The 63,075-nt window shown below is 40.8% G+C and overlaps 3 protein-coding genes and 1 long non-coding RNA gene across 4 annotated transcripts in view; 2 read left to right on the top strand and 2 right to left on the bottom strand.

Moving 5' to 3' along the window:
• The window catches only part of ptmab (prothymosin alpha b), a 3,330-nt gene extending 1,510 nt beyond the window's left edge, over positions 1–1,820 (top strand). Inside the window, exons 2-5 of the mRNA XM_022220903.2 lie at positions 578–643; positions 730–814; positions 900–985; positions 1,072–1,820. Coding sequence (XP_022076595.1) covers positions 578–643; positions 730–814; positions 900–985; positions 1,072–1,116 — 282 coding nt within the window. The 3' untranslated portion in view covers positions 1,117–1,820. The remainder of the gene's footprint in view (positions 1–577; positions 644–729; positions 815–899; positions 986–1,071) is intronic.
• A 29,742-nt stretch (positions 1,821–31,562) lies between these two features.
• Positions 31,563–34,759, bottom strand: LOC127535363 (uncharacterized). The gene is made up of 3 exons (XR_007944192.1): positions 34,083–34,759; positions 33,073–33,146; positions 31,563–32,684 (listed from the first exon to the last, which is right to left on the bottom strand). It is a non-coding gene; the product is annotated as an uncharacterized LOC127535363 (long non-coding RNA).
• Positions 34,760–41,419: 6,660 nt separating this feature from the next.
• LOC127535494 (zinc finger MYM-type protein 1-like) lies at positions 41,420–44,428 on the bottom strand. Its single transcript, XM_051953656.1, has 5 exons — positions 43,913–44,428; positions 43,539–43,664; positions 43,338–43,400; positions 43,108–43,176; positions 41,420–42,693 (listed from the first exon to the last, which is right to left on the bottom strand). Exons 1-5 carry the CDS (start codon positions 43,992–43,994, stop codon positions 41,420–41,422), a joined length of 1,614 nt encoding a protein of 537 aa, XP_051809616.1. The 5' UTR covers positions 43,995–44,428.
• An 8,248-nt stretch (positions 44,429–52,676) lies between these two features.
• LOC110949799 (uncharacterized) lies at positions 52,677–57,133 on the top strand (the record flags this gene model as incomplete). The annotated part of the gene is made up of 1 exon (XM_051952999.1): positions 52,677–57,133. A coding segment is annotated over one exon (3,735 nt), but the record flags the coding sequence as incomplete, so codon positions are not given.
• Between the last annotated feature and the right edge of the window lie 5,942 nt (positions 57,134–63,075).

Genomic DNA, 63,075 nt, shown 5'->3' on the forward strand with positions numbered 1-63,075 from the left:
TCCGGTGTGGAGAAGAGCCCAGATGGTGCTTTTATTTGTCCTAATGTTTGTGTTAACGGGGCCCGGTTCCGCCGCTCGGTGCCGCTTCTCTCGGCTGCCATGTGTCGTCTTCTATTGTCCTTTCCTGCCTCCGTTACAACAAGCGGCCAGCAGCAGCAGCGTGCATCGCGCTCACCGCCTCCTCCTCCTCCATCACCTCCCCCCCCCTCCTCCCCCTCCTCCCCCCGCCTCCTCCTCCCTCCTGCTCCTGTGTTATTTTAAACGGAGCGGTGCATCCTGGGTATTGCAGTGCCTCTCCCGGGCGTGTCTCGTGACATATGGCGGCGGCGGCGGCCCGCGGAAGACTACAATACCCAGAGTGCCCCGGGGGCCACATCAAAGTATCAGATTACAACACATTAGAGGGGATGGAGTGGGAGGAGGAGGCCAGGGGGAGGATCTGCAGAGACCAATATGGTGTTTAAATAGGAGGCTTGAAAAATGTGCAGCTCTAAGTAGGCCAATAGGTGGAAGGGCAGGTAGCAGCGAGGAGCTCTGAACTTATTGGTGTTACACTTTCTCCTTTTGTCTTCTGCAGGACCTGAAAGAGAAGAAGACAGCGGAGGAGAAGGAGAATGGCAAAAGTGCTGCCACCAACGGAAAGGTAACTGCTGCCGTCTCCAAGAGGAAGTAAACATCTCTGCAAGCGCCCAGGAAAGTCGGTTTAAAGGTTATTTTTGTCGTTTCCAGGAGAATGAGGAGAACGGTGAGCCCGAAGTAGACGACGAAGAAGACGAGGAGGTGGACGAGGAGGACGAGGAAGACGATGGAGAAGGTAGCCACCGCGGATTTTCTTACGTTTGTGTTTTTCTGCTCAAAAAAACTTGCAAAATCCTGACTTTTCACTGTTGGCGCTGCAGGTGAGGAGGAGGACGAGGATGAGGACGATGAGGAGATCGAGGGCGGCACAAAACGGGCAGCTGAGGACGACGACGAGGACGACGAGGTGAGGCGGCGACTCCTGCAGCCCCGAATCACGTCCACCGACCCGTCCACCGTCTCTAACTTCTCTTCTCCTCCTTCTCCTTCCAGGACGACGTCGAAACCAAGAAGCAGAAAACCGACGACGACGATTGATGCGTTTTCCCCCCGCGCCATCCTGCTGAACCACTTCCTGATTCTTCACCTCTGACCGTTTTTATATGTCACAGGTGGAGGGGCTGGAGGACTGATTTAAAGGAAAAAAAATAATAATAAAAAAAAAAAATCAACATGGTCATTAGCAAGTAGAGTTCAACAAACCACGACCCACCAACACAACACACTCGATCTCCCCGCAAAGCTGCAAAACAAATTTTCTAGAGGAACTCGCCACCACATCGACGCAGAAATCTGGCTTCTCTTCAACAACAACAACACGAAAGGAGAATTTGTTTGTATTTTTATTTACATTTTATATTTTTGTACATATTGTTAGGAGGGGGGGTCAGTTTCTCTCTCGGCAGCGATCTCGTCAGACCAAATCGGTGCTTCTTTAACAAAAGATTTTACTTGGTTGACCATGTTACAATATCTCAACAGATACTAGAAAAAACATGTAAAAAACATGAACCTCTTAAGCCGTTGAACTCAGAGCATTCCAGTAAATTTAATGTATGTACTTTAGCTGTACCATAACTAGTTTGTTTGTATGGGAGGGTAAGGCCAAAGAAAAGAGCCTCTTTTCTTTTTCCTTTTATTTTGTTTTTGTCAGCGACTTTTTGTTTTATGACGGCCTGTTTTGATGTATGTGCGAAGTTTGTTGTTTGACAATAAACCGGACTTTTATTTTGTGAGTTGTACTTTGTATCTCTGCTTGTTTCTTCACTTCCTGTCAGCGGTGGCGGGATAAAGACAAGGCCATGACGCGTCTTTAAAAAGGGGTCAAAAGTCACTGGGCTGCAGCTTTTTCCTGCTACAGGATTAGAACGGTTCCGGAAACTCACCAGGCATCTTTAAGGAAGACGTACTTGTTGCTGAGGAGTTTATTCTGCAGTATTTTATGCGTTAATTACGATTTATTTTCCCCAAAATGTCCTTAAAACATGGTGAGGGACGCAGCTCTAGTGGCACCTCAACTGCTGAATGAATGAATCAGAGAACACTGTCAACCGCTAAGAAAAAGACTAATTTTGCCACATTTTTAGGAATAAAATGTTCTATACATCAAGCGCTGAATAAAAATTAGCATATTAGCCTGTTAAAAACCTTCAGAATAAAGAGATAGGAAGAGCTGCTGAAGTGGAAAGAAACTAATTTAAAGACAAGTTTATTAGAAATTAATGAGTTTTTAATCAGAAACAACTATTTAAATTTACTGAAGTCACCATGAAATTTCATATTATACATAGATGTTAATAATAGAATCATAACTTCTACATTTTTATTATTCCCTAAATCAGAAAATAAAGTCAGTAGACAGGAAGTCTATTTTTGCCTTGTTTTTAGGAGTAAAATTAACAAGTTTTTAGAAGAATATTTTGACTTGGCGATGTCACCCCAAAGCACCAATTATTTTCTGATATGAAATGCATACATTTGCGTTCTTCACGTTAAAATCACTGTGTTTATTTATTATATCATTACGAAGCCTCTATGAAGCATGTTTTTGCACTTTCTCTGCTTAAAGCACAGTAAAGACTAAGAGAGACGTGTTTTATGGGTAATCCAGCTACGTTGTGCACAAAAAAGTAGATTTAAATACGTACATGTGCATAAAAATGTCAAACAGGTAGAGGGCTTTTATTCTGAAAGACCACTATCTGTGTGTGGTCTCAGCGGAAGTAATATTAAATGAAAAAATGTTTATCTACAGCAGAATAAATATTTGAAAGAGCCTCACAGAAATATATTCCACCATATTTGGGTTTATTAAATGAAGACATTTCCACCAGAAATTGACGCAGAAAAGAAACAGACCTGTTGAGTGGAATCATTCTGTAGGATGAGGTAGAATAGTCTGACTGCACCTCATTGTTTCTTTTCGAGGGAGAAAACAAAACTGGTTTGTTTTGCTAAATCAAAATCACAAATACTTTATTGATCCCCGAGGATAAATTGGTTCAGTTCCAGTCACTCCCAGTCAGGTCAGAAATATAAACAGTAGAAAATATGAACTAAAAATATAAACATAAGTAGAAAAATATGATCTAACAATGTAAACATAAGTAGAAAAATATGTCAGAAAAATACAAATATAAATAGAAACAGGATTAGAATAAATGTAGAATATACCTTTCCTAACAAAATAAAGTTTAGGAAAGAAAAAAAAGGAATTGCAGTCATCTTGGGTGCAAAGTTCACTCAAAACAGTGACCGGTTAACTAGTTTTGATGGACTCATAAAATTAAAGTGGGTCAGACCATTCTATAGAACTAAAACAGAGCTGTGTAGAATGGTCTGACTCATGAGCATTTTATTTTTCTGGGCTAGAAACAAAATTGTGGCGTGTTTCTTTAAATGGCTAAGAACAAGATGTGGTGATAGTTTTTTGCTCAAAGCAGTGATGAAACATTTGATTTGGATCATTTCAGAAAGCTGTGACCAACATTCTAGATCCGGTGAGTCAGAACGTTCTGTAGCACTGAGACAGCACTGTGGAGAATGCTCTGACGGCGCCTCAGTGTCAGTTTTTATGGGGAAAAAAATCTGTTACAATTGTCTTGGGTTTCGCTGACTAAACCTGCTAATTTACTGTCAGGTTAGCAGGGCCGCTTTAATGAATGATTTAAATTCTCGGAAAAACTTTAAATTTCCGGCGTGTTGGTTGCTGCTCGGGGATTGTTGTTGTTTCTTGCAGTGAAGGGATTTTAAAATAAAGGAAAGACAAAAAATTTTACCAGAAGGAGTGGAAAAAGGCGAGTGAAATATGTAGCGGATGGCGAGCGTTAATCCAGAATCTACATCCAGTGAGTCAGACCGTTCTATCTGTGTAGGATGATGTGTTCAGGGACAGTCTGTAGAATCCGTATTTCATTTGACACCAAAGACTGTTTTTGCTGTTGTGTTGTGTTGTTGTTATTGTGTTGTTGTGCTGTTGTTGTGTTGTCCGTGTATTGTTAGTTGATATTGTGCTGTTGTTGTTGTTGTGTTATCATTGTTATTGTTGTGTTATTGTATTGTTATTGTGTTGTTGTTGTTGTTGTGTTATTGTTGTATTTGTGGTGTTATTGCATTGTTGTTATGTTATTGTCTTTTTTGTGTTATTGTGATGTTGTGTTATTGTTGTTTTTGTTGTGTTATTGCATTGTTGTTGTGTTCTCTTTGTTTTTGTTGTGTTATTGTGTTGTTGTGTTATTGTTATTTTTGTTGTATTATTGTGTCATTGTTGTTGTGTTCTTGTTGTTGTTGTTGTATTATTGTGTTGTTGTTGTGTTATTGTTGTTTTTGTTGTGTTATTGTGTTGTTTTTGTAGTGTTCTTGTTGTTTCATTGTGTTATTGTTGTTTTTGTTGTGTTATTGTGTTGTTGTTGTTGTGTTCTTGTTGTTTTGATGTGTTATTGTGTTATTGTTGTGTTATTGTCATTATGTTGTTGTTATTGTGTTGTCATTGTGTTGTTGTTGTGTTTTTGTTTTTGTTATTGTGCTGTGTTATTGTTTTTGTGGTGTTATTGTGTTGTTGTTGTGTTATTGTTGTTTTTGTTGTGTTATTGTGTTGGGTTGTTATTGTGTTGTTGTGTTGTTGTTGTTGTGGTATTGTGTTGTTGTTATATTGTTATTGTGTTGTTTTTGTGTTGTTATTGTGCTGTTGTTGTGTTATTGTTGTTTTTGTTGTGTTATTGTGTTGTTGTTGTGTTATTGTTGTTTTTGCTGTGTTATTGTGTTGTTGTTGTGTTGTTATTGTGTTGTGTTCTTGTTGTTTTTGTTGTGTTATTGTGTTGTTGTGTTGTTATTGTGTTGTTGTTGTGTTATTGTGTTGTTGTGTTGTTATTGTGTTGTTGTTGTGTTATTGTTGTTTTTCCTGTGTTGTTGTGTTGTTGTTGTGTTATTGTGTTGTTATTGTGTTGTTGTTGTGTTGTTATTGTGTTGTGTTATTGTTGTTTTTGTTGTGTTATTGTGTTGTTATTGTGTTGTTGTTGTGTTGTTATTGTGTTGTGTTATTGTTGTTTTTGTTGTGTTATTGTGTTGTTTTTGTAGTGTTCTTGTTGTTTCATTGTGTTATTGTTGTTTTTGTTGTGTTATTGTGTTGTTGTTGTTGTGTTCTTGTTGTTTTGATGTGTTATTGTGTTATTGTTGTGTTATTGTCATTATGTTGTTGTTATTGTGTTGTCATTGTGTTGTTGTTGTGTTTTTGTTTTTGTTATTGTGCTGTGTTATTGTTTTTGTGGTGTTATTGTGTTGTTGTTGTGTTATTGTTGTTTTTGTTGTGTTATTGTGTTGGGTTGTTATTGTGTTGTTGTGTTGTTGTTGTTGTGGTATTGTGTTGTTGTTATATTGTTATTGTGTTGTTTTTGTGTTGTTATTGTGCTGTTGTTGTGTTATTGTTGTTTTTGTTGTGTTATTGTGTTGTTGTTGTGTTATTGTTGTTTTTGCTGTGTTATTGTGTTGTTGTTGTGTTGTTATTGTGTTGTGTTCTTGTTGTTTTTGTTGTGTTATTGTGTTGTTGTGTTGTTATTGTGTTGTTGTTGTGTTATTGTGTTGTTGTGTTGTTATTGTGTTGTTATTGTGTTATTGTTGTTTTCCTGTGTTGTTGTTGTTGTTTTTGCTGTGTTATTGTGTTGTTGTTGTGTTATTGTTGTTTTTGCTGTGTGATTGTGTTGTTGTTGTGTTATTGTTGTGTTATTGTGTTGTTGTTGTGCTACTGTTGTTTTTGTTGTGTTATTGTGTTTTATTGTGTTGTTGTTGCGTTGTATTTTGGCGGTCCCCCTCTGAACTCCACTTCCTGCTCTCCTTTTCCTTTCCCTCCTCCCTGCAGTGGAACATGATGGAGCCTGAACCAGGAGGAGGATCTGATCTCTGTTCCATCTTGTCTTCTGCAGCCTTCAGGCCCAAAGCTCAGTGATGAAGTCCACCAGAGGAATGTTAAGAACACACCGCTGCAGCTCAGCTCAGCGACAGGAAGCTGCCGTAACCGTGACGACACGCCGCGGTGTCACGTCCTCAAAGCGTTTCTACTGTACAGATGTGAACTTTGTTTTCCACTCACCTGTCAGCTGAGTTTTCTACAAAAGCATCTGGACACCGTGGTGGGAGGTTCTGAATGTTATTTAATTAATGTTTTACTTTTGGTTTGTCCTTTCAGAGTTGGTACTAAAAATCTTTATGTAAACTGTATTTAATTCTTTAGTTTTTTAAAAGAAGAAAGTTTATTGTATTGCATTTTAAGCACCAAAATATTTTGTACATATTTTTTCTATTTTTGATGTAACAATTATTTTAATATTATGTTCTATATAGTGATATTATATTTATTATATCATTACTTTATATTTTAAATCCAAAAATATATAAATACATTATATATAGCTATATGCTGTGTGTGTGTGTGTATATATATATATATATATGATTTTATCAGTTTAAACAGTGTCTGTTAATCAATAGTAAATGTTTTTATGCTTCTTGTTGTATTTTCTTGTGCTGAAATATTTTAACATTCTTATATCTATTTTTAATATTTTGGTGTAACATTACTAAATACTATTTCCATGTTTATTTAGTATAGTTAATTACAATATGTCAATATATTTGAACTGAAAATAAAAATAGTATCTAATTTTAAAACATTTAATTTAAATGTATATATAAATATTTTATTTTAGTATTTTTTGCTAATTATTATAATTTATTTTTTGACATTTTGCATTTTTTAACATATATATATATACATATGTAAATAATTTGAATTAACTAGAAGAACAGCAAACTTTTAATATAATTTATTTGTATATGTGTGCTGTGGCTCCCCCTTCAGGATGAATCTACCCAAATACAAACCATTTTAAATGAAACATTGAATAAATATTTGGGGAAGACTTTGTGAACGTTGCTGCAGAGCACGACGTGAAATCCCAGTTAAACCAGCAGCCTCCTCCCAGTAGTAAACAGGTCGCTATTACAGCGGCATTAGCATCAGAGTCTGCTGCAGCTTTAAGACCAGATCAAGATCTGAGACCTGAAAACCTAAAATCCTTCTTACCTCAGCAGGTGGTCTGACAGAGAGGCTCCCCTGCAGCTCTCACATGGTTCGTCCCGATGCAGAGCAGGAGAGCTGACGGACCGGTCCATTCCAGGAGGACGGGGGGAGAGCAGCTGGAAGGTGAAGCTACAGACCACGGCTGCAGTGTTTATCCTCGAGGTGTTGGACGGAGAATTACACAATGTCACACGAGTAAATGAGTTTCCTGAACCTTGCTTCCCGTCAGGAGAAACTCCAGCGATCTGAGGGACAGAATGGAAGTTATTAGGAAAGATATTCTTCAGACTCTTCACTTAACCTAATTAATACTCCAATAATATGTCAAATGTATGTCGGATGCAGCTGATATTTAGTTTATTGTCCTTTCATATTTTTGGTAGTTTATAATTACAGTGTCATTTGACCTGTAAAAATCCAGAAATAGTGGAAAAATGCCTTCACAGTGTACTATTAGTCCAACCTGCCTGCCAAATATAGAACTTATGTAAAATATATTAAATTTATTAAATTATTTCAAATAAATCAGCACATTTGACAACATGGAACTGCGAAAATTTTGACGCTTTTGCCCCGACAACAACTTATAACATTCAATATCAACAATAAAGTATCGTTTTTAGCAACTTTTTACAACTTTTAGTTAATGACTGTTTAATTATGCCGTACTGTGTCATTAGACTGTTAAACTGGTGCATTAGTGCTGCATGCTGATGTTTATTTTAATGTGTTTGACTGAATTCTGTTGTCATTTGAATTGTAAAAATGCATAATCAAGTGAGAAATTCCCTCACAGTTACCAGGAGTGATGCCTTCACGGAATTTTCTACTTTAAAATAATTTAAGAGACTGTGAATTTGTTGAAACATTTAAAAGGAAATGCAGCACAAACAAAAAAAGATTTACCCCCAAAAATGGCAAATTATTTTTCAAACTCTACAAATTTTCATATTTTGGTAAAATTACAAATATTATCCTGTAAAATCACAAATAAAAAGTGTTAGTTTGCACGTTTAGTATGTACATATATTTATAAAATCGAACAAAACTGAACATAAAGCCCACATCCAAAATCGATATGCGTGACAAGTAGAAATATGTTCTTTCACATTGTCTTCTGCTGTATTTAAGTCAGAAAAAAATATCAAAATTTTACAGATATTTACTGTTATTTCAATTATTTTCACATTTTTTTATTTGTGTATTTACATTTTTTAATTATTACTTTTTTCTGGTACCCTTGCTGCCAGATTTTCACCCTGTTTTTTTTTTTTATTTAAAACAGTTTTTTTGTTTGATTTTTAGTGTGAGTTTTACTGAGAAGTCTTTGACTATTTGAGCAACTTCAGAAACAAACCTGCAGTTTTAGAGAGAATCATTTCCTCCCTCTGTGCTTCTACCAGTGAGTCGGGATCTGAATGAAGCTCCGGGAAATACTTCACCCCGTCTTTATTTTGTCTGACTCCTTTTTTGTTTTTTTAATCTTCCGGAATAGATTACAGCCCAATATTCCTGATGCTCAGCTCAAACGGTTCCCGATGGCCGTGCAGAGACGGGCTGTTGATGTTTGCTACAGGACTAAATTAAGACCATGTTGTGTGATGGAAAACAGCTGCGGCCTCATGAGAAGAGGTTCATCGCCATCAGCTGCAGAAATGGGCGCGTTCATCTTCGTGTTTTATTGCTCTTGATGTCAGTAGAATGTCTTTGAGTCGAGGCGTGTTGCAGGAGATGAAGATGCAGGAATTTCCTGGGAAGGTCAAGTAGAACTTTCTGCAGTATTGTTTGTTGATTTACAGTACTTGTAATTAAACAGCAGCTTTTGTTTCTGCAACTTTTCCAAAAGAATTTCACGACTTGTCAACTTTTGTCTAAAGGACATGACATCTTGAAAACACTCATCTGACCTTTTAACTTTATAACTGTCCTTGAACTGATAATCTATTATGTGCCTTTCTGTCGGAAAAATTTACAAATTCCAAAGCTGAAATTACGATGCATTCATGTTCTTCTTCTCCAGAGTCAGGTCTTGGTGGCTGCAGGCAAACATCCCTTTCCAGCTGTCTCTGTGGGATGATCAGGTGTCTCCAGGTCAGATGAGATATGCAAACCTTCCAGAAAGTTCTAGGTCTGTCTTGGGGTCTCCTTCCTGTTGCCTGTAAAACCTCCAAAGGAAGTCACCCAGGATGTACCTTAAACCGATACCCAAACCATCTCAAATGATCCCTCTGGATCTCCGACCTCCTCACACTGTCTATAAGGATGAGCTCAGCCACACTCCTGGGGAAGATCATCTCAACCGCTTGCACCCACAACGTCATTCTTTTGGTCATGATCATAAGTGACTGTTGGAACCAACTGTCAACTGTCCATCCATTTTCCCATCACTCATGAACAAGATCTGGGCCTTCATAAACTCCTTCCCATGAGGCAACAGCACCACTCCAACTCAGAGGGTGCAATGAACTGGTTTCCAGCAGGGAACCACGGTCTGGGAATTGGTGGGGCTGACTCTCATTCCAAGTGAATTCCTGAAGACAGTTGGGGTCTGATGTTAGTAGAACAACCAAGTCATCTGTACTCAGAGGTGCAACCCTGAGAATCCCGAACCAAACACCTTCTTACTCCGGCTGCACCTCGACATTCCACCCAGGTGTTACCACAAACGGAACTGGAGACGGGAGGCAACTGGTAGATGTCCGACCTCCTCACACTATCTTTAAGGCTGAGTCCAGCCACCTTAGGAACAGGAAGTGGAGGATCTCAGTCACTTGTACCTACAACCTCATTCTTTACATTTCTATTTAGAGCTCATGACTGTAAGTGATGATTTGAACATAGATCGACTAGTAAATCTCAACTTTCACTTCACGTCATGGTTTGGTACAACTCCATCTGTCCATCTCCATTTTCCTGTCACTGATGGACAAAACCCTGAAAACGCTCAACTCTTTGGTGTAAGGTGGTAACATCCCCCAACACAGAGGGTACGATGATCTGGTTTCCAACAGGGAACCATGATCTCGGACTTGGAGGTGCTGATCATCATTCTGACCTGGTGCATGCTCAAGGTCTCAGCCTAATGAGGCCAACAGAACCAAGTCATCTGCAAGCAGAGACACAACCCTGGACCCTAACCCTCTTCACTACGGCTGCACCTTCAGATCCATTTGCAAATATCATAAACAGAACTGGAGATGGATTGATAGATGTCCAACTTCCTCACACTATCTTAAAAGCGGAGTCCAGCCACCCTAGGAACAGGAACCAGAGGAAACTATAGGTGACAGTAGGTGATGGAACATCACCAGTTGTCAGAGATACAACCCTGTGGTTCTCAACCAGAACAACGTCCTCACCTGGACTGCACCTTCAGATCCATTCATGAATACTACAAACGGAACTGGAAACAAAAAGCAGCCCTGGTGATGGAGTCCAACACCAACCAGAAACATGTTTGTCATGAACACAAACAAATCTCTCACTTTGTCTGGACAAGGATCAGATGGTTTGTAGCCCCAGTACCCCACAGGGACCTTCTCCAAGTCCACAGAACATGTGGTCTGGATGGTCAAACCGCCACAATCCTCTCAGCAACTCCACAAAGTTTAACAGCAGATCCACCAGTCCACCGCTCCACAACCAGGACAGAATCCACATGGTTCCTCCTGAATCCGAGGTTTGACGTCAGACCGAGTCTCCATTCCAGCACCTTGGAATAAACTTTCCCGGAGAGTCTGAGCAGTGTAAAAAAAAATGCTTTAGTTTACTGAAAAAAATGCCAAACAATTGTACCGTGGCACTAGGCAAGGCTGCTGTCTCTCTCCTATGCTTTTCGCATTAGCTCTCGAACCTTTGGCCATAGCCATCAGAGCTAACCCCCAGATCTCTGGCATTAGGTGTGGCACTTCTGAATGCACCATCGGTCTGTATGCAGATGATGTCATTTTGACTCTTTCAGATGTAAAGACTTCTCTTGCACCCCTTCTTAATCTGATAGATGGCTTTGGGCGACTCTCTGGGTTCACTATAAATTGGGAGAAATCTGTGTTTATGCCTTTAGCTGATGGCCTTGACCCTAGTTTTCTTTTTAATTTGCCTTTTAGAGTTGCTCATGATCAATTATCTTATTTGGGGATTGTTGTCCCCAGAAACCCTAAATTTGTTTTTAAAATGAACTATCTGAACTTGATCGGTAAGCTCAAGCGTTTGATAGACAAATGGAAACTTCTCCCTCTCTCAATGATTGGACGTATCAACATTATCAAAATGGTCGTGCTCCCTAAACTCACATATCTTTTTCAGCATGTGCCCATCTTCCTTACTTCCTCCTTTTTTAAGATGTTGGACTCTATTATCATGCCCTTTATCTGGGCCTCCAAGCCCCCTCGTATATCAAGGGCCCATCTACAGAAGCCGACAGAGGATGGTGGCCTGGGTCTTCCCGTCTTTCGACATTACTATTGGGCCTGTAACGCCAGAGCTTGGCTTTTCTGGAATCAATCCTCGGTGGGTGGAGAGGTGTGCAGGCCCGGCCCTAGATGGCCTGAGATTGAGCTTAGTAATGCTCTATCACTTACAGGTGCCTCACTGTCAGCTATTTTATTTTCAACACCTGATTTCAAAATGAAATCCCTGCGCAACAATTTTGTGCTCTACAAGTCAATCAAGATTTTGAAACAAATTAAGGGAATCCTGAGGCTCCCAATAATTTCTATATATGCTCCCATATATCAGAACCCTTGTTTTAAGCCGGGATTAATCGGTGCAGTTTTCAAGCAGTGGGCGAATGTTGGTTTAATTTCTATCAGGGATCTGTACGTTGATAATCATTTAGCCTCTTTTTCTGAACTTCAAGAAAAGTTCAAACTCCCTGCTAGTCAATTTTTTCACTATTTGCAAATTAGGAATTTTGTTAGGCAGTCATTTCCCCGCTTAGAGGTGGTTCCAATAAAACATGTTTTTTATGACATTATGACCAAACCTCCCACCTCTAAACATTTGATCTCTCAATTGGTCAACCTCTTTTCTGTGGCAACCCCCTCTCTCCATATAAAGGAGGCATGGAATGAAGACACCGGGGAAGTAATCGCTAATGATCTTTGGGCAAAAGTGTTATATAGGATAAAAACTTGCTCTATTAATGCTCGACTTCAGCTTATTCAGTTTAAAGTAGTTCATAGGTTGCACTACTCCAAGAAAAGACTGAACAAAATATTTCCTGCTGTTTCTCCCATTTGTGATAAATGCAATTCGGCAGAGGGTACTCTTGCACATCTTTTCTGGTCCTGCTCTAAGCTCACATGTTTTTGGTTTGACATTTTTCAATTGTATAGCACTGTTTATGATAGACAACTGGCTCCTGACTGTCTTTTAGCAATACTGGGCTGTTCTAATGTCTCTCTGACTTTTCCTTCTGCTTTACAACAAGCACTCATGTTTGGCATGGTTATTGCAAAGCGGGTCATTTTGAGGGAATGGAAGTCTCCTTCCCCTCCCTGCTTTAGAAGATGGCTGAATGACATGGTCTCCTGTTTACACCTTGAAGAAGTTCGGTTTGCAATGTCCAATTCCCTAGATAAATTTAAAAAGATTTGGGGCCCTTTTATAGAGTATATTAGGAGGGTGGGACCACAATCTGATGCTTGAAGGCTTTGCTCCCTTTTTGGACTTGCTGTGCTGTTTACTTTTACATATCCATTTATTGAGACTTTGTCATTCCCCTCATGATTTGGCCTTCCGGACTAAATCTCTGGCTTTTTCCCTATGCTTTGAACAATCTTGGATCTTGTGTTGACATGTATTGTATATTTTTTCATTTATTAATGGTTAAACGCTGGCTGTAGAGTGATTTTTTTCTCTCCCTTGTTTCTCTTGTGTTTTTTTTTCCTTTTTTTCCTTTTTTCTTTTTTCCTTTTGTGTATTTTATGTGTTGGGGGAAAAAATTGAAAAAATTCTTTGCATAAATAAAATTTAAAAAAAAAAAATGCCAAAAAATAAGCCATTTGCACTAGATCCTTAAAAAACCAAAATTTCCAACTGTGAAGCCATTAGTGACTCACCTGTGACCAACATTAAAATATTCTGGGAGTTTTTCGGCTGAACTGCAGGCAGTGTTCCCACAGAGCCGATAGGAGACGAGTGTGGAAACTAATTAATAATATAAGTAAAAAGAATAATAACATAACTGTATGTAGGGACAATACTTTGTAGTGTTGATAGTATCTCAGTGCACATGCTGATTCTATGTTTTTATTCAATTTTGTAGAAAGAAAGTATGTTGATTTTTTTTCTAAATATGAGTTTAAATTACACAATATTAACTAGATGCAGCATCATCTTTTTAAGATAATTTTTACTACTTAAAAGGTTCATTTTAAATAAGAAATTAGATTTTTTTAATGTTCTTGCAGCCATTCGTTTAATTCAGTCGTGGAAAAAGGTCTCAATTACTTTCAACAGTGAACCTCCTTACAATCAAATGAGGTTTAACCAAGTTAACAGTATTAGTTATGAAACTGGTTAAGTTGGATTCTTCTAACTAAACTGTTTGCATTGCTGGAACTTGATTTTTTTTTGAAAAATCAGCTTTGAAGTTTCCAGTTTTTCCACCTGAGGAATTCAGTTTACCAAGATTCTGTTATTAGACTCACTGCTCTTTACTTTTTTCACTCTGTAAAGAAAACAGTGGTTGAGTTCTAAGAGAAATATCCAAAGAAGAACGCTAAAGGAGCAAGAACTAGTTATGATGAAAGTAGAAAATGAAGTTTGAAAGGACATAGGCTAATATTTCAGCTGATAGATTCCAGAAAATCAAACCGACATCACCAAAGTGGAAAGACATGAGTACAACTCAAACTGACTTTTTACGGTCTGAAGGTTCTTCTGAAGCACGTTTAGAGTCTGGCTTGGTTTTTTTTTTTTTTCACATTATCTTAAACGTGATTCTTCTTTCGCTGAGGTCTGCATTTGGTTTCGTTCTTTAGTGCATAGTTTCTGTTCTTAGGCTTGTCCTCGTCTGTTTTTGAAGCCTGTGAAGCGTTTTTTCTGAGAAAGGTGCCGCGTAAATAAAGCTTCCAGCGCCGCCGTTGAGCCGAGCAGTGAGATCGTCTGACACACGTCCAGAGATGAGTCCTGACTTGACATCAGATCACAGCTGCAGGCTGAAAACACAAAGTCTGACCTGCTGCAGGTTGAAAACAGGCGTCAGCTGCGTGCTGATTGGCTGCCGGACAAACCGTCCAATCGGGGTGCGGCGTGACGAGTTTGAACTGGAGCGGCAAACCTCTGCAGGTTCACCTCATTTGATTTGGAGGCAGCCGTGCTGTCGACCAATCAGAGACAGTGTTGCAGAGACTGCTCATGATAAGAGACTTTGGGATTGTTTGTCTGTACGGTGGCTTACAGATCTCATCAGCAGTGGGTTTTTGGGCTGTTTTCTAAAGTTTAGTTGCTTATTTACTGCTGCTTACGCATAATGCATGTATGTTTTATTTTAATCAGGGTTTAAAAATGTAATTTATTCTCTTTTTTGTTGACTGTGTTTATTGTTGATTTACTGCAAACAAACATAAATGTTTATATTTATAGTTATCAAGAGGCCTCTCATTTACACAATATGACAGTTCAGCTGTTGGGCTTTTTTTGGGCTCGTTTCCATCGAGCTGGTTCTTTGGTTCTATCTCGAGGTCTGGAAACACTGATCAGAGAGCAGAAACTTTCATTTAGTTTCAGTCATTAGAGGTAAAGTTCACTGCAGCTCTTAATGAGTTAATACGACAGCAGGACTTTAACGCTCTGAACCCTGAAAACAGCCGGCAGGTTTGAATGTTACCTTTAAACAAATCACCAAAATTACACCATTTATTAGCCAGAAACTGGAAAAACTGGATCCACGGTTCACATCCCATCCTTTCTGGGACCTTTCTGCGTGGAGTTTGCATGTTCTCAATGTGCATGGTGGGTTTTCTTCAGGTTTCTTCTTCCTCCCACAGTCCAAAAACATGCTGAGGTGGACTGATGATTCTAAACTGTCTGTAGGAGTGAGTGTGAGTGTTTGTCTCTATGTGTAACCCTATGATAGACTGTTACCTGTCCAGGTGTCCGCTGCTTTCAGCTGCGATAGACTCCTTATTACCCTAATGAGGATTAAATGTATGATGGATGGATGTAAAAACTGTAAAAGGGTCTCTGGATGTTTAACTGACCAACAGTTCTTGAACTACTCATCTGTGACATTTCACTCCATCAGAAAACTCAATCAAATCTGAGTGTAAAGTTGTGGTTTTACGTTAAAACAAAACAAATCAAAACCCAAACCAGAACATGTTTTATATTTTAGATTCTTTGATGACGGCTTTGCACATATTCTGCTTTTTCTTTTACACTTTTTTGTTCCAGATGTGTTCTTTCATAGTTTAACGTCTTCAATATTAATCTACGATGTTAATTAAAATAAATAAAAACCGCTGACTGAGGAGGCGTGTCCAGATTTTAGGATTATTTTCATGTGTTTTTCACATAAAAAACACAGAGAAAATCTGTATTTATATCTGCAGAAACAACATTTCTTTACAGCATGGAGCTGCAGTGACGTTAGCGTCTTCCTGTTGGCCGCCACAGTTTGAGTTAATCCGATAAATTATCAGAGCTTCTGTCAATAACTGGTAGAACTGGTTTGTGGAGTGGAGATTCTCCACCCAGTGAGGATTTATTTTGATTCATCCACCTGTCAGATCTGAAGCACAAATCTGTGATCTTATCTGCATCGAGATGAGAAACTTCATTTTAACTTCATGTCTGATTTTAAAGAATCATCACATTCTTAAAAGTTATGTTTTTACTTGTGTTTTATGAACTTTTCTCTAATAAATCAGAGTTTTCCTGCTGCTTCCTGAACAGGACAAACAGGATAGTTTCTGACTAACAGCTGCTTTTGCTGCTGCTGAACCAAATGCAAACAAAAGGAACAAAACACGACCTCATTAAGGCGGTTTTAATTGGAGGGCGACGCTGGAGAAAGGATTTGGAGTTTTTCAGACGCACCTGTAGTGAAGCTCCCGATTTCAAGGAATCTTTGAAAAGAGACGATTCAAAGTCGAAAATTTTGAAAGTTTGATGAATGCAGGAGGAATTTGTCATCTCTGTTTAGGTTTTCTTTCATTATGAAGTGTGCACGTTCAGAAGTTTGTGGTTACCCAGATAGTTCCATGTTTTCCATGAAACTCACACTTTTATCCATGTGCTACCATAACTGCACAAGGGTTTTCTGATCATCAATGTAACTTTTTAACGGTCCTGTATATGAATTAAACTTGTTCTACATTAGTTAAAGTTGCTCTAAAGCAGTAAAAGTTGCTCTATATTATATAAAGTTGGTCAAAATGTCTTAAAGTTGCTCTATATTAGCTAAAGTTGGTCTATGTTAGATGAAGTTGCTCTAAAATGAATTGAAGTTGCTCCACATTAGCTAAAATTGCTCCATATTAGCGAAAGTTGCACGATTTGAGCTAAAGTTGCTCAAAAACAAGTTAAAGTTGCTCTGCATTGGCTAAAGTTTCACTAGATTAGCTAAAGTTGATATTATTGGTGAAAGTTGTTCCACATTAAAGTTGCTCTATATGAGTTAAAGTCGCTCAAAAGTGAGTTAAAGTTTCTCTACATTAGCTAAAGTTGCTCCATATTAGCTAAAGTTGCTCTAAATGAGTTAAAGTTGACCTACACTACCGTTCAAAACTTTGAGGTCACCCAGACAGTTCCATGTTTTAAATTAAAACTCACACTTTTATCCATGTGCTAACATAACTGCACAAGGGTTTTCTAATCATCAATGAGCCTTTCAACACCATTAGCTAACACAATGTAGCATTAGAACACAGGAGTGATGGTTGCTGGAAATGTTCCTCTGTACCCCTATGGAGATATTCCATTAAAAATCAGACATTTAGCACATTAACAATATCTAAGCTGGGTTTATCATTCACATAATGTTATCTTTATTGAAAAAAAAATGCTTTTCTTTCAACAATAAGGACATTTCTAAGTGACCCCAAACTTCTTTTTTTCCTTTTTTTTTTCCTTTTTTCTTTTCTTCTTCAGCTTTTTTTTCTTCTCTTTTATTTTTATTTTTTTCTTCTTTTTCTTTTTGTCTGCAAGTCCACTCAAAAATGACACCAACCACCCATGGTGACCCCAAACTTCTGAACGGTCGTGTATAAATTCAGTGACTAATATCTGCCTAAATAAACGAGCTGCCACATGAGATTCTAAACTTTTCGTTCATTTTGTCGACACAGAAATCTGTGTTTGGTTCGTTTAAACTCGTAGCTCGAGGCCTCAAGTAGAGAATCAGCTGCTTTTCCAGTCTGTCACCACTGAACAGGCCCCAGAGGGTGGAATAAATAAAGAGTAGAATCAAAGCAAAAAATAACTTCACAGTTACAGTCGCTGAACCTGCAGCGATTAGTGTCACTCTGACCTTCTATCAGCAACATTAAACCTAAAACACTGCAGATTTCAGGGTTAAAACTGAGTTTAAAATCCATCCAGTCCTCTGTCATCACAGAAACATCATTAGAATCTGCATATTGAAGCCCTGAATCTGAATTAAGCGCATTAATTTAGTGACACGGCAGTTTCTGAGTGTTTTTTTTGTTCCCGTCACATTTTTCCTCACTGTGGTTTCATTTTTCTCTGCTCTAAAGTTCTGTACCTCAGTGGAAACAGAACAACCACAAAGCCGGACTCAGAAATGTCTTCAGTGCAGTTAGAAAGATGGAAATCAATTTAAAACATTTAGAATTTATTTATTTATTTATCTTAGAAGTGTAAATAAATTGGAATCAAGCTTTAGAAAGATGTTCCTCCATGCTGAATGTATCTGTTCTCTGTTTCTGATCCATGCTGCATTTATTTTGTTCATCCAGTAGCTTTGATTTTCCTCTCAGTCTCTCTTGTCGTCTATTCTTGTGGTTTTATGTCACATTTGTGTTATTTTGTTCTATTTGTTTTTGTTGCTGTTTTGTGTCTCATTTGGGCCACTTGGTGTGTATTTTTTGTCATTTCATGTATCATTTCTGGAAATTTGTCTTGTTTATCGCCATTTTAGCTCATTTTTGTGTCGTTTTTGTAATTTTTTTGTCCGTTTTCTGTTGTTTTCTGTTGTTTTCTGTCTCATTTTGTGTTTTGTTTGTCAGTTTCTGTCCTTTTGTCTTGTTTTTGGCTCTTTTGTGTCACATTTGTGTTTTCTGGTTATGTTTTATAGTATTCAGGATCTTGCTTTTTGTCATTTTGTGCCATTTAGGTTGTTTAATTTCTGCTTTCTGCCATTTTGTGTACATTTTTATATCATGTTTTTGTCATTATGTGTCTCATTTGGGTCATTTTGCATCTGGTTTTTGCTGTTTTCTGTCTCTTTCTGGTGGCTTTGTCTCCACATACTACAGATATTTTTCCATCTCCATGTTTCCTCTCCAGACTTTTCCTCTCTCCTCTGCTCATCATCAGTAGAAAGATGTTTCTCCATGCTGAATCTATCTCCATCAACCTGCTGCTCTGTTCTCTGTTTCTGAGCCATGCTGACTTTATTTTATTCATCCAGTAGCTTTGATTTTCCTCCCAGCCTCTCTTGTCATCTCTCTTTGTGGTTTATGTCACATTTGTGTTGATTCGTCACATTTTATAGTGTTTGTGTTTGCATTTTCCGTTTTGTGTCTGTTTTTTTTTTGTCATGTTCTGTCTCAATTTGTGTCTTGTTTGTCATTTTGTGTCAATTTGCCCATTTTTCATCTGGTTTCATGTTGTTTTGTGTCTTTTTTTTGTCAGTTTATGTCTCATTTTTGTTCTTTTGTCCTGTTTTCGTCATTTTATGAGACTTTGGGACAGTTTTGCCTTTTCGTGTTCACTTTGTGCCTCCTTTTGTCTTGTTTGTGCTGGTTTTTGTTTTTTTTTTGTCATTTTCTGTCACATTTCTGTCAGCTTGTCTTATCTTTGTGTTTTTTGTCTTTATTTTTTGCCTCATTTTGATCATTTTGTGTCTCACTGTGGTGGTTTCGTCTCCTCATACTACAAATATTTCCATGTTTCCTCTCCAGTCTTTTCCTCTCTCCTCTGTTCATCATCAGTAGAAAGATGTTTCTCCATGCTGAATGGATCTCCACCAACCTGCTCCTCTGTTCACCGTTTCTGAACCATGCTGCATTTATTTGATTGACGTTTTAGCTTCCTCTCTGCTCTGTGGAAACACCACCTGCAGTTCAACCTGAAAACTCTCTGCAGTATTTGTCTTCTGGTCACAGCTGATTCGGTCACAGAGAGTCAGTTCTGATGTGAAGCTCAAATTTTCCTCAGTTGATTCATTTTCCTCCACCTTTTTAAAAGAGACATGTAGAAAAAAGTCTTTTTGATGACATATTACAATATAAAGCTGAAAATTAGTGAATTTTCCAAACAGCACGCATCAGATGATTTGTTCTTGGAGCATCAAAAAGCTGAAAGTCCAGTTTGTGGCCAACAAAAGGTTTAAATTTGGTTGTTTTCTATAAAAATGGCTGGCTCATTTCCGGTTTCAGAGCGTTAATCTTATTTTCATGATTGTGAAGCAGTGAAATAACGTGTTTTAAACCCATGTATGTTTATGTGCCTTAAAATCGACAGGAATGAACGACACGAAGAAAAAGCAGCGAAACTCAAACATTTGATCCATGAATCGTTGAATTTACAGAGTTTAAATTCAGATTGTGGCAGCAGCTTCTGATTCCTGATTTTTAAAAAGAAAAACTAAACTTGCAGGAACCAGACAAGTGATGAGTCTTTTCTTCTACTTGTTGTCATTTTTCCTCAGTGCGTTGCTGCCCCCAAGTGTCCAAACTCTGACTTGCTTGTTGATTCGTCTGCAGCTGATTTGATCCACATCCAGTCATTTTATTCTCTTTTTCCTTCAGATTCTACATTTCTTTCCCTCCAGACTCGTCCCTTTCTCTTGAAATAGCTAGCTTATACAAGAATGATTTTAAAGCTGCTCTGGATTCATTCATCTGTCTCTGATCGTGTGTTAAAGTCTTCAGAAATAATGAGACACTTGATCAGAAATGTTGGGATGCCGTTTTTTTTTTTTGGTTAAAGTCTAACCTCAGTATTTTTCTGTCATGTCGAGTGTTTTGTTCCAGAATTTTCCAGCAGCAGATACCCTGTTGGTCGTACAGATGTCGAACTTTTAACCATTAAAACTTTGAACTCCGAAACCACCAGCAGGTTTAAAAGACGCCGTTCTGAGAAAAATCACCAAAACAACATTAACCAAAAGCCTTTTTTCTGACAGTCCTTGAACTACTCATCTGGGGCGCTGCATCAGGAGAATAATTCAGATGTGAGCTTGAAATGTTGATGTTTACTTTGAAATTACTTCACTCTGCACGTCTCATTTTTGAAATAACAATCTGATAAAACAACCACAAAAAGACGTTAAGTGATCAAAACGTGACAAAAACCACAAAAAGAGGCAACACGACTAAGAATCAGTAACCAGACGAAATGTCCTCACGCTCCTTCGACTTCTTTGCATCGCCACGGTAACCGTGGTTCATCTAGCAACAGCTGGAGTCTCTAAAGCAACACATCACAAGCACACAACCTCTTCAGGGACTCTGTGTTTTATTGAGGAGCTGTGCTACTCTGGTCCTCGTCATCGTCCATCATCAGCAGAACAGCCGCATTCACGTGTGAACAATGAAGTGACCAAAAAAAAAAAACCCCACAAAAATAAAAAGCTAAATAACTAAAACATGACAAAATAGCAACAAAAATATATAAGACAACTGAAATGAGACACAAAACAACTGCAAATGATTCCAAACAACAAAAATGTGATGCAAAACGATAACATGACCTAAAACAGACAAAAATATGTAAAACTGAAATGAAACAAAAACAACCGCAAGTGATTCAAAACAACCAAAAATATACAAAACTAAAACGTAATGCAATATAGTGAGAAAAGGTTAAAAAAAAAAAAAAGTAAAACACGATGCAATAAAACCAAAAAAAGATGTAAGACAACTCAAATGATCAGTGAAATGCAAATAACAGCAAAAAGCCCTGAAACAAGCAAAACAGAAAAAAAAAAGACCAAAATGAAATGCAAACCAGAAGATCTAACACAACCAAACACAAATACACAAAAGGTAGAACAACTTCAGCTCAATGCAAACAACCACATAAAGCTAGAAAACAAGTAAAATACAAACATTCAAAGTGCAAAGTGACCAAAGTGTGATGTAAAATAACCACAAAAAGCTGAATATCAAACAAAATGTGACATAATTATACCACAAATAAAAATTAAATGGAAACGACCAGAAACAGCTGTAAAACAAGACAAAGAAAAATAAACTGTGGTGCAAAATAACCACAAAAGAACCCAAAAGCTTGAAACGTAAAAAACGAGAGACAAAACAACCACTGAAAGCTCTAAATCCAACAAAATGAGGCATAAGCCGACTATAAAATTATGCCATACGACCAAAGCTGAATGGAAACGACTAAAAACTGCTGAAAAAAAACAAAGAAAAAGAAGTCAAAACAACTTCAAAAAGATGTAAAACTACAAAACAGAATGTGAAATGACCACTAAAAGACAACCTAAATTACATGCAAATGATCAAAATACTCACAAAATGATCTATAAATGTTCTTGTGTTTGAGACCATGTTCAAATATTTCTATTCTGCTCTACAATATATTGATCTGAGTAGCAGGAAACTGAGAATTGGCTGAAAATGTATTCTAAATGAAAATGCAAACAGTCAATAAAACAACAAAAACTAGGCACAAAACGCTCCCAAAGGGAGTACACAACAACTACAGAAAGATGTAAAACCAAAACAAGACAAAGTACACAAAAACATGTAAAAAAAATAAAAAACATGGCATGAAAGACCTGCGTAATGATGTAAAACAGCCTGAATGTGACAAGGCAACAAAAAAGTAAAATGAGAGGTTTTTTTAAAATAGGGGGGGGGGGGGGGGGAAATGAGACAAACATCCAAAAATTAAATGCCAGAGACCACAAAAAATGGGCAAAGAGATCAAAGTTAAAATCAAATGATCACCAAAACAAGACTGACAGCAACTACAAAAAGCTGCAAAACACCCAAACACAGCAAAAAAAATAAAATAAAAAAAAACAAACAACTGACAAAGGTGTAAAACTACCAAGATGTGGCACCAAATAAATCTGAACATATGTAAAACAACCAAAATGTGACTTAAAACCACAAAAAGCTGCAAAATCTCTGAAATGGAGCACAAAACAACTACAAAAAGATGTAAAACAACCAAAATGAGACAAAATACGCACAAAAACATGTAAAAAGCAACAGACAAAAGACCAGCATGAAGATGCAAAACAACCTAAATGTGACACGAGGCAAACAGAAAAAGGAAAAGGACACATTTAAAACCAAAAAATTTAAATGATACAAAAACATCAAACCAAAAGGGAGATGGAAGGTTACCAAAATACGATGCTAGAAATCCACAAAACTATGCAAAATGAGACACAAACCAATAAAAAGCCGCAAAAACTACCAAACAGTAAAATACAACCACAATAACATGTAAAAAAAAAGTCACAACAGACCTGCATAATGATGGAAAACAACCTGAATATGACATGACACAAAAAGAAGCAAAAAATCTGAAAAAAAGACAAAAACCAAACCCCAAAGATAAATGCAAACAATCACCAAAACAGTCAAAATGAGACTCAGAGCATCTAGAAAAAGCTAAAAAAAAAAAAAGAGTCCCAAATGGAGCAAAAAAACAACTATAAAAAGTAGTAAAACAACCAAAATGTGGAACCAAATAAACACAAAAAAAAAAAAAAAGTAAAACAACCGAGACACTGCAAAAAAACATCCACACAAAGAAGAAAAACAACCAAATCTGAACGTAAAACACCAAAAAGAAGTGAAATAATTCTAATGTGCCAGACATCCAGACTGTTATCAGATCTACTACGGTGGTTAAATAACAGTAAATATCTGTAGAATTTATAAATAAACTGCACACACTGTGAAAGAAGAACTTATTAGCTTTAAAAACAGACTGTTGATGTGGACGTTACCTGTAGATTCGGCCTTTCCCCCCCCCCCCAATAAGACAGAAATTAAAAGGTTTTGTGATTTTACTGGATATTAGCAGAAATTTAACAAACCAGCAAATCTCTAAAATAACAGTTTTTAACAGTCTTTCAGTCATTAACATAAACAGTTATGGAAAATAGGATCAGACCACCTTTGTTTTAAGGAGTTGTTGTTCATTTTAATGTCTGATGTAACAAGGCGGAGTGAACCCAAGCAGCAGGCGGACAGACAGGCTGATTGGTAATAACAGGATTTTAATAATAAAACAGAACAAAAAAAAAAAAAACTCTCCATATGGGAGACACGGAAACTAAACAGACAGGGCTAAACTGAAACGCAACTGAGGGTGATGGCGCGGGGCCGTGGTGGTGGTTAAACTGAAAATAACAGGGAAAGGTGACTCACACAATGTCCAGGGAATCGGGAGTCAAGGTGGGGGACAAAGCTGAGCGAGCCGGTGACGAGGATATGGCGAGAACCGAGGAGCAGGCAGACCAGTAGCAGACGAAGGAGGGGTGCAGAGCGGGGGGAGCAGTGACGAGCAGCAGAGGGGTTCCAAGGTGAGGAGGGAAGACGGAGCCAGCAAGGTAATCCACAGGGTGATAGAATCCAAACAGCAATGTGTGCACGACAGAGTTCCACATGCAATGGCCCAGCATTGAGCTGTGAGGAGAACCATGTTTTATCTGCCAGTGATTACTGATCACCAGCAGCTGGGCTTCTTCACAGCTGCTCCTAATCAGGTGAGCCAGAGCACCAGAGCAGGAGGGGGTGTGACAAAATCAGCTCATAGAGTTTAATTTCAGAGCCGATATCAGACATTTTCCACGGTTTTCTTGATAATAACCAAAATCTCTTCAGTTCTTCCATCAGTAGCTATGCCATTGTTCTGCCAAAAACAGATTGTTTTATTTTCTGCCTGTTTCAGTCTCATGATCCACACAGGAGTTAGTACTGATTCAGAACCATTGTTTCTGATGGTTTAGATAATGGAGCAGACAAAGCGTGGTTCCAATGTTCTGGTTCTCCATCCAGGCTTTAACTGACCTTGTCTTGTTGGAAAATCCAGTCATTGGAGGCAGGAAAGAGTTTTCCAGCTGATGGAAGAAGACTGTTTTCTAGAGTAACCCCAAACATGACCTGGCTCATTCTCCCTGTTCCACCCAGACTGAAACCATGGGCGTAACGGACGCGGGGTACGCGTGGGACATGTCCCCCGCACTTTCCACATCTGTCCCCTCTGTCCCCCGCACTTTATTCAGCCGTTACAACAGCTAAACCCGTTATTAGCATCCAGTAACGTGTTTTCCCGAGCCGTCTTTGAATGCACCATGAGCGCATGCTAACGCAGGTGTTGCACAGGAGACGTGCTGCTGTGCTGAGCAGTGCTGAACGTGCGTCTGGAGTAATGTTTAGCAAACCAGCCAGAGCTAGCAAGAAGCAAAAAACTTTACAGTTTTTTCCAAACAAACCGTGTAAGTTGTGTGACCTTGTTGGATGCAAACAATGTTAGACTTGTTAGCTAAATGATGACAAGGTAAAACGTGGCAATATAGGACAAGGTACGTTTTATCCGTTTGATTCCCGGCTATAAAAGACACAAGCAGAAACAAAAAATCAAGCCATTTTTTCGTTTTTTCGTTTTGAGCAAAAAACAAAAAAAAACAGGAAACGGTTCGTTTTTTCGTTTTTTCGTTTTGAACAAAAAACAAAAAAAGAGGAAACGGTTGGTTTTTTCGTTTTTTCGTTTTCACCCCCAAAATGAAAATACGACTCAATATTTCGTTTCATTGGTGGGCGGGGCTTCGGAGCCTGCCGGTGCACAATAAAGCTCCTGCCCATCACAATAAAGCTCCTGCGCTGGCATTCATAGACAGACTGACTTTCATTGTATTGCCTGCCCCCACTGCACTTCCCCTAACTCTAAATCAAAGCAAGTCGTGTACACAGTAATGACAGTCATAACCAGTGGTGTAGTCTAGTTTTTTCTACTGGGTATACTCCAACCTCATAAACCAAAGCCAGGTCAGGTTCTCATATATGTGCGCGTGCACCCACATGTCCGCGCGCGCGCGCACACACACACACACACACACACACACACACACACACACACACAGCAGCTCCTTTATTTCAAACTACCAATTAGATACTTATAGACATTATAGCGTCAGCAGCTCCTCCTCCTGCCATCAGGTAGACCTGATGTTTCCTCTTCATCAGGTAGACCTGATGTTTCCTCTTCATCAGGTAGACCTGATGTTTCCTCTTCATCAGGTAGACCTGATGTTTCCTCTTCATCAGGTAGAGCTGATGTTTCCTCTTCATCAGGCTCCCTTTCCTAAACTTTAACCTTAGCTCCAGCTGTAGTGTTCCCTAAAGCGGCAGTATTCACAGGACAAGCAACAGGCTTATTAAAACACTGAAATAGTTTCATTTAGCTTTGCTTTCTTTTTCTTATTTTTTCTCCACTGACTGATGTTGGATCATTAGAAGTTCTAGACTCATGTCCCTCTTCTTCTAAGCCAGGGGTATTCAGCTAAAATTCAGAGAGGTCCAGTCAGCAAAGGTCCAGAACATCATAATGTCTAACTTGAGTTACTGTGATATATGCTGATGTAACCTGGTAGTTTTATTAGAGTCTGCCTGTAATCAAAAACTGACCGTCAAATAAATTCAGTACGGTTCAAAAACATTTTGACATTTATTAATAAATAAGATACAAAAGATACGACTCTCAGAGCCGATGCTTTGTAGTGAATCTGAAGAGCCGACTCCTAACGTATTTAATGGAGTATGGAGTTTAACACTGTCCTAGCAGAAAACATGTTACTGGATCCTAGATTAAAGAAGCTTGCCTTCAGTGACAACAGAGCTGTTGATGAGACACTTCAGAGAATAAGAGCAGCAGCAGCAGTCTGACACCTCCACCATTAGAGGACCAAGTGGAGGAGGAACCTCAAACTTCTGCTGTGTGGAGGCTCTTTGATGGAAGAGCTACAGGAGATGATTCAGGAGAAATCCTACAGCTGATGTGGTAATGGAGGATCATATCTAGAGGAAGCCCTCATCCAACCAGCAGACGACCCACTGAGCTGGAGCAGGACAAGGCCTCAGTCTGCCCCACCTGGTGAAGGTGATGGAGGAGAGACAACTTCTTCCATCTGAGAGAATCTTCTCAAAAACACGGCAGATATTCACTGAAAGAAGAAATGTATCAGCCCATCCAAGCTCAGCCATCTGATTTTTCTGAATGTCAGCCTGCTCTGAGGACATTTATACTGTTTGAATACTGAGTCTGGTTCTGTTTCTGTTCTGGTTCTGTGGGTTCATGTGCAGAGTTTTGTTCATTTATTTTTTGTGCAAAAAAGTTTGGTTGAAATAATAAACAAAAGCAAGAATACCTGTTTTTGTAACAGAGCAAATGTACAAAATGAGTCAATTATAAAGCTTCTCATAAAAACACTGAATGAAAAAGAGTTTGTCAAAACACAAATGATTCATATTTGCCAGGTTAGGCTAAAACATGAGGCTACAAAGAATAATAAATTAGGAGCCATTTGGGAGCCGAAAGAACCGGCTTTTCTTTGGAAGCAGTGCCAAAAGCTCTCTGAAAAGAGCCGATCTTCCATCACTACTGTCCTCTCTGTCCCTCATCTCTCAGCTGCTTTTTGAAGGCAGAGCTGCGATGCGATTCAGCGACGTCATTGGCTGAGTAGCATCACGTGGGATGCCTGAACTCCTACATAATTGGTCTGTGCGTTTCTGAGCCGATAGACCAATGATAAACACTGGAAAGCTGTACCCTGCACCGGTAAAATAGAAGCGACCTGTCAAATTTACACCCGTATAGACGGCGTCTGGGTCCGGATCCGGACCGCGGTCGGCCTTTCGTGAGCCCTGTTCTCAGCCAGACACCTTCCCCCGTCCCATACAGCTTCACCGCTTCCTGACACAGAGAAAAGTGAACGTTATGTCAAAAAAACATACTAATACATGTGTTTGCGCATTTTTAAGTGGTTATATGGAAATTCGGGACCTTTTCTAGTGGGTATAAGGCGTATACCTGCGTGTTTACACCCCTGGGTATACGTATCTTTGCGCATATACAGAAATTTGGAAAATTTTCTAGTGGTGGGGTGTATACCTGCGTATCACGTAGACTACATCACTGATCATAGCTACATGTATGACGTTTGTAGCAAAAAAATAAAAATAAAAAACGCGTGAAAATCATTTTAATATTCAGAGTTAAGATGGATTAAATGCGCTGTCAAACAGCGCTGAGTGGAGCGGCTGACCGGACCAAGACGGCGGCCGTATTTCTCGCTGCACAGTACCCCGAGCAGCGTTGACCTGACCTGGCTTTGGTTTATGAGGTTGGAGTATACCCAGTAGAAAAAACTAGACTACACCACTGGTTATGACTGTCATTACTGTGTACACGACTTGCTTTGATTTAGAGTTAGGGGAAGTGCAGTGGGGGCAAGCAATACAATGAAAGTGAGTCTGTCTATGAATGCCAGCGCAGGAGCTTTATTGTGATGGGCAGGAGCTTTATTGTGCACCGGCAGGCTCCGAAGCCCCGCCCACCAATGAAACGAAATATTGAGTCGTATTTTCATTTTGGGGGTGAAAACGAAAAAACGAAAAAACGAACCGTTTAATGTTTTGTTTGTTTTTTTGTTCAAAACGAAAAAACGAAAAAACGAACCGTTTCCTGTTTTTTTGTTTTTTGCTCAAAACGAAAAAACGAAAAAACGGCTTGATTTTTTGTTTCTGCTTGTGTGTTTTATAGCCAGGAATCAAACGGATAAAACGTACCTTGTCCAAATATATCAATATGTTAAGCTAGTTAACAATAATTCAAATGTGGCTGCCTCTGTTACATTACTGCTAATTAGTTTATTCTTGGAATAAACCCAGTCCTCTTTCATTTCTGGGCAGAAGATGTGCTCACAATTGCTCTCCATGTATTTAAGTCTTTTGGTCCCAAAAGAGGAGAGTCAGGGAGGAGAAAAAAGAATAGGCTATCTATAGTATAAAAAGTGGTTAAATTTACAACTATTTTTACTGCTTCTCTTTCAAATTCTATCTCAGAATTTTGATTTTCAGATTTTTTAATGATTATTTCCATAACAAAGAGCAGAGTCAGACAGGAGATGGACCAGAGGCGGCAGTAATGTTGACCATGCAGGGTCTGCAGAGGTGAAAAAAATATATAAGTGGCTGAGAAAAAAATATGTATCTATGGGTTAAAGTGATTTTGAGGTTAAATTCTACTGCAATTTTTACTCTTCCTAATGCTATTTCAGAATTTTTCTTACCACATTTTTTATGTTTATTGCCATAACAGAAAGAGCAGAGTCAGGGAGGAGATGGATCAGAGGCCAGCAGCAGGGACAAGGATGTAGGGTCTTTACAGGTAAGGAGAGATTTTAACTTCCTGAGAATAAGATATCTATTGCAGGGAGAAACCAGACAGTACTGATCATTTCATGTTCAGTGTTTGGCACCTTTGGCTACTCGTCCAGTAGATGTTCAAGGGACATTGTTGTCAACTCAACTAGAGTTTGGCCACTAAAACTTTAGATTTTATAGTTTAAAGTTTTATACTTTATAGTTTAAAGAACTAGCCTAGTTGGTCCCCTGGTATTGCACTGTGGCTGTTAGGGATTATGTGGTTCTTTAGCCACTAAGGACGGTGCAATTAAATGTAAAAGAATGATAAATCGCTCTGAAAAATTTGTCCCCCTCACTTCTGAGATGGTGGTTACGCCCATGACTGAAACTACCCCAGATGGTCACTGATCCACCCCCATGTTTTACTGTAGGGGCAGACAGTCTGGTTTGTAGTTTCTCCAGGCTTCCTCCTAACCAGTAAGTTGTCTGGAGTGGACATCAACTGAAAACTGGATTCATCCCTGAAGAGAACCTTAGTCCAATCATCAACAGTCCAATCCTTGAGATCCCAGCAAAGAGTAACCTGGCTTTCCTCTGCCTTTCCTTGATGAAGGGCTTCTTCCTGCCCTGTGAGACTTCAAACCAGCTTCAACAAGTCACTTTCCAACTGTCCTTATTGAACAAGTCCCATTTCTCCACAGTGTCCACTCATTTTAAGGTCCCTGGAGGTCTGAGGATGATTCCTGACAGGAGCAGATGAGTGACGGTCATCTGGTGGTAGAAAGACGTTTCCTGACCAGCTAACAGTTTGGTAGAACCATGTTCATCTTGTTTTTTCTTGCTGTAATGAACGGCTGTCTTGGATATCTTCAGTTTTTTTCTCTACCTGTCTCTCACTCATGATGGCTGCCTTTGTGGCTTCACATAATTCTTTAGTTTTAGGCGGTATGTGAGAGCTGACAACTTCTGATTTGTTCTACAGCTTGAATGTCAGCAGGAAACCACTCTAGACCTTTGCATGTGCTGCTAATGACATGAAATGTCCTCTTATAGACCCTGGAATACAATGAAGCTGAAGCATGTCAGATAGGACAAACAGGCTTAGGAACGGTTTCTACCCATGGTCCATCAGACTCCTAAACTACACCTGTCTACCTGAATGCACAATGTCACTTTTGGCTGCTTTCGTGCAATTTCCTGACATATTTATTCTATTTTCTGGCTCTTATTCCATCTCATTTACCTCCCATATTGTAGATATCTGGCCTCCTCTGCAGTTGTTGCCATTTTTAGTATTCTTTTGTTATATATTTGATTTTATTATTTAGTGCTGATATTTTATTTCTTATTGCTTGTTGTCGTGCACCGTCCAGCGGAAGCTATTTATGTTTTCGTCATGCCATGTATGATGACAAGAAAAACCATTCTATTCTATTCTATTCTATTCAATTCAAGTATTATGGATTCAGCTGCATTTATGTTGTGTTCATTGTATTCTTCAGGTAATAAACCTTTAGTGGTCCCAGGTTCATTAAAATGAACAGAAATTGAAGAACTCAAAGGTGGTCTAGTCATTTTTACCATGACTGTGTAAATTTTTATTTGTAAAATAAAAATATTTTTGTTGATTTAAATTCAGTTAAAATCATGTAATATAATGTAAAATAAACTTGTCAAATTAAAAAAAAATGTATGGATTTTTGAGGTATTTTTTATTTATTTAAATTTATTTGCAGTTTCTGATATTTTTATAAAATAAATTAATATTTTTTAAATTTAAAACAAAAAGGGAAAATAAAAAATAATAAATAACAAATATTATTTGTATAATAACTCCAATTATTTGGTGCTGATTTAAATATAGCAAAAATGTTTTTTTTTACCATCAAACATTGAAAAATGTCTTAGGTGGACATTCCTTACTGTTTTGAGTTGTTGTTTTTATACATCACAGTAGAAATGAATACTTTGAATATGGTTTTACTAACTATCATTTACAGTTTCATAAAACAGGGACGATCAGTAAAATAGCTTTCCATTCTTGCAACTAAAAACTGCTTCAAATTTTACTTTATTACAAACAAAGGTAAAATGAAAAGCTTCTTGGAGCCACATTTGAACTGATGCTGGTGTCTTTGTGCCAGACCAGGAGAAACTAGAAGATGTTGTGTGGAATTAAAGTCTGGAATCGGGAGGTGGATGCTGGCAGGTCCAGATGTTCAGAAATATCGAGTGAACAGATCCACAGAGAAGCCATCACCATTGCTCTGTACGCTGTGCTGAGTCACCTAGAAGAACCGCAGAGCTATGCCAGGATGCTCTTTGTGGATTACAGCTCGGCATTAAATACAATCATACCGGGCATCCTGATCAACAAACTGGACACCCTGGACATCCCCCCTCTCACACACTGAAAAAAATTATTCGGTCCATTTACTCAGGTTTACGTATTTCAATTACATGACAAATTTCCATCCAATTGAATTAAGTTTTTCTAATGCCAACCAGAAAATAAAATTTATGTAATAGAATCAAATAAAACTGAGATGAAAGGACTACAGAGATTTCATGTAACAACAGCTAATAGAATTTACCTAACATATTAATAAAGTCTATGTGATGCTGTCAATAAGGTTTATGCAACAGTTTTAATAAAGTTTATGTAATGTTGTTAATAAAGTTCATGTAAAACTCTTAATAAAGTTTATGTAATGCTGTTAATAAGGTTTATGTAAAACTGTTAATAATATATTTAATATATAAATAAATAAATGACAAATATTTTAAATATGCTGATGTACATATTACAGTTATTTACACTTCATCTATTTGGTCACATGTATTATATCACAGAAAGGCACACATTTTTAATTAAAACCAATTTATTGGTTTTAACAAACAGTTTAACGAAAATGGCAAAAGTTTAGTGTTAACAGTCTTGCAACACTTCTTTCTTGCAAAATCAGAGTGTAAAACATCACCCAATAAGTGACTCCTTTGCTACAATAAACTCAACAAGTTTTCTTTTTTTTTTTTTTTTTAACTAGACTCTGGAGTTTCAAAATGTCATCACACTTAAAGCATTTTAAAATAGGTTTGTGCTAGATGTCCTAATGTTGTTACTGAATATCTAAACATCTAACATGCCAACAATGGTATTTTCAATGCAGATAAATCTTCAATAACAAACTTAATACACCTGCTGAAAACATGAGCTAAGACAAGTGACTGCAGTTTGAACAATCTATTTTGTTTACAATTTTCCCACTAATTGTTATGACTACAAATCAAACAAAACAGTCAAACATTAAGCTTGGCTGAAGTAATTTTTTTTCAACAAAGAAAACATAGTGAAAACAAAATTAACTTCAAAAAAGTCAGTGCCCTGAAAATATACTGAGAGGTGCTTCACAAGAAAGTAATGTCATTATCCACACAAGAGAATTTGTGTTGCACACTTAACACAAAAAGCATAGGCATCAAAAATGCACCCTTTGGTATGTTGAGTCAAACAATGTCCAATGGAAAACCAGGTATACTTTTAAGCGCAGCAATAACAATGTGATAGTGTCCAAGATTTTTTGTTCATCAGAAGAAGTCCAAGATTCAAAGTATAGAACGAAGAGTCAAAAAGAGTCCACTGGTGAGGCATGACTGCACCATATAGATCACTGCAACATCTTGATTTTCAATGACTGAACTTTTGGTGAAAGCCTCTTACCATCTAGGTTCATCAGTATCTTCTGGAACACCTCAAATGTGCACTTCCACGCTTGTGGGTAACTCAAATTGAGTGCATAGATCAATCCAAACAGCATGGCACATCCACAAGTGATACTTGGTAATCCAGCAAGGACCTCTACCCCTTCGATCAGTACTCCCACATCCTCAGGATCTTCTTTGGGCTCTGCATTTTCTTTTCTGACCACATAGACCCCCATGGTGGTCAGAGGAAAGTCCCTCTCCATATCATCTATGTCGACACTCTAAGGGAGACCAGCACAGATAAAAAAAAAAAAAACAAGTTAAACAGTGTTTTGTAATTTTAAAAGTCAAGATGCCTCCAAGGAAACTTACTTAGATTGACTTCAAAAGACTTTAGGATCATATATTCTTGACGTGTTTTCAGTCACGTATAGTTATCTTAATATAGAAGAATACTGCATTACTTTGGAGAAAAAAAATCTTCTGAATTAATTAGATAATTATCTCAGAATTTATCTGAATCCCTCTTTTTGACCACTCATTTGCTCACTACACAGCCGGTACTTCATTGTCCCTCGCCCACCCGGCAAAGAACAAGGGCTCAGAGCAGAAGCATCTGCATCCCATGAACAGAGCAGATATAAGATATAAATAAAAAGTAATACTTACTACCATAAGGAGGTTGCCCTGAACACAGCGTTGCCACAGCAAGACAAATATAGAAGTTCAGGGAGGTTGGCTATCTACAAGAGAAATTGAATGTTAATGGTTAGCAAGCAATTTATGGATCTAGAACATACAAACAAATCTAATAAAACGGGACTGTAGTTTCACTCCATTGAGATTATATATAGCATTTGTGTGCATCAATATTCTCAGCAAATCAGTGGTTCTCAGCGATTCTCCCATTGGTTCACACAAGGATGAAGAGGGGTGTGACCTACTGTGAACTAGTCAATACAGGCAAATAAGATACACACGTTACTCATCTTTCACTGAACGTGCTGATTGCCTAACCTTTACATGAGTACTTTTGGCCCATACATTTATGAAAAACTATTTCCTTAAAATCAAAAACGGGTCTTTTTTGGCATGCAGCACACACATAATGGCACAGAGGAGGGAAGACGAGATCACAAACGATGTTATTTGATTAATAAAATTAGGTAGGAACATTGCTTAAAACTTCATTTTTTAGTATTAGTGACAATTACAATTTTGATCCATATAATAGTTTCGCCGTTTTTGTTCCTTTTTCCTACAAGAAAAGATCTTGTTCACATCAATTAAGATGTGCTAAATATGTACACAGATGCCACCTGAGCAGAGACATGACCCGACAGCTGAATGCAGAGAAAGGAAAGAGCATAATGCTGCGTCATAACGTCAAAAGCCAGTCATTTAGAAAAAATGTGAGAAGCCAGTGTACCCTGGATAGACTGTAAGTTTTGGATAGTTGCTGTCGTTCAAAAAAAGTACCTTGTTTCCCACCTGCAAAGTCTGTTGGACTGAATGTTGGCAGTTACCTCTAAGGAGCCGCGCTAGGCTAAGCGGGCTAGCACAAGTCGAGGCTGCCCAACCAGAATATTTCCATGTAAACGCGAAGCACAAAACTTTAATTCCGAATGAATTAATTCCGAATTTAAAAAAAACTCCATGTAACCGTACCCAGTGCTCACCTGCAGCCACCGTTGTTATAGACAACGTTCAATGAACGTTCGGCGGAGATTCGAATAAGCACGTCGTACGTGACCTTTCTGACCGAACAACTTCCCCGGGCACAACTTCAAAATAAAAGTATGAAGTGAAAAGAAGGTATTTTCAAAAGGATTTTCTCCCGCCTGAGCTCTTGCTTTGAAAAGTACACCGGAATCGCCGCAATTCATTATTTTCATGTTTGGTCAATAATATTAATATAAATTCAATACAGCGCTATTTTTCGATGTATCTAGGCTGAAATCTGCGCAGCCTGCGGAAACCTCCTGCAAGCCACTAATTATCTACATTTTCGAGCTTTAGACGGACATGAGTGAAGCCACTAACTGTTCTGCGTCATATCACAGACAGGGCGCCCATCTCTGAGGATTATTAATATTATGCAGCAGGCACTTACCGTTCTGCATTGTCATTAATGATGAATGACAAATTAAAGAAACTCGCTTTAGCTGTACAACGAACCGTAAATCGTGTCTTGCTACACAGAAACTAGTTTACTTAAGCTAGTCCAGGTTCAGTAAACATGGAAATAGAAACGGCGGTCAGTTAAAGTTACAACGCAGCTAAGATGAACACTGAAAGTTAATCTTACTTAAAATATCATTATTCATTGTTGAACACTTATGAAAAATACACAGACTGACGTGAAAAAGAAAATTCTTACCAAACTCCAGACATGTGGTGGACCAATTCACTGCCTCAGTGCCTTGTGGTGAAAAGTTTCGCGCTCAACTTCTTCTTCTTTGGTTTTACTTGCATACAACGCAGTAGGTGAATGCTGCCACCTACTGTCCGAACCTTTATGAAACCCAATGTCATTGGTTTTATGTGATTTAATCAAATTCATCTCAGAAAAGAAAGACTCACGTTGATTTTATTCATTTTTATTAATAAAGATTGTAAATATCTGTAATTACGTAAAAATCAGTAAATATGATCATCTAATGCCTATGACAGCACAAAATCATTTTTTTCAGTGCATGCACCTTGATTAAAGACTTTTTAACCAGCAGACCCCAGTCTGTGAAACTTGGTCCCCATCTTTCCTCCACCGGTGTACCACAGGGCTGTGTGCTGGGCCCCCTCCTGTACTGTCTCTACACCTATGACTGCAGACCGACCCACAGAAACAACATCATCGTCAAATTTGCTGACGAGACCACAGTGGTCGGTCTGATCTTAGAGGGAGATGAGACAGCCTACAGAGAGGAGGTCCAGAAACTCACAACCTGGTGTTCAGTAAACAACCTGACACTAAACACCTCAAAGACAAAGGAGATCATTGTGGACTTCAGGAGGAACAGAACCGACCCGCCCCCCATCTACATCAACGGCGAGTTTGTGGAGAGAGTCCACACATTCAGGTTCCTGGGAGTCCAGATCTCTGATGGCCTCTCGTGGACAGATAACGTCACAGCTGTCATAAAGAAGGCTCAGCAACATCTACACTTCCTGAGAGTTCTCAGGAAGAACAGCCTGGACAAGAAGCTTCTGCTGGCCTTTTACCGCTCATCCATGGAGAACCTGCTGACGTTCTGTGTTTCCACCTGGAGCTGCACTGAGGCAGACAGAGCGAGACTGCAGAGGATTGTTGGCTGTCCTCTCCCCCCCTTCATGGACATCTACTCCACCCGGTGACTCAGCAGAGCTCAGAACATCATCAAGCATAGTTCACATCCTGGTTCTCAGCTCATTGATCTGTTGCCCTCTGGAAGGCGCTAGAGCTGCATTGAAGTGAGGAAAACAGACTTAAGAACAGAACAGCTTCTTTCAGAGAGCCATCACCACCCTGAACATGTCTCATGTCTCACACCCAGCCAACATTATAGTGTGAAGTGTGCAATATACACCACTGCCTCATTCACTCTGTTATTTATATTCACTCTGTTATTTGTTATTTTCTTGCACTGAAAAGGAGAAGCTCTCCAATCTCGTTATAGACTGTATAATGACAATAAAGCATATTCTATTCTGTTCTATTCTAAAAACAAAAGTGTGATCATCAGATGTTAAAGTGGTCCAGCTTCACTGATTAATCTGTTTTATTGTGAACATTTTAGTGTAACTAAAGCTTTGAGGATTCACAGTCAACATGCTAACATGTAAAATCACTGTTTATTACAATTTATTCATCACTGCTTTCTAAAGAATCTCTGTTAAGGATTTAAATTCTGGGATTCAGTTTGGAAAATCTGGAAACAGTTTGTTTTTCTTCAGGTAAGGAAGCTAATCTTATTTTTAAAAGAAATCATTTTTTTAAACTTTTGAAAATGTTCCTTGTAAGTTTATGGTTTCACTCTAGTTTTAAGTCTCCTTCATTACAGCACAGTGTTCATTTATTAAATCATTGTCCTGTTTAGATGAAAACAGACAATAAAGTGGGTTTGTTTGGGGGCGGGGCTACCATGTGATTGACAGCTTGTTATTGTGTTGTCATGGTGTTCTCAGTTTGGTCACTTAGATTTACTTCTCACTTGTTACTTCTGCTTTCAAAAGACCAACATGGCGACGGCCAAATATCAAAGTGGAGGCTTCAAAACAGCAGACTTCAGACCAGTAGGTGATATTCTGATGAGCTGAGCTCATCATTACAAACAAACTAGAAGGAAACTCTGAACCTCTCCACCAAGTTTCCTTAAATTTTCCTCAGTAGGTTTTGTGTAAACCTGCTGACAAACAAACAGCTCTGAAAACATGAACTCAGCTGAGGCTCCACCTCCAAATAAAACGACAGGTTGGACAGCAGAAGAGTTCAGAAGTGAACTAAGCAGCTCTTTTCTGTCTCCACTTCAGACTGAGTGATGGACTGTGAATCTTGAGGGACGATGGAGGTGGCAGCGCTCGGTCGACCCTTCGGTCTCGGGATGCTGTACGACTGCCGTAAAGACTCACTGATCCCTGGTAAGAATCCACATGGAAATATCATTGATGCATCACAGACAAACTTTCAGTATTTTAAGTATAATACAATAAACTATAATAATGTTTTTACCTGCAGTCTCTTTAGATCCTTGAACTCTGCAGCACTTTTACTGGTAAATGGTCTGTATTTATATAGTGCTTTACTATACCTGCAAGGCACCCAAAGCGCTTTACAAGATACGTCACATTCACCCATTCACACACTGATGGCGGAAGCTGCCATGCAAGGCGCTAACCACGACCCACCAGAAGCAATTAGGGGTTCGGTGTCTTGCTCAGGGACACCTCGACATGAGCACGATGGGCTGCGGAACGAACCGGCAACCCTCCGGTTGCAAGACAGCCACTCAACTGCCATGAGTTATTCATCTCACTCATTAAATTAAATCAATCTAGTTTATTTATTTTGCACATTTGAAATAACCTGATTTGACTTTGAAGTGCTAAATATGTTAACAGTCAGACAGCGAAAAATCAAAACAGAATAAAGTTTCATAACGTAGTTTATTAAAATAAAATATTATGGACAAGGTAAAGCAGGACAACAATTAATACAGTTAGTTCAAAGATTAAGCATAATGTTAAATAGAAACTATTAGGAGCAACAAAAACCACTGACAGAATCTACCCCTTAAGATTTCTCCTATAAATGTCAAAGGAGGAGGAACATTCGATTGAGGGATGCATGACCTCCTTTACCATCCAGCCTCAACCACACAACAGTTCAAAGTAGTTGTTGTGAGAAACGAGGAGGTATGGAGGTAGAGTACGTAGAGAGGAGCTCAGAATGGAAGTCAGGAACTTTTATTTGTTCCTGAGCAGCAACATGGTTTTTTCCTGACACAATATTCTGGATATCGGTGAGAATTCAGCCTTCAGTGTGAAGAGTGTTACAGAAATCATTCATTGTCCTGTTCAGAGGTTTGCTGAAGAATATTTAATCATAAACTGATGTCAGGTCAGTTTACTGATACTGAGAATGGGTCTGGTAAAGGAAGAAGACCAAGAACAATTGAAGGTTAGAGGAGACACCACGTAGTGATGGGATCATACCAGCTGCAAAACCGTCAACATGTTGATGTCCTGAGTACTCGATAGTTACCGTATTATTAGAGTGCTTCTACACTCACTGGTTGGACCACACCCATCTTCATCTCTGCTTCCATTCTGATCTAAACTGTGCAGATGTAAATTTTCACGACTGGCTGTGATGCTGAAAATCAGATAAACAAACTAAGTATTCTCCATTTCATGTTCCTCAATACCAATACCTGACCTTTGGCTAAAACCTTTTAAACAAAATAATCCAAGTCTCATGTCTCCAGAATCTTCCTCTTTCCTTTAGTTTTTTCCCTTCAGGAGTCGTCACAGAGAATCATCTGCCTCCATCTAACCCTGTCCCTCTGCATCCTCTTCTCTCACACCAATTAACTTCATGTGTCTCTCAATTTATCAGCAAAAATTACATCAAAAGAGGACTGATTGCTCCATAACTGCAAACAAAGTTCAAAAGGGCTGTTTCAGTGTCTGTAGCCTTAAATGCAGCTGAGCTGCTGTTCCGTCCCCCTTCAGGAAGGAAACTCTCTCTGAACAATAATTCCATGTGGAAACATCACCAAATCCTCAGCTCAGCTGGTGTTTTTAACTTGTGTATTGTAGTATAATATTATTTAGTATGAAATGCTAAAAGTAAACGATGATATAATCATGGCAAAAGCTATTACACTGAAGAGTGGCGTTATAATGTATGAAATACATGATGACTATTCTAGTATTCACTTTGTTTTGATGCTGTTGTGTGTCTGTGGAGGACACACCTTGGCTGGAAGATCAAAGTAAAACATATTTTTGGTTTGAAGACAAATCATATGCTTTGTAGAAAATCAAATATGGAGTCCTCAAAACATGACTTTTGTTCGTGATTCCTCAAACGGTTTATATGAAATTTATAAGCAACTGTTTTAGACATCTCCATTGAAATGAATGGGAAGTTGGTGAGACGCTACCTAAACCCAGTCATCTGTGGAACTTTGTGGTTTTATCAAATTTTAATTAAAAATTTCAGTCAAGTTTAAATGGGCCACAAGGCGTTGAATGTTATTTGTCTAAATTGGTATGTTGACATCTTTCACATTTTTTACACAGTCACAGGTAAGTTTTCTGAATTTTTTTAAAAATCCTGAATTTTCCTTCAGATAGAGTGGCTGACATCACATCTGGCATCATCCACTTGAACTTCTGACCTGAAAAGTTTTATAAAAGAAATGTAGTTAACTTCATCTCCCCTGGATTCCTCCTCTGTACCAACATTTTATACATAAAAATGTTGGCATTTCAGCCCCCTTCCACATGGTGTGAGTCTCCTTAACAGAGGACTTATGGTGTTGTAATAAATCACCTCAGAGCTCAGAGTGTCGACCAAAACTCTCATTGGCTGCTGTTATATCTGAGCCCCAAAATATCAGGTGAAAATCAGAAACCGTGACCTGCCACCAAATCTATAGAGTGTTTAACAAATGTATTCGACCACCACCAGTTGTTTGCCATCGCTGTCCTAAATTAACAGTATTGTGATTACCAAAACATTTTTTTATGTTTCTCTATGTGCAAGCTCTTTAATCAAAATCATGCTGTTATTAGTCAAATAGAATTATTGTTGTTATCCTTGAATATTCAAATTCAGTTTTACAAAAAAGCAGAAGAAAATAGAAAAGCACATTATTATTTCTGAATTGGACTGACGTGACAAATTACAGATATGTCAGGGCCCTCCCCTCATTCCATTCCCACCTGACATCCCAAAAGACCCCATCCTATCTGTCTCCTCTCCCTCTTCCCTTTTGTGCTCCTTCTTCTCCTTCTCCCTCTTTCCCTCTCATTGCAGTAGTACACAGAGCAGTGTGACTACACAGCGGCCATCTCCGCCGGAGTCTGGGCAGCTGATGTTATTCCGTTGATAACACACCTACAATAAAAGACCGGCTCATCCTTCCACACCCTGCCAGATCGTTAGACTGGACGTACCCCGTCAGTTTGCCTTCTAGCCTCTTGCTCCGTTGCCCGTGTATTTTTGACTCTAATTCTGTTCTGTTCTCTTCACCAGAAGACCAGCTGCCCGGACTCCCTCCTGTCTCATCTGTCTTCTTGTTCCCCGTCGTGGACCCCAGCCAGCTCCATGTCCTTCCTGGTTTCCCCTCCGTGGTTCCCCTCCGGCTTCCCCTGGTTCATCCACCATTCCCCGACTCCATCTGCCACGTCCTCCCTCTCGAACACACTCCCGGTTCCCCACCTTCCCACAATACCCCTCTTACCCCTGAATAAACCTGCTGTCAAGCCAGCCTGTGCCTCGACCATGTGCTCTCTGCTCGGGTTCTTTGCTTGTTGTGTGACAAGATATGTGCTTCCTGAACAGAAAATTTAGGTTTAGTGGCTGTGTGTTATTCGTGATTAATTTCTGATTTCTCAGAGAATTCCAGTGTGCTGCCTCAAACTTGGTTATAAAAACATGAATTCAGTTTGAAATTAATGGTTAAAATAGTGAAGCGTAAGGAACTCACTGAGAAAGACAGAGTCTGAATTAAAACAGTTCATGATGCTGGATGGTCTTTGAGACAAATAGAGGAAGACATAAAATGTTCTCACAGTGTAGTCAAGTATGTAACTGTAACTTACAAAATGCGCCAAGGATGAGGCCGAAAATGAAAACTAACTGAAGCAGATGTCAGCACCTCAAGATCTGATCTTCAGGCTGAGATTAATGCTTCTAGATCAGAATCTGAGAAAATCTCCAGAATGACCGTAAGATGACTGAAGGAACAAGGCTTACTGAGGCCTGCAAACATGAAAAAATATGTACAATTTGCCACTTAAATAAAGTCTAAACTTGAATCCCATTGAACAGATCTGAGATTTATTGAATTCAAGAACAGATTGCACAAAAGTCTCATCCAAAGCAAGTCTGTGGGAACAGGTAGAAACTATTTGGAAGTCAGTAACAAAAGCGTCACAGAAGTCTTTGTCATGGTACCCGTTGCTAGCTGAACCCCCACAATGCTCTCTGCTTGCCAACATGAACCGATAGTTTGTGTCTCCGGAGGCTGCACTAAAAAAATAATGATACCTTGGTTGCTACGACTTGCATTTGGGCAAAATGTGAGATGATCATACTTGAATTTTCAGGTAAAATAAAAATGGAATCATCTGTTGTGGCCAGGGCCGGCCCTAGGTTCACAGGCACCCTAGGCAAAATAGTAATACGGCGCCGCCCCCCCCCTTCGAATCCAATACACTTTCCCATAAATCTCTGCGCAGAGATTCAGCAGAGGTGTCTACACTAAAGACCTGCTTTAATTTGTTAACATAATCATAACAATAGGAGCTATATCATGCAAAATCCACTTTTTGTAGGTTTTAACCATGTCATACTGTTATTATTTAGATTAAAGAGTTTCTGCAGGTAGCCAAAGTAACATGTGGCTTCAGCAGAGCTTTTTGCTGCATCAGAGACAACCAAGTTCACAGTGTGTGCTCCACATGGCACAAATAAAGCCCTCGGGTTGACCTGGAGCAGTCTAGCTTGGACTCCCTTATTTTTGCCCTTCATGTTTGCTCCATTGTCATATGATTGCCCTCTGCAGTCATCAAATGGGATATTAAGTTGTAGTAATTTCTTAAGAATGAGGGCTGAGAGGCCTTCTCCTGTTGTTTCCTCTGCCTCTAGAAACCCCAGAAAATGTTCTTTAATCTGTGGAGTGCCTTCAACAGAGACAATGCGAATTATAACTGATAATTGCTCCACATGGCTCACATCAGGTGTGCAGTCTAAAATGATTGCGTAATATTTGGACTCATTGATTTCCTTTACAATGGCATGCAAAATCCTTTCACTAAGGCAGTCAATCAGTTCATTTTGAATGGTCTTCCCCAGGTAGGTTGTGTGACTGGCTCCTCCTTCAATCTTAATAATGTGCTCTTTCAGCACAGGATCAAACTGAGCCATTAACTCCACTTCCTTAAGGAAATTTCCATTGTTTGGCTGATTAAGTTGGTCTGTGGAACCCCTGAGTGCAATATTTCTCTCTGCCAGTGACTTAATAATTGCCACAAGTCTGGTGAGAACTTCCCGCCATCTCCTCCTTTCAGCATGTATTATGGCCATCTCAATATTGTCAATTGTTTGACCCTTTTTTGAACGACTTTCAAGTTCTCTCCAGCTTCCCATGTTATTTGTGTGTTCTTTACTGTTTTCATGTGTTTTAAGTATGTCACCACAGTTTTTCCAGTCATCAGTGCCATCCTTGCTAAGTTTAAAAGTCTTCTGTGAGAAGAGCTTGCAGCAGAAACAGTACAAACTATCTTTCTTTTTTGAATACATGAGCCATGACCTTTTGATTTTTTCCCCATTGGTCAACAGTCTGAAGAAATGGCGGTGATGGCAACTTCTTCCATCCTGTTTTTTGGGGAACGAGAAGTCTGACCTTATTACAGGTGGTCCTCGACTAACCAATTCAGTCCTCTCTGAATCAGACAAGTTGGGTGGCCAATCAGCGGGATCAATGGGGGCTGCTGAGATGGGCTCACATACATCTGTTGATGTTGATGGAGCGCCTGTAGGCTGGCGGATTGTATTGAGACTGCTGGTGCTGGGTCCTTCTGTAAGAGATTAAAATACACAAGATGTCAATGACAGGACAAATAAATTTTATTTATTTATTTTTTTACTGTGATTCAAATATTTCTATAAAATGCAGAAAATATATTTGTTTTTCAAAGTATGATAAGTATGCATAATTTGCATTCTGGCATTAAATAAAGATAATGCACACAGTGAGCAACAAACTAAAACACTAAATTGTACCATATTTTTGAAGAACACCAAGATTTTTTTTTTTACTCTTTCTTTTATTTGCCAACAAATGACCATAACATGATGTATTGATTGTTTAAGTAATTGTGTATGCTTTTCTCACGAGTTTATATATATATATATATATATATATATATATATATATATAAAATAGAATGAATGTATATTCCTATATATAATACAAAATGTATAATACTCACCTGGTTCAACCGTTTGAGGTGGTGTCTGAAGAATTACAGTGCTGCTGCTTGGTGCTTCACTGACTGCTCCTGTACAAAGCAAAAACATATAGATCTTTAAGAATTACTTTTTTTCCTCAATTGTTTTTGTGAAAATTATATAATACAAAACATAAAGTGGATGGATTTGATTCAAATCTTATATAAGACGTATAATTACATTGCTACTACTTTGCTATTGTAATGCTCACCAGCATCAACATTTTGAAGTTGTGTCTCAATCACTGCTGTGCTTCTGCTTAATGCTTGAGATGCTGTGTAAAACACCAAATAATAGATTATTGACTTTTTGGTGAGCCAACATAATAACATATATAAGTCATAGACAGTGGAGTATCTCATACCACTCCAACAAAACTATTACATAAACATTAGTAATCCTTTCAACTTACAATGTTCACTGTCACTGTCACTAACAGCCACAGGAGAAGGTAACTGTGAGACCGAGCTTGCTGCCTCTTCTGCAGCAGCTTCTACAGTTGGCCCCTGTCGTGGCTGTAGATATTTTCTCAGAGCATCTGATCAAAAGAAACATGCTTGCACATTACATGAATTTGTGGATTATGCACAAAAGTGACTAAACCAACGAGGTAAAACGTCTGCTCTATTAAATAAACTGGCACAGGCAAGAATGTATGATGTTTCAACAAATAGAGGTAGGTTATAGCACATAATAAGTAGCATTTGACTTAGCTAGCGTTAGCACAATCGTAAATTGACATCCAGATGAAAGGTCGAATTATGTCATTATCCAAAGAATATATACCTCGACTTTGAGCCCGTTTCTCCTCCTCTTCTCTTCTTCGCTTTCTGAAAGCAGCACCCGAAGGCTTGGACAGCCTTTTCATGATAAAAGTTTTATGTTTACAAAAATGACAGCGCTACGACGACGACCATCTCATCAATAAACTGATGGGATGCGCTGCCCATCCCCCACTCACTCACCTTGTAAACTCAACAGCATGCTGTAGTAGCGCGGGGCGCCGCCCCGGCGGCGGCGCCGCAGATCAGATGGAAAAGGATGCATGCGTGACTCACAACTCGCGAGAGTTGTGAGTCATGATTAGTGAAAACGAGTTTTATTTTAAGTTTCACAAAATTTGTAGTTATTTATAGGTTGAGAGACTGAGAGTAAACATAATGGTGCATTAAGAAAGTGAATAAAAAAAAAATTTAAAAAAAAAGGAAAGAAAGACTGAGAGGGAGACTGCCATTTGGCGCCCCCTCACCAGATGGCGCCCTAGGCAACGGTCTAGGCCGCCTATGCCGTGGGCCGGCTCTGGTTGTGGCCTCTGTGGTCTCTAGATCTCAACCAGGATGGGTTGAAAGGTTGGAAAGAAGAAAAACACAAGAAAAACTCTGGAGGCAGAAATTCATTTCATGCGATAAGTCAATTTAAGCAACAACACTCCCAGCTGAACACAAACGAAAATAAATGAGTCTAGTGACTCCCACCACTGATTCTCTGATCTCACCACCTCCTGAGAGATTCACAGTAATTATTAACATGTATAAACAGACATGGCATTGATATATCTGATAAAAGTAGAATATGTTTTGTACGGTTTGACAGTTTTAACAAAGTTGAGCAACAGAATGGTCCGTGGTTTTGTTGGCAGCATGTGGTGCTTCTGTTCAATGAGGGTCAGGATCTGCTTGCTGATCTGTGATGTGAACCTTCAAAAACAGAGAGGACATTTGGTTAAATTGAACTTTTATTAGATCATTGTGCAAACATAAACAAACCTAAATTAGATCTAATCCTACAACTTGATCAAAGACATACTGAATATCTCAACAATATAAAACAATGAAGCTATGAAAACACGTACTGTGGAGGAAAATGCAGTTTCACTGTTAAAACCTTTCCACAGCAGACAATTGGACTCACAGGTGGAATAACTGATGACTGAAGTCCATAAAGGTTCTTAGATCTATGACAGAACCAGCTGCACAACAGCAGCAGCTCTGCTAACAGGAATCCAGCATTAATACATCTCTGATTTAAACTGGGACCAGTTCAAATGCCTGCAACATGATTAACATCATCCATCCATCCATTTTCTTCCGCTTGTCCGGGCCCGGGTCGCGGAGGCAGCAGGTGAAGCAGGTCGTTCCAGACGTCCCTCCCCCCAGCGACGCTTTCCAGCTCTTCCTGGGGGATCCCAAGGCGTTCCCAGGCCAGACGAGATATATAATCCCTCCAGTGAGTTCTAGGTCTACCCTTGGGTCTCCTCCCAGATGGACATGCTAGGAAAACCTCCAAAAGAAGTCTTCCTGGAGGCATCCGAATCAGATGGCCAAACCATCTCAACTGGCTCCTTTCGATGCGAAGGAGCAGCGGCTCTACTCCGAGCTCCATCTGGACGTCTGAGCTCCTCACCCTATCTCGAAGCCTGAGTCCAGCCACCCTACGCAGAAAGTTCATTTCGGCCGCTTGTATCCGTGATCTTGTTCTTTCAGTCACTACCCAAAGCTCATGACCATAGGTGAGGGTTGGAACGTAGATGGACTGGTAAATCGAGAGCTTCACTTTACGGCTCACCTCCCTCTTCACCACGACAGTTCGGTACAATGCCCCCATTACTGCTGATGCCGCACCAATCCGCCTGTCCATCTCTCGCTCCATTTTCCCATCACTCGTGAACAAGATCCCGAGATACTTGAATTCCTTCACTTGGGGAATCAACTCCCCCCCAACCCGGAGGGAGCAATCCACCGGTTTCTGGCAGAGAACCATGGTCTCGGACTTGGAGGTGCTGATCCGCATCCCTGCCGCTTCACACTTGGCTGCAGACCGCTCCAGTGCGTGCTGAAGGTCACGGTCTGAGGATGCCAATAAAACCACATCATCCACAAAAAGCAGAGATGCGATCCTGAAGCTCCCAAACCGAACACCCACCCCATCATGACTGCGCCTTGAAATCCTGTCCATGAAAACCACAAACAGGATTGGAGACAAGGGGCAGCCCTGGCGGAGTCCAACACCCACTGGAAACATGTCTGACTTAGTGCCGAGTATGCGGACACAGCTCTCACTTTGGTCGTACAGGGACCGAATGGCTCGTAGCAAGGAGCCCGGGACCCCATACTCCCGCAGTGCCACCCACAAAGCCCCTAGGGGGACACGGTCATACGCCTTCTCCAGATCTACAAAACACATGTATACTGGCAGGTCATACTCCCATGACCCCCTCAGCAGCTCCACAAGGGTAAAGAGCTGGTCCGCTGTTCCACGACCGGGACGGACTCCGCATTGCTCCTCCTGAATGCGAGGTTCGACTATTGGTTGGATCCTCCCTTCCAGCACCCTAGAGTAAACTTTCCCGGGGAGGCTGAGAAGTGTGATACAGGGGTAGTTGGCACACACTCTCCTGTCCCCCTTTTTGAAAATAGGGACCACCACCCCGGTCTGCCACTCCACAGGTATTGTACCCAATGCCCACGCAACACTGTATAGACGTGTCGACCAAGACAGTCCAACAATGTCCAGAGCCTTCAGCATCTCAGGGCGAATCTCGTCCACACCTGGCGCCTTGCCACCGAGGAGCTTCTTAACTACCTCGGTGACCTCTGCCACGGATACGGACGAAGATCCCCCCGAGTCTTCAGGCTCTGCCTCCTCCATAGAGGATGTGTTTACCGGGTTCAGGAGTTCCTCGAAGTGCTCTTTCCACCGCTCGATGATATCCCCAGTACGGGTCAACAGTTCTCCACCCCGACTGTGCACAGCCTGAGCGAAGCCCTGCCTCCCCTTCCTGAGGCGTCGAAGGGTTTGCCAGAACTTCCCCGAGGCCGACCGAAAGTCCTTCTCCATGGCCTCCCCGAACTCCTCCCACACCCGAGTTTTAGCTTCCACAACCGCCACAGCTGCCGCCCTTTTGGCCAACTGGTACCTGTCAGCTGCTTCGGGAGACCCCCGAGCCAACCAGGCTCGAAAAGTCTCCTTTTTCAGCCTGACGGCCTCCCTCACCATTGGTGTCCACCAGCGGGTCTTTGGATTGCCGCCACGACAGGCACCAGTGACCTTCAGACCACAGCTCCTAGCAGCTGCTTCTGCAATGGAGGCTTTGAACATAGACCACTCAGAATCCATATCCCCAACCTCCCCCGGGATGCAGGAGAAACTCTTCCAGAGGTGGGAGTCGAAAACCCTACGGACAGGGTCCTCCACCAGACGTTCCCAGTTCACCTGCACTACACGTTTGGGTTTACCAGGTCTGTCCGGCAGTCTTCCCGCCATCGGATCCAACTCACCACCAGGTGGTGATCAATTGACAGCTCTGCACCTCTCTTCACCCGAGTGTCCAAGACATACGGCCGCAGGTGTGACGATACGAGTATAAAGTCGATCATCGACCTTTGGCCTAAGGTGCTCTGGTACATCATCATCATCATCATCATCATCCTTTCCACCCAATGGTGTGTAGGGCAGCAACAAAGTTCCTCCACTTCTGCCTGTCCTGGGCCAGCCTTGTCAATGAACTCCAAGAGTGCTGCATGGCCTCCATCTCACCCTCTACTGTTCTTCTCCATGTTGTTCTTGGTCTTCCTCTCTTTCTTTTGCCATCTGGGGTCCAGTGCAGTGCTGTTCTTGTGATTGACTGTGGGTCTTTACGGAGTGTGTGTCCAATCCATTTCCATCATCGCCTTGTGATGATGGTGCCCATGTCTTGTTGTTGGCATTTCCTTAGCAGTTCTTCATTGGAGATCTTTTTGGGCCAAAATATTCTTTGAATTCGCCGGAGACATGTGGTATGGAAGGATCGAAGCTTGGAAAGATCTGCTTCCGTCATTCTCCAGCATTCTGCTCCATACAGCAGTGTTGATACAACGCAGCTCTGGTATAGTTTCAGCTTGGTGTTTGTGTTGTACTGTGTTGATCTCCAGACGTTGTTCATTCCCCTAAACACACTCCTTGCCTTGCTTAGTTTGCTGTGGATGTCTTCTTTTGTGTCGCCCTCGGGTTTGATGATGCTTCCCAAGTATGTAAAGCTATCTGCTTGTCGTAGATCTTCTCCGTTTACCTGAACGGGGGCTGGTCTGATCGCATTCAGTGTCATTGTCTCTGTCTTCTTGGTGCTGATGCGGAGCCCTATCTGCTGTCCATATGTCTGCAGTCTGGTGGTCTTCTCCTGCATGTGTTGGTGTGTATGGGACAGCAGTGTCAAATCATCGGCAAAATCCAGATCGTCGAGAGTGGAGAACAGGCTCCAGCGGATTCCCTGAGGGGAGTCCTCGGTTGTCTTTCTCATGACCCAGTCAATGGCTAAGTTGAAGAGAACTGCTGACATCACACATCCCTGCCGGACGCCGTTTTTAACATCAAAAAAGGTGTCACTGTGTCCAACCGAGCATCTGAAGTTGTCGTAGAAGCTCTTGATCAGGTGTACTAACTTGCAGGGGATGCCATAGTTTCGAAGAATCTTCCAAAGGCTTTCTCTATGAATGCTGTCAAAGGCCTTTTCGAAATCTACGAAGTTCACATACAGTTGTCGCTGCCACTCGGTGCACTGCTCTATGATGTTGCGGAGTGCAAAGATCTGGTCTACACATCCTCGGTGCTTCCTGAACCCTGCCTGTTCTTTTCTCAGCTTGTCATCCACAGCATTTGATATTCTTTGAATGATGATCTTGGCCAGAATCTTGCTTGGCACGGACGAAAGGTTCAATTCAATTCAATTCAATTCAATTTTATTTATATAGCGTCAATTACAGTCAAATCGTCTCAAGACGCTTTACAGAACCCGAAGGTTGATCCCTCTCCAGTTGTTGCAGTCACTGAGGGCTCCTTTTTTGGGGATCTTGACAATAACTCCTTTAGTCCAGTCTTCAGGCACTTCCTCACCTGCCCATATTGCTGTGAAAAGGGGCTGCAGGATGGTGGCTGCGAGTTCAGGGTCTGCCTTGAACAGATCGGCATCAAGGTTGTCCTGACCTGGTGACTTTCCACTCTTGAGGGTCTTTATGGCAGTCACTGTCTCCTCTTTTGTTGGCGGCTCGATGTTTATGTTCAAGTCTTCTTCAGCTTCCAGGATGTCAGCTGTTTCCTCAGGTGATGGTTGGTTGAGAACTTCCTGGAAGTGTTCAGCCCATCTGTCTTCTTGTTCTTTCTCTTTTGTCAGCAGTTTTCCTTGCTTGTCCTTGATTGGGCCCCCTGCACTCCCTTTGAACTTTCCACACACTTGCTTGGTGATCTTGTATAGCCTCCCTTGTTCTCCTCGGGCTGCTGCCTCTTGCGCCTCAGCTGCCAGATGTTCCATAGCCTCTCTCTTGTCACGGCGTGCAAGTGTCTTCACTTTCTTGTTGGCGTCTCTGCAGATCTGTTCGTCTCTCTCTCTCAGTCTAGGGGACTTAGTCTGCAGCATCTTTTTCTTGATCTCTCTTCTTTCTTCAATAGCATCCCGGGTTTCCTGTTGCATCCATTCTTTCTTGATTTTAGTCTTTCGATGTCCTATCTCTTTCTTGCTACTTTCGGTGTACAGTGCAGCAACTTGCTTCCAGGATGTATCCACATTGGTGTCTTCTTGCTGATCTTGGATGTTCTGCAGGATCTGAAATCAATTCCGAAGATCACTGACAAAGGCGGCCTTCACGTTGTTGTCTTTCAGACGCTGGGTGTCAAATCACGCCTGGGTGGCTTGCCTGGATTCGATTTTTGTTAAGCTTGGTCTTCACCAGATGATGGTCACTGCTGACGTCTGCACTACGCTTGATCTTCACGTCTAGCAGGGAGCGTTGCCACATACCGTTGATCATCAAGTGGTCAATCTGGTTCCTGTCTCTTCCATTTGGCGAGTTCCAGGTCAGCTTGTGGATGTCACGGTGTGTGAAAAGGGTCCCTCCTATCGCCAAGTTGTTCATGGCACAAAACTCCACCAATCTCTCACCATTGTCGTTCCTGGTTCCAACCCCATGCTTTCCCATTACTCTCTCATAGTCGGTGTTGTCTTTCCCGACCTTTGCGTTGAGATCTCCCATGATGATAATCTGGTGGTGTCTTGGGGTCTTCTCCAATTCTGTTTGCAGCTGGCTGTAAAAATCATCCTTGTCTTGTTCGCTACTGTCGTTGGTAGGTGCGTAGCACTGGATGATGCTGATGTTGATATGCTTTCCTTTCAATCTTATGCTCATCAATCTGTTGTTTATTGGCTTCCATTCCATCAAGCTTCGCTCTACACCTTTCCTGAGAATGATGGCAACTCCCTCGTGGTGTAGGTCATCATTTCTACCAGAGTAGAGGACAGTTTCTCCGGTGGTTGTTTTCAACTTCCCAGATCCAGTCCATCTGCTCTCACTCACTCCGAGGACATGGAGGTTGAAACGTCTCATCTCCGATGTTACCTGTGCCAGTTTGCCCGTTTCATACATTGATCTTACGTTCCAGTGTCCTAGTCTGATCTTGGTCTTGGTGGTGTTTAGGTCCTCCCTTATCCTCCTGGTAGCGTCCTTTCTGCTTTGGCCACCAGCACTCATACAAGTCTCAAAAGACTCAGAAGGCCCCTCACACGCTGATGTATAAGTGTTCTCTGTTGCTGTTTCCGTAACATTGCATTTTTACGGGACAGGGTTATTAACCCTGTGCCCAACCGCCAACCTGGAGGACCAGCCCCCAACCTGGAGGACCAGGCTTTTTTCTGTTGGGGTTTGCTTCCCCTACGTGCAACAGGTAGTACCAGTTTAGCACGGTTGACTGGTAGCAGGTAACCCTGACCTGACTGGGGTGCTCTGGTAGCAAGTACACTTATGAGCAACCTTATGCTCGAACATGGTGTTTGTTATGGACAATCTCTGACTAGCACAGAAGTCCAATAACAAAACACCACTCGGGTTCAGATCGGGCAGGCCGTTCCTCCCAATCACCCCCCTGCAGGTTTCTCCATCATTGCCCACGTGAGCGTTGAAGTCTCCCAGGAGAACTATGGAATCCCTGGGCGGTACCCCTTCCAGGACACCACCCAGAGACTCCAAGAAGGCCGAATACTCTGAACTGCTGTTCGGCGCATAAGCACAGACAACAGTCAGAGTTTTCCCCTCTGCAACACGAAGTCACAGAGAGGCGACCCTCTCGTTCTCCGGGGAGAACACCAACAAAGCGGCGCTCAGCCGGGGGCTTGTGAGCATCCCCACACCCGCCCGGCGCCTCTCACTTTGGGCAACTCCGGAGTAGGAGAGAGTCCAACCCCTCTCCAGGATTCTGGTTCCAGAACCCTTGCTGTGCGTGGAGGTGAGCCCAACTATATCTAGCCGGTATCGCTCCACCTCCCGCACCAGCTCAGGTTCCTTCCCCGCCAGTGAGGTGATGTTCCATGTCACCAGAGCTAGTCTACACCACCAGGGGGCGGCACGCCCAGGCACCCGCTCCTGCCTACTGCCCGGTGAACATAGCACCCGACCCCGACTTGCCGCCCTGTAGGTGGTGGGCCTACTGGGCAGTGGCCCCGTGTTACTTCTTCGGACTGTGCCCGACCGAGCCCCACAGGACCCCAAGGCTCGGCCACCAAACGCTCTTCTACGATCCCCCCCCTCCCAGGCCCGGCTCCAGGGGAAGGCTCCGGTTTCCCTAACCCGGGCGAGGTAGCGGCTTTACCATTTTCTGTTTTCATCGAGGTCTTCTGAATCGCTCTTAGTCTGGTCTCTCACCCAGGACCAGTTTGCCTTGGGAGACCCTACCAGGGGCTTATGTCCCGGACAACATAGCTCCCAGGATCACCGAGGCACACAAACCCCTCCACTGCGATAAGGTGGTGATTCGACAGGGGGTGATTAACATCATGAAAAGTGTAAGACTGTAAGTGTCAAACATTCACACTGAAGCTTGTTGCTGCTTAACCGAGTGACAGACAGTGATCATTTCATGCTTCTATCATCTGATGAAATAATAATTATCCGAAAAAATTAAGCAAATCAGTGAACAAGCTCTGAGTTGGTTTTACAGCAGCTGTCATTAGATAAAAACATGAATGTTTGTAGGTTTAATGATGAGTATAAACATAGTTTGTCAATTTAGCAGGTTGACAACGGCTTTACTGCACAAATGAACACATCAGAAGTGTTTATGACGTAAATGATTCACGATCAGTCCTAACGCTGTGACTGTTGTCCATCATGATGAGAAATGCTGCTGCTTCCTTTGGAACACCACGGTCCAAGAAGTTGGATCCTGAATGTCCATCCTCCGGCTCTGCAGACAAACCCAACTCACATGAACTTCCTGTAGTCTTAATGACGCCTCCCCTGGTCTCTACAGTGTTAAAAACTCAGAGGCTCCATCTGGTGGAACAACCAGGAACTACAGCTGATCTACAATACATTTTCAGACATCATTCTCATCCTTTTCTCATCTTGATCCTTCAGAACGAGCTGAACAAAGTCAATAATGTAATAATAGGAATATTATAGGTAAATTCACTAAAATGTCTGTAAATGTTTGATTTCACATTTGAGATTCTGAAACTTTAAACAGGAAACAGAAATTTTAAAGGGACTCCACCAAATGTTCTTTCCACGAGCACATTGTGTGTTTTTGATGTAAAACCACCTTGAAGCTTGATTTTGTCTCCTTATCTTTTACAGGAATAACTCTGTGGGACCGTGATGATCTGAAGAAACATCTTGGAGAGAGACCGCAGTCACATAATGATTTTGAAGTAGTTGCATCTGAATCAATTGAGGACAAATCTTCAGCACTAAATGTTAACACATCACTGAAGGCAAGTTTCTTGGGTGGACTGGTTGAAGTTTCTGGATCTGCCAATTACCTCAATGACAGTAAGTCTTCCAGAAATCAGACCAGAGTAACACTGAAGTACAAGGCAACCACAAAGATGCAGGAGCTGTCCATGGATCATCTTGGAAGAGGCAATGTGAAGCATCAGTATATAACTGATGAAGACTTAGCAACACATGTGGTTACAGGTATCCTTTATGGGGCACAAGCCTTCTTTGTGTTTGACCGTGAGGTGTCTGAAAACGAAAATCATCAAGACATTCAGGGAGACATGAAAGCGATGATCAAAAAAATCCCCTGCCTTTCAATCGATGGTGATGGTTCCCTGAAAATGAAAGACAAGGACAAAAAAAATCTTGATAAATTCTCCTGCAGATTCATTGGAGACTTCTGCCTTCAGAAAACTCCTACATCCTTTCAGGAAGCAGTAGAAGTCTACCAAAGCCTGCCAACATTACTGGGAGCCAACGGAGAAAAGGCTGTACCAGTGAAGGTCTGGTTGTTGCCACTGACTAGTTTAGATTCTTCTGCTGCCAAACTGGTCTGTCAGATAAGTATAAGACTAGTTCAAGAAGCACAGAGAGTCCTGGAGGACTTCAGTGAGCTGGAAATGAGGTCCAATGATGCTCTGAGATCCCCCACTGTACAGCAGTTCCCACAGATTGGAGAAAAGATGAAAGATTTGAAAGAGATGTGCTCCGAGTTCAAGCTGGAATTCCAACGAACCTTAGCAAAGAAACTTCCATCAATCCGAGGAGGAGGAGAAGAAGAGGCTGAGCTGGCAGAGATCCTGAAGAAGAGACATTCTTCACCTTTCAACAGCAAAAACCTGAACTGCTGGATGGACTGTAAAGGGAGAGAAATCTCCATTCTCAAATCCTTCACCAAAATAATGAAAAACACCAAGACCATCTCATCTGAAGCTGGTCTAGATGAAGAACTTTTCAGTGCAAAGCATGCTGTGTGTTTTGTGTTCACCTCACTGGGAAGTGATGAACCATACCTCTCAGCTTTATCAAACTACTTAAAAGGAACAATCAAACCAGAAGAAGTTCAAGATCCAAGGACTCACAATATAGAGAAAGAACAATGGTACCGTTCCAAAGAAACAACAGATGAAATGAGGAAAAAAGCAAAACTCTTCAGTGATTTTGCAGAAGCCAACATGGAGAACAAGAACACAAAGTTCCTGATGGTGGGTTTAACAAATGAGACACAGAAAGGTTCAAGCATCTACCTTTATGAAGACGGTTTCTCTGTCAGTGAGAACTTTGAGCCGCCTTCAAAGCCTGAAACTGTGACAGCAGCAGACATAAACCACAACAGTGTGAATCTGAAGGTTTCTCCTCCCAGATTTGGAGCAGAGAACATCACCTCCTACTTTGTGGAGTTCTGTGTCAGAGGAGAGGAGGAATGGAAGCAAAAGAAAGTGCTGAAAGCTGGAGAAGTCACAGTGAGCGATCTGAGTCCAAACACAAAGTACATGTTCAGATGCAGAGCAGTGACCTCAGCAGGCGTCGGGCCGGCCAATGTAGTCAGTGACTCCATTAAAACCTTACCCTGCAGCCCTCCTGGAGAACCTCATGTTGAAGCAAACTCATGTGAGATCTCAGTCAGCTGGAAGAAACCTGCTGAGCTCGGACAGGACGTCCAGATATTGAGCTACATCTTGGAGTTTGCACAAACAGACAATAAGGTGAAAGAAGAAGATCTGCAGTGGAAACAAATGAAGACAACGGCTGAAGAGGCGATCATTTCAGGACTTCAGTCAGAGACAGGATATGCAGTCAGGGTCAGATGTGATTGTGGTGTTGATGGAAAAAGCAGAGAAAGCATCACTGTTAATGTCTCTACAACAACATTCAAACATCTCCCAGAAACAGTCAGACGTACAAGTGAAAGGATGAACTCTGATTCACCATCAGTTTACAAACTGAAACCAGAAGAAGAAGAAGTTGGCACAGACGGCTGCAGGAAGTTTACCTTTGGAAAAGAAAGCAGGAGGGAGAATCGTACAATAATTGTTTGCGGAGGAACTGGAACAGGAAAGTCGACTCTGATCAACGGAATGATCAACTACATCCTGGGTGTCCAATGGGAGGACTCATATCGCTTTAAGTTAGTCCATGAGGATCAGTGGAGATCACAAAGTCACAGCCAGACGTCTGAAGTCACCGTGTACAAAATCAACCACCAGGAGGGATTTCAAATAAATCACTCACTGACCATCATTCACACTCCAGGATTTGGAGATACAAGAGGAATAAAAAGAGACAAACTGATCACAGAGCAGCTATGTAATCTCTTCTCTGCTGACGATGGTGTTGGTCAAATTGATGCTTTGTGTTTTGTAGTTGAGGATACTTTAGCACGACTCACACCAACACAGAAACATGTGTTTGATTCAGTTCTCTTAATGTTTGGCAAAGATGTGACAGAAAACATCCAGATTCTGGTGACGTCTGCAGACGGCCAGCAGCCTCCAGTTCTAGAGGCCATCAAAGCTTCAGGTGTCCCATGTCCTAAAACAGATGACGGACTGCCAGTTCACTTCAAATTCAATAATTCAGCGTTGTTTGTAGACAACAAATCATCTGTGACCAACAACACAGGTAAAGATGAAGATGGAGGCTTTGATCAGATGGTTTGGAACATGGGAACAAAAAGCATCAAAAGGTTCTTTGCTGCTCTGAATGTCATCAAATCTAAAAGCTTGAAACTGACAAAGGAGCTCCTCAAAGAGAGACGACAGCTGGAGGATTCAGTTGAAAGTTTACAGGAGCAGATTAAAACTGGTTTAGCCAAACTGGAAGAGATGATAAAACTATGTGATGAGGTTAAAGGAGACATCGATGAGGACTCTGAGAATGAAGAAGACAGCAGAGACGACTCTGAGAATGAAGAAGACAGCAGAGAGGACTCTGAGAATGAAGAACACAGCAGAGACGACTCTGTGATTGAAGAAGACAGCAGAGCGGACTCTGAGAATGAAGAACACAGCAGAGACGACTCTGTGATTGAAGTGACTGTGATGAAGCCTTACAAAAAGGAGATTTCTGGTCCTGGAAGGTTGATCAACTGTCAGCAGTGTCATGTGACCTGTGGAGCATCCAGTGATCCAGATGAAGGAGATGCTGCTGAGGGATCACATGGATTCTGCTCCAAGTGTCCAGGCAGATGTCACTGGAGTGTCCATTTGTTACAAAAGTACAGATGGGAGTACAAGGGAGAGAAAGAGAGAGCAACAGTGAAAGAGGTGAAAGAAAAGTATTGGAACCCATGTGTTTTATTTAAAGGTCCTGAATACCGATGTGCGAAGGCTGATTTGAAGGACTTGATGAAGCGTTCTGCTGGGTGTTTAGATAAACTAAAAAAGATGTCACTGAGGCCTGATCTTCTGTCAACTGAAGAGTACATCAACCTGCTCATTAAAGGAGAGGAATCAGAGAAACGACCAGGCTGGGAGACACGAGTGAAGGTCCTGGAAGAAGACATGCTGGTGCGGCAAGCCTTTGAGGGCTGTGTTCATTCTTGAGGATGATTCCCAGAGGAAAATCTTACTGCTCAAAATTTGCACTTCTATGGTTTGGGAGACAGTACTGTGACTCTTATTTTAGGCTCATTTTCTCATATTTTTCTGCTAAAATTCACTGGGAGATGTAGGTGAGAAAGGACGAGAACAATTAGCAACAGGAGTCATACTCGAGATTTAAAGGAAATAATTCCCAACTTTGACTAACGGCTCCTTTTGATCTCAGTTGAGCTGCATGTGAAACACACACACAACTGTATAACTGAAAATCTAAACGAAGTGTTGGAGTCAGAATCAGAGTTTGATGATTCAAAGCGTTTGAACCACTAAAAAGTTGTGACATGTAAATCTGTCAGATTGAGCTCTGAGTCTCCGTCATCAATCAAAGCCATCAGATTAGTATCAGTGAACATCCTCTGATCACATTTCCTTCACTTGGATTCTTCCACTGCAGCTGTTGTTCATGTTAGAAATAAAAGTCAGCCTCCAGTTTCCAGCAGAACGTTGCTCACTAAGTAGCTCTGTGATCCTAGAAAACATGATCACATGAAATTCATGGACATTTTTCACACATTTCACTTTTCTGTCAAACTGTTCAGCTGATAATCACTGAAAGATGAAAATGGATGAAAGTGAAAACAACTGAAGAATCTTCACTGGAGGTTTCAGTGTTTTAGACTCCACTGTTTCATCTGATAATCAACAATAAATACGTTTCATCATGACTCCAGTGTTTTTTCTCTTCTTTTTCTTTCTCTGTTCAGGTAAAAACTATCTGCCAGGTTTGTTAGAATCTGTGTTTAAGCTGTGAGAAACTCCACAAGTTTCCAGAAAACAACAAGACTGAATCATCTGCTGCTAAGTTCAAAGTTTACTGTTGACATGATTATTATTTTCTGTAAATAATTGTTGGCTGTAGGGTTTTGATGGTGGTAAACCTCTACAATCTGGATGAACCAAATGCCATCAAAATAATCAGAGCAGCTGACCAGCAAGGAGTTTAGTTATAGAGCTCCACTTTTTATTTCGTTTTCACAAACTAAAGTACAGCTCAGCAAACAAACGGCGACATAAAGGTTGAGTGGATGAGGGCAGATTGAGCAGCAGAGCTTCAGTCTGACCTCCTCCTTCTAACACTCTACACTGATCGCTCACCTGGCCTCTATAGGCTCCTCCCACCTCAGAGACCTGCCCACACTTCTGTTAGAAACACACATCTCTGTAATTTAACATCTTTATAGTTAAAATACACAATGATACAAATGAAAGAAAACACAAAATGAAGCACAGAAATCCTAAACAAAGATCAAACTTTCCCTCTGTCCTCTCTGATCTCTCAGTTCAGCCTCTTCAGGTCAGTGACACCTGCTGGCATCCTGTGGCTGCATCCTCATGTGTTCACTCCATGAAAACACTCCTGAAGTGAATCTCTAGAGAGCACAGGTGAAGTTCTGCTTTCATGTCGTTGCTGATACCTTCCTGGAGATGATTTATGTCTCGTATCTTCACCTGATGGCCTTCAAGCGCCCCAAAGAAAGCGTCAAACATCTTCTAGGGAATCTGAACCATAAAAATATACATTATACATTTTCCTCTGGATGGAAACTTATGGTCCATCCTGTATAATGTGTTCACTACATTTGTCAGAGCAGGAAATAAATGAGAAGAAATGGACAGAGTTAAAAACAACAAGATAAAATGTGTTCACTAAAATCAGTTATTTAGATAAATATTAAACATATTTACAATTATTGATCAAAATTTCTAAAGTTTTCTGTTTTTCTAAAGAAAGTGAGAAAATATTTCTGGTTTATTTACAGACCAGTTCAACAGCTTTGTTACTGTAAAAATTCTTTGTCAGAGACTGAGTACTTAGAAGTAAAACATTGAAGAATAATCAGTGTGTCTGGGTTAGCATGAATTAGACTGAAATGATCTGCTGCAGCTGACAACAAGTGATGTACAGCGTTTTTATCACATCTAAGAGAAACATTCAACACAACTGATCAGAAATGTGAGGACAGAAAATGTGTGAAGAGTTCAGAGCAGTAATTCACTTCTACACTTAACCAGCAGGTGGCAGTATTTCTCAACAGACTGTTTCTGAATCCTTAAAGTAAACTGTGGGTCACTTCTTTATCCTTTAAATGATCTCTGTAAAGGGTCCACATGGTTCAGAAACATCTTAAATGGCTTTTTTTCTTTGTATAAATAACATTTTCTGAACAGTTGAAGGGGAAGAAAGAAATGAGTAAAGAAGTAAAACAGAGAAGTGGTTTTAAGTGACTCAGTTTTTAATTTGTGAAAACTGTCATGAATGTGAAGTTAAAATGAGAATAAATAATGTAGAACCTTTAAATGAAACTAGATGTTAAAGCTGATGGTAAAGACGCAGGAAAATTCATATCAACTGTGAGAAATGAAAGAAATGAAGTTGAACAGCAGAATAAAGATGTTCAATCAGCTCAGTGTGTTTTTCTCTCAGCCTACTGCTGAGTTCTTTGCTACTTTAACATCGTCAATACAGATCATTTCTTGCACGTGTTGACTGAAGGAGCCTCAATGTTTCCACAGTAACTTCATCACTTCTCTGCTCTGTCTCTTGGTTTATCTGCAGTAGAACAGCATTTAGCAGAGCCTGTTGCAGCACAGCTACTGGAAACCAGTAAAGTTTAAGCTTCCTGTAGAGTCTCAGACCTCCAGTAGCTCTGGGAGTGAGTGGGCCGCTGTTTGGATGATCACATCCAAATGTAGAAAGATACACACCAGCACTGCCTCAAACAACTATTTCTCTATCAGTGGATCTATTATGGATTTCACAGATTAGTTGATTCATCTAAAAGATTATTTTATTACTAAAAAGCAAATAAACCTTTAATTTATTTTTCCAAAGTGTATGTCCTTGTATAAAGCAGGACAGAATGAAATGAAAACAAAAGTTTGTATTTTAAAGTTTTTAAAGAGTTTTTCAGTTTTCTTGTTGTCGAGGTAAACAGGAAAGTTAAACATGATGAAAATAAATAAAAAGGAGGGTTTATTATTTAAGTTAGAGGTGTAACTCCAACAGAAATTTTCTATTAAACCTTTAACAAAGTGAGAAAGTTTAGTCTACAGAATAATTTACATATATATCAATAAAACTTCTTATATTAAAAATTTTATGTGAATGTTCTTAAAGATTTTTAAAATGTCTTTGTTTCCATCAAGAAATGTTCAAAGGTTTCCTAAAAATGTTGAAGATGTGGACACCAGAAGTTTCACTGTGATTTTTTAAATTTTTTATTTTTCTACATTTTCAGACTTTAAAACAGGTCAGTTTGACCCACAGTTAATATTACTGTTTACTCACTGAATCACTTTAAATCATTTTATATCAGTGTGCCTTGAAATGTGTAAATACTGTCTGTTAACCTTTAATACATTTAGTTTTGCTACAGATTTTAAATTAGAACTGTTTTGTTTCTAGTTTTGTAGAGCAATTTTTTATTGTATACACTAATCTATCTATCTATCTATCTGTCTATCTGTCTATCTATCTGTCTGTCTGTCTGTCTGTCTGTCTGTCTATCTGTCTATCTATCTATCTATCTATCCATCCATCCATCCATCCATCCATCCATCCATCCATCCATCCATCCATCCATCTATCTATCCATCCATCCATCCATCCATCTATCTATCTATCTATCTATCTATCTATCTATCTATCTATCTATCTATCTATCTATCCATCCATCTATCTATCTATCTATCTGTGGGTGGAGGTGTGTTGAGGTAGAGCGATAGAGGGTGTTCAAACTTTTGTTTTCTTTTGTATTTGTCACTTTGTTTTCTGAATGTTCATTGTTTGAATTATTTGGTGAAACTTTGGGTTAACAGTTTAGTGTTTTTGGCGTTTTTTGGTGTGTTTGGTGCCTCGTGGTGGGGATGGCGTCCTCTGAGACGCCATCGCCGCCGGCTTCCCTGAGCCACGGTGTGAGGCTGGTGCCGCCACCGGCCTCCGCCGTGGAGCAGGTTCTGCTGGCGGTAGGAGACCAGGTGGGTCACGGGAACATTTCTTATGCTTCCCGTATGAACAAGGCTGTCGTCGTTTTTTTTAAGCATCAGAGCTTTGTGACAACTCTGATAGAGAACGGATTAACCCTCGACGAGGAGTTTATTCAAGTTTCTCCTCTGGCCGTGCCGTCTACGCGGATCACAGTATCTGGCGTCCCTCCATTCATTCAGAACGAAGCGCTGGAGAAGGAGCTAAGGCGTTTTGGTAAGTTTGCCAGTGGGTTTCGTACTGTTGCGTTGGGGTGTAAAGACGTTAAGTTGAAGCATGTTCAGTCACTGCGGAGACAGGTTTTTATGTTTTTGGACTCTCCGTCACAAACACTGGATGTGTCCTTCCGTGTAAAACATGAAGAAGGCTTCTACATGGTTTATGCTAGCTCAGGAAATATGAAGTGTTTTGAGTGTGGGGACGTGGGCCATAAACGTGTTGCCTGTCCACACAGACAGCAAACGGTGAGACCGGCTGGGGGTGACGGCGGGGAGGTGAGCGGTGGGGCCGGGCGGGCTGTGGCTCCGGGTCCCGCGGGCGCGGTGGCTGCGGCCGGTTCCACGGAGCCAGATGCTGCGATTGCCTGCTCCGGGGACTCGGTGGCTGTTGCCGGTCCCGCGGGCTCGGCCGCGGCGGCGGCTGCCGCAGGCTCGGCCGCGGCGGCGGCTGCCGCAGGCTCGGCCGCGGCGGCGGCTGCCGCTGGCGCGCCCTCCGCGGCTGCCGCACAGCACAGTGTTTCCAAGTCTAACTCGGGTTTTGTTGAAAGTGTGCCAGTGAATACTGTGACGGAGTGCCGTGTTGAGCATGCTGAGGCTCACACAGCAGAGGATTTGGGAGTTTGTGCTCCTGAGCAGGTGAGGGCTGCAGGTGAGCTGATGCAGGTGGAGGCTGTAGACACGGAGCAGAAGCTGCAGACTGGGTCTCAGGCTGCTCCAGGGCGCAGCCAGCAGGCAGTGGTTTTCTCAGATGCTGATATTGACTCAGATTCTGTGTCTGTGGCAGACAGTGTGTCACTGAGCACAGATCTATATTCTTTGGAGGAGGTGACAGACTTCTTAGATGACTCTTTTGGCAGGTCAGTGGAGATAACAGATCATTTTCCTGACATGCAGAAATTTGTGAAATCTGTTGATACTCTGCAGAAGGTCGTAGGTAGGGACCTGCTGTGTGACAAAAAACGGTATCGTCTCCAAAAGCATGTCGCACATGTGAGGAAAATTCTGAGGGGGAAAAACGTACTGAAAAAACGTAAAGTTTCCAAATAATTTCAGAAATGATTGTGTGTCACAGGGTGTTTTCTCTCTGCTGTATTTTTCTGTCTGTCCTGCTCTTTTTCATGTCTCCTCATATGCAGCCTTTAAGGGTAGCTTCTTTTAATATTAATGGGGGTAGAAGCCCACAGAAAAGAGCATTAGTATCTGAAATTATTAAACAGAAAAAAATAGATGTAGTTTTGTTGCAGGAAACACACAGTGACAGTGTTAATGAGGCAGACTGGGGAATGTGGTGGGGGGGTCAGTATGCACTCAGCCACGGCTCAAACCGTAGTGCTGGAGTGTCTGTTTTATTCTCCCCATCCATACATGTTACCATTTTATCCAGCTGTGAGATCATGGCGGGCAGAGCTTTAATGGTAAAGGTGGAAATCATGGGGTTTGTTTTTAATTTATTTAGCATTTATGCACCTAATCAAAGCTCTGAACGTCTGGTTTTATTTAATCTGTTAAAAAACAGTTTAGGGAGTAGCAGTCAGGGGGAGTGCATCATACTGGGGGGGGATTGGAACTGCTGCACTGACGGCACTTTGGACAGGATAGGACAGGAGATTCAGTCTCAGTCATCCTCTTTCCTGGCCCAGATGGTCGCAGAGGCAAACCTCGTTGACATCTGGAGGTTAAAACACCCCTCCACTCGACAGTACACCTGGGTGAGAGTCTCTGACGGCACGGTCAGTACAGCGAGACTGGATAGATTTTATATTTCATCGTCTTTTATTACTCGTGCAGCCAAGAGTCAAATCCAACCAGTCGGTTTCTCTGACCATCACCTGGTTTTATTAGAATTGGTTTTGGCTTCTTCAGGAAAGTCCAGGTCATTCTGGCATTTTAATATAAAACTTTTGAATGATTTTAATTTTTGTAAAAATTTTAAACTGTTTTGGGCAGAGTGGAGGTCCAGGAAAGAGTTTTTTGGTTCTCTTAGTCAGTGGTGGGAGGTAGGAAAGGGTCAGATTAGGGTTTTCTGCCAACAGTACTCCGCCCAGTCCACTGCTGAAGTGCGAAGGGCCATGGAGCAGCTGGAGGCAGAGATCAGGGAGCTGGAGTGTGTGTCTGTGGAGAACCCTGAACAGTTGCTCTCCAAGAAACAGCAGCTGAACTCTTTCCTCCTGGAGAAAGCTAAAGGAGCCCTGGTCCGAGCCCGCTTCACCACCATCAGAGATACTGATGCCCCAACGTCCTTCTTTTTCAACTTGGAGAAGTCACAAGGCCAAAGGAAACAAATGGTGTGTCTGCGTCTGCCTGATGGGGGGTTAACCTCAGACCCCACTGAGATGAGGAGGCATGCCGTGACTTTCTACTCCGAGCTGTTCAGAGCTGAGCGCTGTGATGTGGAGGCTGCAGC

Source organism: Acanthochromis polyacanthus, chromosome 9 (assembly GCF_021347895.1).
Source record: "Acanthochromis polyacanthus isolate Apoly-LR-REF ecotype Palm Island chromosome 9, KAUST_Apoly_ChrSc, whole genome shotgun sequence".
NCBI lineage: Eukaryota > Metazoa > Chordata > Actinopteri > Pomacentridae > Acanthochromis > Acanthochromis polyacanthus.

Excerpts from the sequence above, each read along its gene's own strand:
- LOC127535494 (XM_051953656.1), bottom strand. The coding sequence starts at position 43,994 with ATGAAAAGGCTGTCCAAGCCTTCGGGTGCTGCTTTCAGAAAGCGAAGA. Across the intron at positions 43,401-43,538 it reads TGACAGTGACAGTGAACATT|CATCTCAAGCATTAAGCAGA; the intron begins GTAAGTTGAAAG and ends TGTTTTACACAG. Across the intron at positions 42,694-43,107 it reads ACCTCAAACGGTTGAACCAG|AAGGACCCAGCACCAGCAGT; the intron begins GTGAGTATTATA and ends AATCTCTTACAG.